Here is a 65,595-nt window from a genome sequence, read left to right on the forward strand (position 1 = left end):
AGAACTGACATGGTCTTTAATTTGAATAACAACATTGAAATACAATATAAGTGTATTTAACTATAAATTAAGAAAATAAATTTTTCATATATGAATTGTTTATAACACTTTATTGAAATAACACCCACATCAATCCTCATCAGTTCTGAGGCCCACATAATAATTAAAGGCCTCCAGCCAGTCCAATTTCGTTCATTCCTAGAACCAGTGAGTTTCACTCTTGCAGGCCATGAGTAGCAGTTCTTCAACGGACAATGAGATCTCAAAAGAGAAAGGTGTGTTCTATTTCTTTGTGACTAGTGTCCTAAGTCATGGAGACAGAATCATGGGCTTGGAAGTAGCATCATCTTCCAGGTTGCTGTGTAACTCACATTCCCAGGGAACAGACTGTTGGCAAACCCTTTGGTCTCCATCCTTGGGATTTCTTCTTCTCCTCTACATTTTGTTTCTCTTTCTCATTTTTTCTAAATCATTTTTTCTTTTTCCAACCAATGATGTTTGTCCTTTTGTCCTAGGACTGGATCTCATTTATCTTTCTGGGAATAGCGCCATCTCTAAAGACTCCAGGTCAACCCACTTCATATTTAATCATTCCAGTCTAGATACTAAATATTGCAGCGTCAGTCAACATTCCCAGGGCCAGATCTTACCTCACACCTCAGGGTCATAACTCTCTTGACTACATTGGGTTTTGTCCTAATTTCCTCATTCTTGGCCGTGTGTATTTGTCCTATCCTGGGAACAAGGAGAGGCGTGAAGAGCTTTCTCTTGCATTTCAATATTAACCCTACTCCCGTATTCTTCCAAGAAAGCCAGGAAAAACAATGCCAATGTTTTCCATTCAGTTTATATTTCATGTATAATTAACTTTTGTATTGAACATGAATAAACTGAAAATTTCTTGAAATAGAAACAATTTGATAGAATTTTGTGGGTACAGTGTATACAATCCATGTCCAATAAATTACTGATATCTAAACTTGTTATAGATTTTTTGTTCCATCATGTACTAATTCAGTAATTCGATTGGAATAAGACTAACATTTGTTTGTTAGTTATAATTCATTCTTGGTAAGCCTTTTTCTGTGTTTTGCTTATGCTTCCATTATCTTCTAGATGAGCACTTTTGTATATCTAATTTAGAAGCATTACATTAAGAACAGTAAGAGAGAATAATAAGCAAGTGTGAATATTTTTTCATAACCACTTATGAAGAAACAGAAGGACTCCTATTACATTCACTGTAACAAATTATAAAGTCATAAACACATACTCTTCAAAGTAGCAATAGGCAAATCAGGGAGAGAGAGAGAGGAGAGAGAGAGAGCAGAAAGTTGCTCCCAGAAGACAATGAATTTATTGCTACCACTGAAAAAGTTTTTGGAAGGGATGAAGCTTTTTGCTAACATATACAATAGCAACTGCAAAAGGAATAGGACCTGGAATCTTCAGCTGAATCAGTCTATTTATAATCTCATGTAAGACTGGTAGAGACAAAACATAGGTCATTGCTTTCTCATCATTCATTAATTCACTCACTCATTCAAAACACAAATAGATGCACGCTATGCTACACACTGGGGATACAAATGGTTACAACAATCCCTCAAGTTTCTCAAAGCCAGTGGGAGAAATAGGCATATAAACAACTAATATCATGCACTGTCATATTGGACACTTGAAGACTGCCTAATGGACTGTGGGACTACAATATAAGATACTGTCAGTTTGTCCTAAGAAGGTCACTCACGGGGAAGTGAAGACTGAATTGCATCACAAAGGAATAGTCAAATTTTCCAGGCCCACAGGGAAAATGCTATTCCAGATGGGAGGACCATTGTGAGCAAAGTTAAGGATCAAGGAAAAAATCTAAGTTTGAAGAGATGAAAGTAGAGCCACGTTGTTCAGTACAAAGGGTGGAGAATTTGGTGAGAGAAATGAGAATCAGGAGGGAGAGTGGACAGGGTCAGATCACAAATGGTCATGGTCAACCTAAAACTAAGAGGCTGAGAATTTATCAGGAGACAAGTAGGTGTCAAAGATGTTATAAGGTGCAACATGATGAGGTTTGCATTTCAGAACCGCAGCGCTGATAGTGGTGCAGAGGCTGGATTACAAGCGGGAATGGAGCAGCTGTGGTGGAGGCCGGAGTAGGAGAGAAAGGAGTGTGAGGAGTGGTGGGGTGAGTGGGGTGGGGATGGATTTCCTAAAAAGATGATCAAGGAAGAGAGATTGGGTTGGGGCATTCAGAGGCAAAAACAGAAGGAAAAAGAAATCTAAAAGGAAGGAGAAGGGACAGGCCTGTGTACCAATTTGAATAATACTGCAGTTGTTTATTGAGAGCTCATGATGTCCCAAACATGATATTTTAATCCTCACTACAATGAATTTTGGACTTTTTTTAAATTTTATCAATTGATATTCAGAGGAGTTAAATCGCTTACCGAAGGCCATGCCAATTTTAAGTTAAGGGATGAGGTTAAAACTAAATGCTACTAGATACAGGGCTGGTGTCCTCTCAACTATATTCTTTGGCCCTCTTAACTGGATCAGCAACAGGGGAGAAGGCAGAGACTAGAATAGCTCCTCACAGTTCTCTGGATCTGCTTGGATGCTGACCAGTTTGGAGGAAGAAGATGAATTAAATGGAGGTAGCTGAGGGATATCCAGGTGCAAAAGATAAATAAGCAGTTGGATACACGGGTCTGAAGAAGGTTCCTGGTGACACTGGTTGGTAGATAGACCGAGAGCTGAAATTCACCTGCAGTAATTGTTACTCTGTGTCTTCCTGTTGCATTTATGGGCCAGCTCAATATATCTTTTCCTCTATCTTTTAAAGTTAGAATTTAAAATACCTACCTAATAATTACTTCCTGAAGAGTAAAAATCTTTTGTTATAGTTTTTCATTGGTCATGTTATTTATTAATGCTATCCTCAACAAATATGTATTCATTAACCATTGGGTACATTGTGCAAATTACACCGCACTATTTGATAGAAAGAATGAGGTCTCTTCTTGCTAAATAGTTCTAGTCATCTCCCTTTTATAGTTTCCTTTACTTTGTCTTAAAAGCAATTTATTTTTCTATTCATTATTCATCTTATTACATGTTCTTTTTGCTTCACTTTAATCCTTTTTTGCAGAAGAAAGATTATAAATAAAAATATCTATATATAACTATAAAGCTTACACTCTCATAGCCGGCATAGAATTTGTGCAAAAGCAAAAAGATGAAAACTTTAGCTCTTCTGTAGGTATGATTTTTGAGTTGTGATGGCAAGAAAATTAAGTGGGATTTTGATATAAGAGTAACAAAAAGGAGCCTGTAGGGAGAAAACGGATAATACATTGAGAATGAATAGAAATTATTTATCAGGCTGGCTCTGCCACAGCAATTCTTGTCCCTTCCCTAAAATTAATTATTTTCTGGTTTAACTGAGAAAATATGAGACAATCTCAAATTTCCTCAGAGCTAGAATACGATATTCCATTTTATTAGCCCTAGAACAACATGAATGGAAGCTTTAGTGGTAGCGTTATAGTCTATGCTGAGGTTTGTTAGCAGTGCATTATTACCTAAGAGATCGCTGCTTAGTTCAGCCAGTTAACTGGAGGTCACTAAAATGTTCTGCTCTTGAAAGAGAAAGAGGGGGAGAAAGGGCAGGGGTGGGTAGAGAGAGAGAGAGAGAGAGTGAGTGCTCCTTCTTCACAGAGCAATTTGTGTAAATGCATGGTCCAGTGGCCCTGAGATCCATTAATTAAATTTCTAGACTTCATAGCATTCGCTGATGAATCATGATGAAAAAAGTTGGAAGGGAATAGGAAACACATACACTGCAGCATCTTGTTTCGCCAGAGTTGGGCCCTTGAGAATTATTAAGTGATACTTTGACATAATTCAGAATTAACAAAATCTGTCTGCTCTCTAAAAGTGTGTATTTTCATAATTTAAGTAAGTCATGCAAATTAGCTTAGATCAAAATGTGAGCTCCATTGTTGCCTGCAAGTCAGCATGATTTCATGATTGGTGATATAATAGTATCATCACCCCAGGGAAGGATATTTCTGTGAAATTAAGTGATATAGTTCTATCTGAGTAGGAATATTGTACCTGAAAAATCCTGCTAATAAATATAGGTCTCATTTTGATATTTTGGAATTTTATAGGGAATTAAATATAGTAAAATCATGCATCCTACTGAAGTCAGATATCTGAGAAAAACAGGTCAGTCAAATCCTCATTCCTGTGAAATTTACCAAGGGGCTTTTAAAATGGCCAAACGTTAAAGTATCTAGCATGATGCTTGAAATATAATCTGTGGAAATACACTAAACTAAAATGACGTCCAGTCTCATGGCTTCAAATTCCAGCCCCATGCTAATGATCAAATTTTCTATGCATTCAAAGCTCCTGAACTCAGATTTAGATATGTAACATCTCTACCGGTTTCTTCACCTTACTGTTTCCCACACCAAACTTCTATTCTTTCTTTTCCTGATCCATTTCCCTCCACCTTTTCTATTATATTCAATGTAATTAAATAGGGATGTTTGGCTCTGGCTATGAAATTTGACTCACATCCCATGTCAAATTCATCACCAAATCCTGTCAACTCTACTTCAAAAATATTTTCAAAATATGACCACCTCTTACCAGTACCACTCTAGTTCAAATCATCCTGTCTCTTTCCTAGGTGATTGCAATAACATCTCACTACCTAGATCTATCCTTTGTCCTATAGTCAATTCTTATCTCAGCAGACAGCAGACTATTAAAGCTGTGAACCATATCAGCCTCCATTTCAAGTACCTTCAGTGGCTTCCATTTCACCTCCAGTAAAATAGAAATCTCCACAATGACATCTAAGACTCTCCATGGTTGGTCCCCTTCTTGCCTTACAACTAAAAACTCTTCTACCATTACCACTGTATTTACTCTGCTGTAGCAGGGAGACCTGTTTGCTGTCCCTTAAACAAAGCAGATGTCTTTCTCCTCTGGTCTTTGCATTTGCTGGTCCTATTACTGGGAGTGTTCTTTTTCCCATCCTCTTGATGACTTCCCTCATCTCCTTCAAGTCCTTGATGGAATGTTCTTACACAGTGAGGATTTCCCTGGCAACCATATTTAAAACAGAATCTTCAGTCCCATGTCCAGCACTCTTTATGCACCTTCCCTGTTTTAGAATAGTTTGAGAAAATGAGTAAGTGTTTTGGGGACACAGCACTTACTGTCATCTGACATAATTAGGCATAAAACTGTATTTCTTAATTATTTTCTTATGTATTTGTTTGCCTCCCATCATAACTAAGCATTTAGTAGAGACTGTCTATTTTATTCACAATGGTATTCCTAATTCCTTAAAAGTGTTTGCTATAAAACAAACATACATTGAGCATTTGTTGAATAAAAGAATTATATGTAAAATTATAGTCAGACATTATTCCAGGGGAAAACTCTTAGTCTCTAAACAAATTTATTTGGATACCTGGTAAATTATACCATAACTAATTTGGGAAATAAATTTGCTCCTCTTATGTCAATTGAGGGAAGCTTTGGCAAGAACATTCTGCTTCATCTCCAAGTCTTTTTCTTCAAAGCCTATTGTTATTTTTTTCAAATCTGACAACCTATGAGACCTACCCAGCTGAAGATTAGCTGGGATGCCCAGTTCCTGTTCTCACTGTGGGGCACCAGATTTTCTGGGCAAGCAGTGTGAGTAGATAAAGCAATGGGATGGGGTGAGGTTACAGGCATCAGCCCATTCTAGGCTTTGCTCTTCAACACATACTGTCCTCCTGAGCCAGGATGCAGACCATGGCTACTTTTGCCCCTGCATGTCTGTTCTGATTTCTTTCTTTATATGGGATGTCTCACTATTCTCCTGCTTTTAATATGGAGTTGCCGTCTCTAAGCTAAAAGGCCAAGTACAGATTCACCTGCCAATGAAGCTCTTTAAATTCTCTCTTCTTTCTCAGGACTCATTGGCTGTAAGTCCATGGAACAAAAACAGAATTTGCTACTTTTCAATGACATTGTTTTAGTTGAGTTGTGTTTAACTAACTTGTTGAATGAACTGACACTGTACATTCTCCCTGTAAAATAACAGTGTGTTTTCTATTATGCCTATGTAAGTCTGTTGCCTCAACTTGGCGTTATGTTAACTTATCTACCAGACAGTTTAGTTAGGTTGTATTCAAGTTGGTCTTTTGTGACATAAATAAAATCAGTGATGTGATTATAATATAGTGGTACTATTTATGTAAAAATATTTGGGTCTTGAAAAGATTAGAAAAAGCTAAGTTGATTCATAGGAGGGCTAAGCAATGTAAAAATTTTAAGAAAAAGTTATAAAATTAGAATAATCAGAATAGTAAAATTTTAACAAGCTAAAAGGTTTTTGCACCTCAATTACTTTTTTTTGTTCTACTTTAAACAGGTAAAAATTTAGAATTATGATTGACTTGTTATGATCATAATTTATACAAAGAAGACAATGTATAGAAACTCCAGTTAATAGAGTAATAATCAAAGGGTCCTGGACTTATATCAAAATATTGGCCAAATAATTTACATTTCTGGTTTTTTTTTAACCGCATGATCCTCCTCCTTAACTCACTTTTTAGATTAACTATCAAAAAACTGGTCTCAATTATATTTGAATAGAAGGTTTCTACTCTATTGTTCTCTAACTTGACCATGTTTGGTACCCTTAATTAAAATATATAATTCTTTAGTAAATAGTTTTCATAGATATTTTCTTTCTAACTGGTTATATGAAAGCTACCCAATAATGGGCAGGTTGAATAGTCGTGGGGTAGGCTCAGTGTTGGTCTGTGGAATGCTACTGTAGGTCTCCACAAACCTAAGACACAGAAACGCACCTTTAGAATTATCTACTTCACAGTAGAACTGTGACAGAACCTGAGGCTCGCCTGACTCCATACTTCTTGGTGTTATTCACAACACCACAGCCTAATTTTGCTTATTTCTTTATTTGAAGAAATCTTGAAAAAGAATTGCGTTCTTTGATTTTTCTACTTAATTAAAAATTTCATCGGAATCAGCAATATCTTTCTGTGATGGCAATTATATCTCCTAAAAAATCACAGTGGAGATATATTTGGAATAAATATATCCAAATATTGAAGTAGTACATTCTCAAATATCTGAGTAGTATATTCCATAAATTATGTCTGCAGGCTTAGAAATAACCTTCATATAATATTAATAAAAATCAAACTAGCTATTCAAAATATACTCATGGCATTGGACATTTGGAGGTAATTTTCACCAACCATCAATGTCTGTATTCATATATTTATGTGATGGTATTGTTATTTCTGTAGTCTTGGTCAACAAAATTTACTCATGTTTGATATAATTTCCACATACCCATAGCATGCCTTTGGAAGTAATGCAGTGCTTGAAATTTAAGGAAAAAAATATCTGGTTAGGATTCCAAAATGTAAATCATTGAATAAAACAGTGCCATTTACTTTTAAGATGAAGACAGTATTTTGATGGGAGGACATAGGTGATTTTGTGAACAACAAAATAATCTTGAAGCCACATACATATGGTAAATATTCACACTTAGGACTATGTGGGAATGGCGGCAGTCATTTCCAATAAATAACGTGTGAAAATCAATAGGACAGTTCCAAAAACACCTCCTGCTTGTTCATGGCATAAAGCCAAAGCTCTGCTATATGAACATTACATATGTTTTTGACAAAACATCTAGTCTTGCACCAGACACAATATTCTAGTTACCTGAAGAGGAAACTTTATTAAAGCATGTGCTAAGTAAACTATAAGATTCATATTAGAAACTTCAGTCCTATAGCTGTTTCTATTTATTTGGGGTTGGAAAAAAAATGGCATTATTGTACATGTACTTGCTTTATAGTTAAAAAAAATGGAGGGGGGCAAAATAAATCACACTCTCAAAGCATCAAGGAAATTTATAGTGGAATTATGAATCATATCATTGTGGGGTCATTTTCCTTTGTATCATGATATCATATGAGACCAATGTCAAATGGAATAGGTAAAAAATGGACAAAAAGTTTTTTTTGTGGGGGGAAGGCTGCAGACTGAGTTATTTTATTTCACTATTTCCAGTTTGAAGCTACTATCATGGGCGTTTACAGTTATACAAATAACACTTACAAAAAATAAAAGACCAAGACACCCAGAGTGAGATGCATGTCGGGGACGAGGGAGGCTGGCAGCAGGGGGGTCCCGGCGGCTCACCCCAGGGCTCCCCAAGGCGGTGACGCCTGGCTTCATCCACCCAGGAGGCCCAGGGAGCACCAATCACAGTAGAGGCTCTGGCCTAGGCGTCCCGCAGCCCAGGCCCAGGGCTGGGGCTGGACGGGAAGGACGGAAAGAGAGGGCTGAGATGCACCCGCTGGGGAGGGTGCTGAGACGCCCCACGCAGATCACTCACTACTACAGCCAGGCTTGCCTGGGACGCCTCCAGCAACAATATTTCATTTAAAAAAATACTGATTTGGTCATTTTCTGTTTCCAGTCAGGCTAGGGTGAAAGGAAAGAGACAGGAGGAAGATGGCCCCCACACCCCTACCCCCCCCCACCACCACCCTGGCAGAACATGCAGCGGGCAGACCCTGTGGCTGTCACGCCCTGCCGCTCCACCGAAGGGAGCCAGGCTGAGCCTCTGCCACGTGGGAGAGGGGCTGTTTCCAGCCACCACCCAAAAAAACACCGAGGGTCAGTCCTAGCCCACCCGACGGCTTCCCTTCCCAAGCAGGGGTTTCCGGACAGTGTACCAGGGAGGGCCACTGACAGGCTTGGGACACGTGCCCAGCTCCTGGGGGGCTGGGAGGAGGTGGCCAGGAGGGGCAAGAGATTCCAGTTACACTACACGCCCAGGGCTCCCAGCCCCCAACCGTCCCTTAGCCGCTTCCAGAGAAGTAAGGCTCAGAGCCGTCTGAGGTCAGAAGAAAGAGGTGCCAGACTCGCCCCATGGCAGACAAGAGGGCAGGGGCATCTGAAATCCCTCCCAGGGCCAGGCCGCAGCCGCTGACCCGAGAGGAGTAGGGAACCCGGGCGGAGGGGAGAGTGGGGAGTACATAGGGGCGACAGGCGGGGGCACCGTTTTCTCTGGGGTTTCCAGTTTGAAAGGCAAGGGGCTTGCCTCCCGCCCCGGGGAGCCCACCTGGAGGAGAAGGGGTTAGCAGGGAGGGTTGCAAGGAGCCGCCACGTGGGCAGGGGCGGGGAGGGGCGGGGAGGGGCGGAGAAGGGCGGGGAGGGGCGGGGAGGGGCGGGGAGGGGCGGGGAGGGGCGGGGAAGGGCGGGGAAGGGCGGGCCCTAGTACTGCCAGAGCGAGGCGCGGTCCACGGTCTCCGCGGAGGCCTTCAGGACCCCTGCGTGGTCGCCCTTCAGGTAGCGCCCGCCCACCTTGACGGCCACCTTGTTGTCGCAGAACTCGAAGAAGAAGTCCACAGGAGGGTCGCCGCTGCTGGTGACCGCGGAGTCGTCCAGTATTTGCCTGTGGAGTCTTTGATGTTGTAGGCGCCATCGTTGAACTCCAGCTGGAAGGCGTCATAGCTGGAGCGGTTGGCGTCCAGGGTGCCCCTGACCTTGCGGCAGCCGATGAAGCCGTGCTCCCCGCGGAACACGATGATGGGGCGGTTGATGAGCTTCATGAAGAAGAGCTCTGAGTCCCCTGCTGTCTCCACCGAGGCGGCCAGCTGCCCATTCTTCTTAGATGTCACAAACTTGCCATTGGACGCCCGCAGTGTGATGCGCCGGTCACGCCGCTCAATGTCGAAGTAGCAGCTGGCATTCTGGGTGGAGGCGGTGGACTGCACGCCCCCAGTGGCCGTCAGCGTCCAGTACTTGCCCGTGTGGGTACGGAAGGCACACTTTTTGGTGTCGCGGTAGATCTCCAGCTGGAAGGTCTCCTGGTCGGTCTCCTCGTCCTGATTGGCAGACAGGTCCCTACCCTGGCGCGTGGACACATTCCTCTCGTTGGCCGCCTGCAGCACGACCTGGGCGCAGCTCTGCTCCAGGGCAAAGAGCTCGTCCTTGCCCACCTTGGTGGCCTTGCCGGCCTTGAGCGTGCTGCTGGGCCCCGACGGCCCCAGGTAAGGACCCTCGCAGCCGCGGAAGGCCACCTTGCCGAAGCGGAACTCCAGCGTGTAGCCAGTGACCGGCTCGGGGCTCGCCACCATGCTCCCGTCATGGCGCAGGAAGCGGTGGTCGGCGGTCTGCACACTGTAGCGCTGGTCCTGGAAGGAGAGGATGATGAGCGAGTCGATGCCCCAGGGCACGTCGCGGTCCACGGCGATCTCGTCGGCCGGCCGCGCGCTCAGGTGCGCCTAGCCCCTACGGGTGACGCTGTAGATGTTGACCTGAGGGTGCATGGCGATGTGCACGCTCCACTTCTCGGCGGGGGACACCGTCTGCGCGAAGCACGACAGGCGGTCCTCGGTGCCTCCGAAGCAGCGCCGGTGCTCCTCGGACTGCAGCGACCAGCGGCCGTCGTCGTGCACCACGATGAGGAAGCGGCAGTCGGGACCGGGCACCTCGCGCTCGCAGGTCACGTTGCCGTCCTTGTCCGCCGCCAGGTAGCGGCCCAGGTGGCTGCGCAGGCACACGGCCGCGCTGCCCGCCTCGTCAGGGTGCTGCTCCGGCGTCCAGATCTGCTTCTTCTTCAGGCTGCTGGCCGACGCGTTAACCTTGAACCCGAATGCCTCGGCCGTCAGGTACTTGTTGCGGCAGTTGATGAGGCCGAACTGGATCTGCACTGCCTCGGCTGTGCCGTTGGCGGTCATGGTGGCGGTGGACGGGAGGCCGCGGTGCGGCCCCGGGAGGTGGGTGGCGGGTCCCCGCGGCGGCGCCCCTTCTCCTTTGTTCCGCGGTGGCGGCGGCCCGCACGCGCCCTCCGCAGCGCTCCACCGAAAGGTTTTTAAAATCATTTCAGTTAACAGATTTAAACAGAGTTTAGCTATGAAGCAATGAGTAATGCAATACAACTAGTGAAAAAGATGAACAACTAGGGATTAAATGTTGAGGAAAATTGTTTTCTAATGAATTAATTTTGAATTGATAAGAGACAGAATAGGGACTTTTAAATATACAACTTTGGTGACAAAGTGTTTGTCTACACAAGTTTCTTATGTCTAGTGCCTTCCTTACCTCCCAAATATTATTTTATAACTCTGATAATTTCTAAAAGATACATATGAGATATTCATATCTAAAAAAGTCACCAATATTTTGAACTAGTATCAAAAATAAAGAAGTATTTGACATAGGTTTATATACTGGGTTTATACATAAATAAAATACAAATACAAATCACAACAGCAAAGATAATAATTAAAAACTGCGTACTCACCTTAGGGTTTTTAAATAAGCTAATTGTTTTTCTTCTACACAAATAGCTAAAAATGTACAGTGAATGCAAATGTACTCAATTTCTCTTTCTTTTTCTATATTTGGATTGGTTAGTGAAGTGTCACAAAAGTGATGATGCTGAAGTTTTGCTATTTTCTCTCTAAAGTGATGTTCTGAAAGAAATATATATATAATTTGCGGTTGTGAAGAAGCCCTTTTTTTAGTGCTAATTTATTTCCTTTGTGTACTTTGCAGTAGACATACATGTTAAAAATTCAACAGAAAGAAGAGGATAAAATAATCATGACATTAAGCCCCTTTAGAAATTAGCGATGTTCTCTATTAATAATGGCGTGATGATATGCCACTCCATGAGCTCTTGAACCAAGTTATTCATTATTTCTCTGCCACATGGAAGCAGGATATTTGGTCTTTGTCCTATCTCAATGCAGTGCCTATGGTTTTGTTACAGAAACCTTAATTTTGCCTGCTTTTAAGTAAAGCAGGTTTTATGCAAACTTCTCAGAGGGCAGCCAGATAACTTTCAAGCACATTTGAAACACCAGAGGTGACTCTGCCAAGTGCCTCAGAGAAAAATACAAACTATGACAAAGACACTTCTTCAACCCATCTTTCTAAAGTTGCTGACTCTACAGGTTTATTATAAGCATTAGACGAAACCAGTGAGAGGCATGTGTCAAAGCTTGAATGTGCAGCTCCAGGTTAGAATGTCAGCTTTTCCTTTGGGTTACTGAAGAAGGAGAAAAGCCATTATCCATGCATGAAACAAAAAGGTATATGGCCAATCAAATGGAAGGCATACTTTTGGTAATCCGATCCCAATATATGCCATTTGCTTTAGTGGGGCTTAAGTAGGTCACTTAAGTGGTTTAGTGGGGCTTAAATAGGTCACCTTCTAGAAGTGAGCAGAAAAATATTTTAAATTAATGGTTATTTTACTATCAACATTTTTTTAAAATTGAAAATGGAACACCGGTTTTATAAGCAGTTTCTTCATTTTATTATTTAATGAGGTGGCTAGCCTTGATTTGAAAGGTTTTTTTTAACATGACTAGCTTTCTGACACTCTAATGCCCATTTTCTAAGACTTCTGTGCTGTAAGCTATTTTAACAAAGGGTAAGAGGTATGTCTTTAAATTCTGATTTTAGAGGAATTCCTAAATTCTCATTACTTTCACATATTATTTTATCTACTGTGAAATGATAACTTTGTTAACATGAAGCTTTTGAAGCTGTCACTGTATTGCATCGGGTATTTCTGTTGGTTCATCAAAGTGAAATGAAATGAAAATGCAGGAAAAACAAATGAATAGAACACAAGAGTAATTCACTTTGGCTGGGTACGGTGGCTCATGCATGTACTACCAGCAGTTTGGGAGCTCAGGAGTTAGAGACCAGCCTGGCCAACCTGGTGAAACCCCGTCTCTACTAAAAATACAAAATGTAGCTAGGCGTCATGGTGCACGCCTTCTGGTACTGGAAGGCTGAGGCAGGAGAACCACTTGAACCTGGGAGGTGGAGGTTGCAGTGAGCCAAGATCATGCCACTGCACTCCAGCCTGGGCAACAGAGCGAGATCCCCTCTCAGAAAAAAAAAGAGTAATTCATTGAAACACCAGTTTGTAAAACATCAGGATGCTTTTCTCTTGTTAACTATAACATTGTTGTTGAAAACTCTGCTAAAATTTCGCATTCTTTTTTTAAAAAAGGTAAATGAATTTTCATAACGTATTGTGCATAAAAATTATTTAAAGTTGACATTAATATAAAACTTATTGAGCTACTTTAAAGTTTTTTTTTTTTTTGCTTCCTTTTTGAACTTTTATTTTAGGTTCAGGGGTACAAGTGCAGGTTTGTTACACAGGTAAACTTTTGTCATGGGGGTTTGTGGTACAGGTTCTTTCATCATCCAGGTATTAAGCCTAGCACCCATTAGTTATTTTCCCTGATGATCTCCCATCTCTCTGCCTCCTCTCTCTGAAAGTCCCCAGTGTGTGTTGTTCCCCTCTGTGTGTCCATGTGAGTTCTCATCATTTAGCTCCCACTTACAAGTGAGAACATGCGGTGTTTTTCTGTTCCTATGTTAGTTTGCTAAGGATAATAGCCTCCAGCTCCATCCATTTCCCTGCAAAAGACATGATCTCTGTTCTTTTTCATGGCTGCGTAGTATTCCATGGTGTATATGTACCACATTTTCTTGATCCAGTGTGTCACTGATTGCCATTTTGGTTGATTCCATGTCTTTGCTATTGTGAACAGTGCTGCAGTGTACATATGCATGCATGTGTCTTTATAATAGAATGATTTATATTCCTTTAAGTATATACCCAGTAATGGGATTGCAGGGTCAAATGCTATTTCTGTCTTTAGGCTTTTGAGGAATTGCCACACTGTCTTCCACAATGGATGAACTAATTTACACTCCCACCAACAGTGTATAAGCATCCCTTTTTCTTCACAACTTCACCAGCATCTGTTATTTTTTGACTTTTTAGTAATAGCCATTCTGGTTGGTGTAAGATGGTATCTCATTGTGGTCTTGATTTGTATTTCTCTAATTATCATGAACAGACAGTTTTGAAATTTTTACAATCTTATGAAGACAAATGAATACAGAATTTTCTGAGCTGGGGCTTTTCTGGGGCAAGATTATAGAGATTAACAAAATGAGATTGGGAGAAATTGAGCTACATTATTGTCAAATTTAGCTTGCTGGGAGTAAAAAACAAAAAACCAACAAAACAGAAGTCTTGCACTTAATAATAACTATTTCTGGCTTCCTTCCCTCTGCTAAACATGGATTGTCAGATTTCTCTCTGTGAGTTGTCCTCATCCACCACTAGAGTCAGTCAATGGCCCTACATTGTATTCCCTGGCAATGATTTTGCAATGAGTTTCGTTCAGGTTCTTAACACTTTAAGATAATGTCAACATTCTTCCTTAACTTCTCTCTGCTTCCAATGTCTTCCATTTCTAATCCGCCCTGCACACAGAACAGTTTATTTATCCTTCTTAAATACAGAAAACTACTCTCAATTGTCTACAGGATAAAGTACAACCCTTTTAAACTTTACCAAACTAACTTAGAAAAATAATTTCCCAGGAGAAGCGGCGTCGGCGGCTGGAGCAGAGGCAGCAACCAGACGAGCAGCAGAGGCCGTCCGGAGCGACGGTGAAGATGGCGGCGGTGGGCGGCGGAGGCGGCAGTCGCCGCTACCAGGGCGGCGGCAGTGAGGGCGGCCGGACCACTAAGCGGCTCAAGACTGGCAACGCCGGCGACCAGCACGGAGGCGGCGGCGGTGGCGGTGGCGGTGGCGGTGGAGGAGGCGGGGTGGCGGGAGGCAGCGGGAAGAACTACGATGACCCGCACAAAACCCCTGCCTCCCCAGTTGTCCACATCAGGGGCCTGATTGAGGGTGTGGTGGAAGCTGACCTTGTGGAGGCCTTGCAGGAGTTTGGACCCATCAGCTCTGTGGTGGTAATGCCTAAAAAGAGACAAGCACTGGTGGAGTTTGAAGATGTGTTGGGGGCTTGCAACGCAGTGAGCTACGCAGCTGACAACCAAATATGCATTGCCGACCACCCAGCTTTTGTCAACTACTCTACCATCCAGAAGATCTCCCGCCCCGGGGACTCGGATGACTCCCGGAGCGTGAACAGTGTGCTTCTCTTTACCATCCTGAACCCCATTTATTCTATCACCATGGATGTTCTTTACACTATCTGTAATCCTTGTGGCCCTGTCCAGAGAATTGTCATTTTCAGGAAGAATGGAGTTCAGGCGATGGTGGAATTCGACTCTGTTCAAAGTGCCCAGCGGGCCAAGGCCTCTCTCAATGGGGCTGATATCTATTCTGGCTGTTGTGCTCTGAAGATGGAATATGCAAAGCCTACACGCTTGAATGTGTTCAAGAGTGATCAGGATACTTGGGACTACACAAACCCCAATCTCAGTGGACAAGGTGACCCTGGCAGCAACCCAACAAACGCCAGAGGCAGCCCCCTCTCCTGGGAGATCACCCAGCAGAATATGGAGGGCCCCACGGTGGATACCACAGCCATTACCATGATGAGGGCTACGGCCCCCCACCCCTCACTACAAAGGGAGAAGGATGGGTCCACCAGTGGGGGTTCACCGTCGGGGCCCAAGTCGCTACGGCCCCCAGTATGGGCAGCCCCCACCCCCTCCCCCACCACCCGAGGATGGCCCTCAAGCCCACAGCCCTGTGCTGGTGGTCTATGGCTTGGATCAATCTAAGATGAACTGTGACCGAGTCTTCAATGTCTTCTGCTTGTATGGCAATGTGGAGAAGGTGAAATTCATGAAAAGCAAGCCGGGGGCCGCCATGATGGAGATGGCTGATGGCTACGCTGTGGACCGGGCCATTACCCACCTCAACAACAACTTCATGTTTGGGCAGAAGCTGAATGTCTGTGTCTCCAAGCAGCCAGCCATCATGCCCGGTCAGTCATACGGGTTGGAAGATGGGTCTTGCAGTTACAAAGACTTCAGTGAATCCCAGAACAATCGGTTCTCCACCCCAGAGCAGGCAGCCAAGAACCGCATCCAGCACCCCAGCAACGTGCTGCATTTCTTCAACACCCTGCTGGAGGTGACTGAGGAGAACTTCTTTGAAATCTGCGATGAGCTTGGAGTGAAACGGCCATCTTCTGTGAAAGTATTCTCGCAAAAGTGAGCGCAGCTCCTCTGGACTGCTGGAGTGGGAATCCAAGAGCGATGCCCTGGAGACTCTGGGCTTCCTGAACCATTACCAGATGAAAAACCCAATGGTCCATACCCTTACACTCTGAAGTTGTGTTTCTCCACCGCTCAGCACGCCTCCTAATTAGGTGCCTAGGAAGAGTGCCATCTAAGCAGGAAGACATTTCTCTGTCCTTTATGCCATTTTTTGTTTTTTGTTTTTGTTATTTGCAAAAGATCTTGTATTCCTTTTTTTTTTTTTTTTTTTTTTTTAATGCTAGGTTCGTAGAGGCTTAACCTTAATGGAAACGCTGGAAGTCTGCAGGGGGAGGGAGAGGGGAACTGATATCTCCCAAAATTAACCTTCACTTTTAAAAAATTGTTGTACATGTGATTTTTTTTTTCCTGTCCATATATTTGTGCTGCCCATGTACTCTTGGCACATTTCAATAAAATTGTTTGGAAAATAAACACAGCGCTTGCTGGCAAAAAAAAAGAAAAGAAAAATAATTTCCCATATTTGTTGTCTCAAAGATACTAGAATATAGTGATTTATAGCTACTTATTTTTCCCAAACAAATTAGCCCACTATGAATAACCTCCACAGTCTCTTTTTGTTGTTGTTGTTATCTATCTGAATTCTGCCCATTTAAGGTAAACTGATGTCTATAATTACTCCTGCTCAAGAACTTCTAGAGCCTTCTAACATCTGGTAACCAATTCCGTCTTTAAAGTACTTATTACCATGATTTCAGTTTTCTTGACTGTATCCTAACAGAAAAAATAGTACAAAGGGGTCACAAATGCAGAAAAGCTAGAAGGATAGAATGATTAATATTCACAAATTTTAGAGTAATAGACGGTTTTATTATAATTGGAAGTGTGGAGGATTTCTGTGAATTAGTATACTTTTTTTATATACCTTAAGTTCTAGGGTACATGTGCACAACGTGCAGGTTTGTTACATATGTATACATGTGCCATGTGCTGTGCTTCACCCATTAACTCGTCATTTACATTAGGTATATCTCCTAATGCTACCCCTCCCCCCTCCCCCCACCCCACAACAGGCCCCGGTGTTTGATGTTCCCCTTCCTGTGTCCAAGTGTCCTCATTGTTCAATTCCCACCTAAGAGTGAGAACATGCAGTGTTTGGTTTTTTATCCTTGTGATAGTTTGCTGAGAATGATGGTTTCCAGCTTCATCCATGTCCCTACAAAGGACATGAACCCATCATTTTTTATGGCTGCATAGTATTCCATGGTGTATATGTGCCACATTTTCTTAATCCAGTCTATCATTGATGGACATTTGGGTTGGTTCCAAGTCTTTGCTATTGTGAATAGTGCCACAATAAACATATGTGTGCATGTGTCTTTATAGCAGCATGATTTATAATCCTTTGGGTATACCCAGTAATGGGATGGCTGGGTCAAATGGTATTTCTAGTTCTAGATCCTTGAGGAATAGCCACACTGTCTTCCACAATGGTTGAACTAGTTTACAGTCCCACCAACAGTGTAAAAGTGTTCCTATTTCTCCACATCCTCTCTAGCACCTGTTGTTTCCTGATTTTTTAATGATCGCCATTCTAACTGGTGTGAGATGGTGTCTCATTTGTGGTTCTGATTTGCATTTCTCTGATGGCCAGTGATGATGAGCATTTTTTCATGCATCTGTTGACTGCATAAATGTCTTCTTTTGAGAAGTGTCTGTTCATATCCTCCATCCACTTTTTGATGGGGTTGTTTGTTTTTTTCTTCTAAGTTTGTTTGAGTTCTTTGTAAATTCTGGACATTAGCCCTTTGTCAGATGAGCAGATTGCAAAAATTTCCTTCCATTCTGTAGGTTGCCTGTTCACTCTGTACGTTGCCTGTTTACTCTGATGGTAGTTTCTTTTGCTGTGCAAAAGCTCTTTAGTTTAATTAGATCCCATTTGTCAATTTTGGCTTGTGTTGCCATTGCTTTTGGTGTTTTAGACATGAAGTCCTTGCCCATGCCTATGTCCTGAATGGTATTGCCTAGGTTTTCTTCTAGGGTTTTTATGGTTTTAGGTCTAACATTTAAGTCTTTAATCCATCTTGAATTAATTTTTGTATAAGGTCCAAGGAAGGGATCCAGTTTCAGCTTTCTCCATATGGCTAGCCAGTTTTCCCAGGATCATTTATTAAATAGGGAATCCTTTCCCCATTGCTTGTTTTTGTCAGGCTTGTCAAAGATCAGATGGTTGTAGATGTGTGGTATTATTTCTGAGGGCTCTGTTCAGTTCCATTGGTCTATATCTCTGTTTTGGTACCAGTACCATGCTGTTTTGGTTACTGTAGCCTTGTAGTATAGTTTGAAGTCAGGTACCATGATGCCTCCAGCTTTGTCCTTTTTGCTTAGGATTGCCTTGGCAATGCAGGCTCTTTTTTGGTTCCATATGAACTTTAAAGCAGTTTTTTCCAATTCTGTGAAGGAAGTCTTCGGTAGCTTGATGGTGATGGCACTGGATCTATAAATTATCTTGAACAGTATGGCCATTTTCATGATATTGATTCTTCCTATCCATGAGCATGGAATGTCCTTCCATTTGTTTGTATCCTCTTTTATTTCATTGAGCAGTGGTTTGTAGTTCTCCTTGAAGAGGTCCTTCACATCCCTTGTAAGTTGTATTCCTAGGTATTTTATTCTCTTTGAAGCAATTGTGAATGGGAGTCCACTCATGATTTGGCCCTCTGTTTGTCTGTTATTGGTGTATAAGAATGCTTGTGATTTCTACACATTGATTTTGTATCCTGAGACTTTGCTGAAGTTGCTTATCAGCTTAAGGAGATTTTGGACTGAGACGATGGGGTTTTCTAAATATACAATCATGTCATCTGTAAACAGGGACAATTTGACTTTCTCTTTTTCTAATTGAATACCCTTTATTTCTTTCTCCTGCCTGATTGCCCTGGCCAGAACTTCCAACACTATGTTGAATAGGAGTGGTGAGAGAGGGCATCCCTGTCTTGTGCCAGTTTTCAAAGGGAATGCTTCCAGTTTTTGCTCATTCAGTGTAATATTGGCTGTGAGTTTGTCATAAATAGCTCTTATTATTTTGAGATACATCCCATCAATACCTAATTTATAGAGAGTTTTTAGCATGAAGGGCTGTTGAATTTTGTCAAAGGCCTTTTCTGCATCTATTGAAATAATCATGTGGTTTTTGTCTTTGGTTCTGTTTATATGTTGGATTACGTTTATTGATTTGCATATGTTGAACCAGCCTTGCATCCCAGGGATGAAGCCCACTTGATCATGGTGGATAAGCTTTTTGATGTGCTGCTGGATTTGGTTTGCCAGTATTTTATTGAGGATTTTTGCATCAATGTTCATCAAGGATATTGGTCTAAAATTCTCTTTTTTTGTTGTGTCTCTGCCAGGCTTTGGTGTCAGGGTGATGCTGGCCTCATAAAATGAGTTAGGGAGGATTCCCTCTTTTTCTATTGACTGGAATAGTTTCAGAAGGAATAGTAACAGCTCCTCCTTGTACCTCTGGTAGAATTTGGCTGTGAATCCGTCTGTTCCTGGACTTTTTTTGGTTGGTAGGCTATTAACTATTGCCTCAGTTTCAGAGCCTGTTATTGGTCTATTCAGGGATTCAACTTCTTCTTGGTTTAGTTTTGGGAGGGTGTATGTGTCCAGGAATTTATCCATTTCTACTAGATTTTATAGTTTATTTGCATAGAGGTGTTCATAGTATTCTCTGACAGTAGTTTGTATTTCTGTGGGATTGGTGGTGATATCCCCTTTATCATTTTTTATTGCATCTATTTGATTCTTCTCTCTTTTCTTCTTTATTAGAATATTTTTAAAGCATTATTTCAGTGAATCCATGGCTGAGAACCTACTCTAATCTAGGTGCTGCCATCGGCCATAACAAGAAAAGGAGAATAAACCATGTATTACAAGGCCTTCCCTTCAAGGCTGGTGTTGTTTCTTTCTGAATGTCTTTACAGAGAACTCAGTTCTGATTTTGCAGAGTTTTATGTTACATACATAGGACAGAAAACAGGAACTAGGGAAGCTCTGAGATTTCTAGCATGTCTGTTGAATAAATAATACTGTTTTTTCAACTTTCTTACTGCTTTCATCTTAGGATCTACAGCACTCTGAAATACTAGTCAAACCTCAGAATACCCCTGTACTATGCTTATGGGTGATCTTTTTTTCAGATTTACTAAGGGGAAAATTTGATGGATCATAGACCGCCAAGCAGGTTCCCTGGAAGATGCAGATCAGACCAAGGAGCAGCCTTTTTGCCGCAACAGGTAGTCATGTTACTGCTTCAGGACTGCAAGATGGAATACATGAAAATGTGTTCATGTATGTGGCCTTAAAAATGTCACACAGAATTTGAAAAGCGAAAGCTTATCCTTAGAAAAAGAAAAAGGCTAAAAGCTGGTAGACACGAGATAGGACTGGACATAGAGAACAGGCTGATGTCTTCTGAAATGCTGGGCAGACTTTAAAAAAAATTCTATGGTCTGTTTTTGCTAACTAGACCCTATATAGTCTTCTTAGTAACATCCCCACATGGAAATAACCATCAGTCTCAGATGGAAAGAATGAGAAATCATCTAAATAGAGATGCAGAAAAGATTTAGCAGGACGAAAAGAACTGAACAGCACAGAGAGATGGGTGATACATAGTTCTGGAATTATACATTCAAAACATAAGCTGGTGAGACATTTAGAGAAAGCACTTTTGCACGCATTTGTCTTCAGCCCTCTGCCAAGAAAGTCCTCTAGCCCATGAAGAAAAGCAATGTTTCAGGACAACCAAGGGTTCTTTGAATCATCTCCTGTGTTCCTGTGGGACTTCCCTAGGCTTTGGATCCCTCACATTGCTCACTGCTCTGTGTCTCAAGCCTCATCTCCTCGACATCCATATGGATTAGCTTTCTGGCTCCCAATTTAGCTCCATTTCCTTGATTCTGACAACTTTACACATAGGTGTGCTGCCGTTTACATTCCACATGGCTCCTCACACATGTGTACAACATCCATTTAATTCATTTCTTTATAATGCTGAAATTCAGTGAGTTCCAACCATATGCTAAGGGCTGTGCTGGGTGCTGGAAATCAGTAGTGAGCAACACACTGATTTTTAGAAGTGTATATGTTGAGGAGAGGGACTAAAATATTAAAAATTATTTAAACAAAAATTATTGCTATAAATGTCATGTAGAAAAACATAGAATATGTGATGGCAAATAACAAAGCTCCTTGTCTAGGGCTTCAGGTACATTGTCCCAGAGGTGTCACCTCTAGACTAAAGCCTATGGCTATTGAATATGAGGAGACATGGGATGGAATAGAGTGGCGAGGACTCCTGGGTACGTGCCTTGTGTGAAATTCCGAGTTAGGAAGGATCTGTTCTCTTTGAGGAGTGAGTGTAGGCTAATGCCACTGGAGCAGATTAACATGAGGTAGGAAGACTTCATCTTGCTTTCCAAGAGGACAAATGCCTGGATAGCAGAAAGGAAAATGAAGGAAAGGAAATGGATTCAACTGCTGGTTAGGACCTGGGGACAATTAGGTTGAGGGTGTGAGGAAAGTGAGGTGGCCATCATGACTCCATGTTTCTAGATGAAGAAAGGCCATCTGGGCAGCATCTGCCTGATGTTGGCCAAGCCTATGATATACAGCAAACAGGTGACCAGTTTCATTTGTCAAGAATAATATAAATGTAGCAACACTGTCCCCCTTATCACATATTTGTGAAAGTAAGAGAGTGTTTGTGTGTGTGTGTGTGTGTGTGTGTAAGGCGTGGAAGTCAAGAAAAGGCTGCTATCACGCTCTCTGGGTAGTTTTTGAAAGGGGAGGAAAGACCCAGGAAATAAAATGTAAATGAGATGCATAATCATGGTTAAATTTAAAAACGGAGTAGGAAGTAACCATGAATTAGATCCTTAAGGCAGAATGTCCTGGAAGAACATGGAGAGGATAAACAGCTTAGCTGAGTTCTTGATTGCATACAGAAGTGAAACCCTTGCATATATACAAAATTATATTAGCATAAGAAGTCTTTGGTATGATTAAAGTCAAGACATTAAACTTCCTGAGCATATATGGAGTCATTATTTGAAATTTTTGTGTATTCAGATTATAGTTTTATTATTTTTCTGGATACAGTTTTATTAAAATGAAGACAAACTTAAAATGTGGGAATACTGCCTGGAAAGTAGAATCAAATATGTGATAAATTTCTAGAAATTAACAAATGTTTTCATTTACACTATAAGCAATTATTGATGTATAACCATGAATCTTTTCATTTGTTTTCTGATCTGATAAACACTTCAAATAATATTTATTTTAAAACTTTTTAATTGATTCAAAATTAATCTGAATAATTATAACAATTTTTGGATAAAGTTTATGTAATCATTATTATTATCCAAAATGTAAAATATCCAACTACATAAGGTTAAACCTTTACAGAAGACCACAAACTTATTCAAGCATATTTTTGCTTTGTCAAAAATATTTATCCCTTAATGTCAAACAAAAGATTACAGAGCTAAGTAGTACTTTTCTATGAAAAGAAAAATAACAATGACAACAATGAAAATAAAAATCAGGACTTAAGCTAAGAAACAATGGAAAACCTTAAGGAATATAATAGTGACAGGCAATTTTAGCATTAATTATGTAATCTCTTATTTAAAGTTAAACATAGCTATCAAAAAACTGAAACATTTTCTCACTGAATGTGATCTGCCAGCTGACTAGTGAGAAGGTTTGGCTTCTAAATAGCTTAAACTTAGCCTGGAAATGCAGATTGTTGGTATTTTCTCTGCCCTCCAAAATTGTGATAATGAAATCTTTTAGTCTTCCCATTTCTGTTATACATAAATATGATAAAACAAGAACATGAAAATATGTTTGCATTGCTTTAGGATGATGCATTTGAACTCAGAGTCTTCATATAATCATCATATTGTCAGAACTTCTACAATGACAGTAGTCAATGCTGAGAGCAAAAGGAATCCCAAAATTCTTCCATAATGAACTGTATTATTAGCAAAGATTTATCTAAGAATTTCAAAGTATTTTATAGTCTAAAAATCACATACATTCACACATATGTATTATTTGAAGAAATGCCTAAGAAAATGAAACCAAAGTTTAAAGAAAACACATTTTTAAATTTTAAAGCAAAGATCATTTATAGCTCTAACTAAAATGTTAAATGCCTCTTAAGTGTGTCTACCATTCATAGGCAAAGCAGACATTATTCCTGACAGCTTTTATTTCTTGACAATTTTTGCTCACTTGAAATCCCTAGAAAATATGCCCACCAGGTTAACAACAATTTTAGAATAACTTATGAATTGGCTTTTAGGTAAAGTTTCTGAACATTCGTTGTTGAGCTACATCCTGCTCCACACATAAATTATGATATGAATTGTTCTACATGTAATATATATTATTGTTACATGTGATCAAGTGTCACACATGTCCCCAAATACCTGTTCACCTCCTCCACGTGGCTGAATGGCAGAAGTTTTAGAGCAAATATCCCAAAGCAGCAATGTCAGCTGTCTTCTCCAATCTTCCCTATACTTCTTGCAGCTCTCTCATAGATGACAATATGCCCTTCACCAAGATCCATCCTTTCTTAATTATATGGAAAACCTCAATTTCATAACCCATGAAGAGAAAGGGGAAAAACCTCTCATTCTTTTACTCTCTGCAGTGCCAAATACACTGTTAGATTTTTCACTTTCTGCCTCTCTGACCCTGTTTTCCTGTGTCTTTTTCTTTCTCTTCTCTCTTTTTTAGTGATCAGGTGAATTACCTCTGGTCCATACTGTGGCCTCTTTTCCATAGTTTTATTTTCCGAGTGCTCTCTGCACTATCAATTCCTCTCCCCTCTAGATTACACCAATTCTCTGTTTTTTAGTAGCTTCACTTTGGAAACACCAACACTGGCGTTTTTATGAACAGAGTACATTTCCATACACCCACAGACACACATGCACACACACACACACACACATACACACCTCTGTTAAAGACCTTGAAACCCAGAAAGTTCTAAAAAAGTAGATCAGAGATGTACTTTCTTTCAACAAATTCAAATTTTGGCCCAAAATATCTTTTTGTGAATACTTTGTAAATGTATATCCTCATCTATTGAAAATTATGCATAATGTTTCCAATTGTGTTGAAATGCTTCAGTATAGGGTAGCATTTTTTCCTATTTTCAGTTAAGAACTGAATAGAACTCAATGCCAAGAAGGAGTGACAAGTGAGATCCCTTCCTGAAGCAACTATGAGGGGAATATAAGGTCCACAATGTAGCTCCTTTTTGAAATATGATTAACCATTGAATTACACTAATCTCTTTGTAAAACCCTGCGTTATGGTAGCGTGTGTAGTACTGGAAATTTAAGAAATATATGTAATTCTTCTATACACTTAGAGTTTTTGTCCAAATGTCAAATGATAAATTATAAATGCTGAACACTGATGTTCTCCCTCCAAATTGCGCTAAAAGTGCTCTGCAGCATAGGAAATGGAAATTTTAATTCATTAGTCCACTTATAACTTCAAGTTAATCTTCTTATAAAATTGTCTGTCTTGGATGGGGAATATCACACACCAGGGCCTGTCGTGGGTTTGGGGGAGGGGAAAGGGATAGCATTAGGAGATATACCTAATGTAAATGACGAGTTGATGAGTGCAGCACACCAACATGGCATGTGTATACATATGCAACAAACCTGCACGTTGTGCACATGTACCCTAAAACTTAAAGTATAATAAAAGTAAAAAATATATACATATTATTTACAATATCATAAAAATAAAATACCTATAAATAGAAAAGAAATTGTCTGTCTTACAAAGTATATTTACACATCAATTTACTAAACTGAAATTCGAACATTTGTAAGAATTGCCATATGTATAAAAATATTGATTATGTATAATTAGCATTTTTATTATTGATAGCATTTTATTAATTAGAAGAAAAAACAAGGTTTATTATATGATGAAAAGCCAGCAGAAACATGCAATTGCGAGATTACATCCTTAAATATTCACAGATGTCTTGTTTCCATTTTATTTACCCCAGTTTCTTAACTTAGTAATCTTGAATTCAGCAAATGTTTATATATGGTGGCTATGTATCATTTACAATACATAGTAAAAATCACTGATAACTTGAATGAAGCATTACAGGAAGTATCCTAAACAACACTAGGAAAAAATATATATTGTTAATATATTGAAAATTACAAAAGAAAATCCATCCCTGTTATGCTAAAATAATGAAATTTATTCTTTGTAATTTCCTAGAAGTAGATGAATAAGGTAATTTACAAGTTTTTGGTTAGTATATTGTTTAACTTATTTTTTATTTTTTATTTATCTTATTTTTTTAAGTTTTTTGAGATGGAGGCTCTCTCTGTCACCAGGCTGGAGTGCAGCCTATTTATGATCTCAGCTCACTGCAACCTCTGCCTCCCGGGTTCAAGCGATTCTCCTGCCTCAGCCTCCCGAGTAGCTAGGACTACAGGCGTACATCACCACGCCCAGCTAATTTGTGTATTTTTAGTAGAGACAGGGTTTCACCATCTTGGCCAGGATGGTCTTGATCTCTTGATGTTGTGATCTGCCCACCTCGGCCTCCCAGAGTGAACTTATTTTTGCAATGGGAAGCAATCTAACATATAGAAAAGGGAAGCACATAATATTCTTTTCACTCACATTCTAGTGATGCCTTCTCATTTTCAGCAGAGCAATGCTTGGAATTTTATATGATTGGGCATTTGCACTTTATAGCAACAAACTGATCAGTTGGTGGGGTGCCCAGATAATATGTGCTAATATTTCATTTATACTGTACTTAGCAGGAAAATTATTGGAGACATGTCAGCTTATGTGTGAAATACATTCAATGTCAGAATACAAAAATCACAAGTACACACAAGGCATTTAGCATAAGATTCCTGACCTGGCTTTGAAGTGTTACAACAGAGATTATTTGCCTCCAATTCAAAATGTCTCTTCCCTTAAATTAGGGACATAAGTGGGACCATATTTTTCAGTGCTTGAGAAAGCATCCTTTTAGAGCAATGGTACTGAATTAAGAAATTCTGGTTCAGAATACAGTGGAATTTAGTGTCCCATGGACAACCCTTCAACATTTCTTATCTATTTATGAACTCAAAATCAATCCTGTATATTCAGAGCAGACACAAATAATGGCTGAGATCTTTTACAGCTCAGTCGGCTTGATTTTTCTAGGCATAGATATACTATTGCTTAGGATCATAGAAAGAGCACTGGGGCAAGGGTCTGGAGAGCTGAATCCTAGCCCTTGTTTGACTCTTACAGGATGTGGGAATAGCTTCTATTTTCCTATCTGTAAGTACTTTTCCTTTCTTAGAGTTGTGACTCTAAGGATTTTATTTTTATTTTATTTCAACAGAATTATATAAAGTTTTAATTTCTCATCTCCTCCTTCCACAAACATGTAAAAACTAAACACTGTCCCTCAAATATCTTGTTAATGCCTCTTTCTTTTCATTAATTTTATGGCCAAATTACTGTTGTTCTTGGGGAAAAAAGTAAATGACAAGAGCAAATCTCCATCATTTTCAAGCCCCAGTGGTAAATAATGTTAGCAGTTTTGGATGGATTCTTTCAGAAATTTTCAGTATATATATATTCACATTATGTGGTGATGAAATTATTCTCTACAAACTCAATTTCTACTCTTCTTTTTGTAATGCAATATTTATTGACCACATTTATATTAACATATTCTTTATAACATCTGCATAATATTCCATGGAATGGTCATTTTATGGTGTAGCTAATGAGTTTATATTAGTGGACTTTTTTGCTGTTAGAAATAATACTGTAATAAGCATCTTCATATATATTCATCTATATTGATTCTTAGTGTAAATTATTAGTGGTGCCATGGCTGGATGAAAGGAAGTGAGTGTTTTAATTTGCCACATATTTGCAATGGCTTTTCAAAAATTTGGACCTATTATACTCTCACAGGTAGTGCATTAGCATATTTCTTTCCTTTATCTTTGCTAAAATTGAATGTTTTACAACTAAGATTTTTGTTAATCTGATATTCTTACTGTTTCAATTGACATTTTTTAAACAGTTATGATTGAGCTTGGACTTTTTTTCACATGTATTTTAATTATCAACATACTTTTTCTGATTAACTCAATAATTTTTAGTAAGTTGTCTATATGCTATGATTTCATTTTTACCACCTACTCCACTTTGCAAATAAAAGAATAATGTATTGTCAATATGGATAATTTGGAAAATGTACAAAAGTTAGCAAAACAATCAAACAGGAAGCTGAAGAAGGAAGGAAAATGCTGCTATCTTGATAAAGTAAGTCAAAAGAAAGTTCTCTCAGATTTGGTGACAGGCAGGGTGATCTAAAGCCTAGAATCTTACCACAGACCCAATCAATAACCAACTACCGCCAATTTCTTCCTCTAATATATCACGTTCTCTCTCTTCTCAGCCCTTTGTGCTCACCATGGTATTTGATTTCTGATTATTCTTTCTCCAAACTAGCCCTAACTTGCAACTTCCACATGCAGTCCTCCACAATACTGCCAGAGCAACAGCTACAACTGTATAATTGAAGGCATTGCCCTTCTGGGTTCTCTATATTGTTTGCCATCTTTGACAGATAAACTAGATGAGCTCTTTTTACAACACTCAGAGAATGTTTTGAATTCACATTTCTACCATCTTACTCACCTATTCGAATCAGTTCCCTCCCCCTGCCTTGTATCACATATTGTCTCTGATAAGAATAAGTTGAGTTATTTGTAGTTCCTGAAGAATTTCATGTTCTTATAACATTAAATTTTTCCCACACTATTTGTTATAACCAGTTTACCTATTATTTCTGCCAAAAAAAACTTATCTGAATTTCAGATCAGATATTACTTTAGGTGAAGACTTGCAGTCCGACTTCCCTTACCTGAGATAGGTATTTATTGTTTCCTCATCTCACAGGACTTTGCAAATCTCACTATTATGGTAGATAGCATATTAAAATTTAAATTGCTGGCTTGCATGTCTATTTTTCTACTTAGCATGAATTCATTCGCAGTAGTGATCATGTCTTTGGTTCTTAACAAAAGTGGTTTTCTTTGGATTTTCCAGAAGCAGAAACTAAGAGAAGAATTCACGTAAAAATAATTTATTAAGGAAGGGCTCCAGGGTAGATAAATAAGGCAACTAGTGAAGTAGGGCAAGGAAGACAAGGAAGTCAGGCAAGAGTGTGATCACCATGCAAAGCCCAAGAATAGCCTTGAGCCTGATTCTGCAGGGAAACTGGAGTGTAAACTAAGCTTCAGAGCTATTATAATCCAGACTATGGATGTGAGGCTTTAGTCAGTATCTTTCAGTCACTGGTTAGTGGAAATCTCAAGGGGATATAAACTCCCAGGCACTTCACACCCTTTTTAAGCATGGGCCAGTAGCTCCAGTGGCTGAATGGCAGTTCTCCAAAGGAAAAAAAATCATGTAGGCACTCAATAAATTTTGAATGGCTGGCTGGCAAGGACAAATGGATAAATGACAAATTACACAACTTGGGGTTGCTTCAAAGACAACAGGGGGACATTGAAGACTTTTGATGAAGACAGTGGTACCCTCAAAATGATAAATTGAGTAGATTAGTTTAGAAGCATTGAGTAGAATAGATTAATGGAAGGAAAGTCGAAATGCAGGAACAGTATTTAAAAGAAAATTGCCATGGTGATAAAGGCCAGTTCTAGCATGGAAGCAGCAGTATGCAAGGTAGGACATGCCTTGGATTCATACTGCAAATGAAAATTTCATCATTCTTGATGACTGTCCACATTTGTGAGATAAATGAAAAGAGCAAAGAGTGGGGGTTTTGTGCTTAAGTGACAATAGGATTGCTTACAGAAAAGGAAAACCTGAACACATGGGGAGTTGAGATATTAGGATAGGGTGGGGGCAGAGATAATGTTAAAAATTGAGCTCTAGATGTGATGAGAGTCAGTAGGGACGAGCACACATATACAAAGCAGACATATTGGAAAAGTGTTACTTGATCTTGGAAGACATGATGGATTGGAAATATGGATGTGAGATTTAACAGTTAAGACAGGAGAGCTGGGAGGTAGAGGTGGGCAGATCATGAGGTCAGGAGATTGAGACCATCCTGGCTAACATGGTGAAACCCCGTCTCTACTAAAAATACAAAAAAATTAGTCGGGCGTGGTGGTGGGCACCTGTAGTCCCAGCTACTCGGAAGGATGAGGCAGGAGAATGGCATGAACCTGGGAGGCGGAACTTGCGGTGAGCCAAGATCGGGCCACTGCACTCCAGCCTGAGTGACAGAGTGAGACCCTGTCTCAAAAAAAAAAAAAAAAAAAAAAAAACAGAGCTGAACATGGAATGGGGAGAGGGAAACTTTAAAACAGAGGTTATGGAACAAAGATATTGAAGAAGAACAGGACTATGACAAATGTCATATGGTGATACAGAAAAAGAGGAGATAGGAAGAAAAGGTAGAGGAGAAACAGGACTTAAATTCACACTGCGTTCTTATCTTACTCTAATGGCAATTTAAGCTGGTATAACTTTTCTGAAAATCAATTTGATAATAAATACCAAAAATGTTTTAATATTTGGATATTTTATTCCAGCAATCTTACTTTCATCTCAATAATCCTAAGAAATCAACTAGAAATAATCATGTTAGCAACAGTGTCAAAATCGTAGTCTAAATGTTGAGTAATATGAGAATATTATTATAGAACCAAAGGGTAAAATCTCACATAATCATTACAGTCTATGATTTTAGACACTATTTAATGCCATAAAATTATTGTATAAATATTGTTTGAAAAAATAGGCTATAAAATATATAAACCAACATTACAAAATTTATTTTGTTTATATTATGTGCATATGTGTAGATATGGATGGTATGTATGCAATCTCATTTAGTGTATATAATTTATACACTAAATATGAATGTTGACCATTGAGTCTTAATTGATTATGATTGTCTATTTTTTCAAATTTTTCTGATTGAGCATAGTAGTTTTTATGTTTTTTGTGTTTTTTGAGAGAGGGTCTTGTTCTGTTGCCCAGGTCAGAGTGCGGTGGCATGATGTGTCTCACTGCAGCCTTCACGTCTCGGGCTCAAGTGATCCTCCCATCTCAGCCTCCCTAATAGCTGGGAGCATAAGTGCACGCCAATACTCCCCGCTAATGATTTGTTATTATTACTACAGATGTGGTTTTACTTTGTTGCCCAGGCTGGTCTCAAACTCCTGAGTCAAGCAACCTTCCTGCCTTGGCCTCCCAAAGTGCTGTGACTGCAGGCATGAGCCACCCTGCCTGCCCTGAGTGAGTTACATTTTTTTTTCTTTTAAGTGTAAGTGGATGGTGAAAATAGAATCACAGAAGACCTTCTATCTAATATAGAAGTTGCTACCGATGTTAACTTTGAAATAATTATAAATAAATAAAAATAAAAATTCAATTCTTTAGTCAAGAGCTGAATAGCTATGTGTGGTTGGTTAATACTGTGTTGTGCAATACTGATTTATAGAATATTTCCATCATAATAGAAAATTGTGTTAGATTGTGTAGACTAAGAGATCTGTCAGGCAGATTTTTCAGAAAAGAAAGTAATAGAAATTCTAGAACTAAATGTAATATGTGAAATAGCCTAAATTAAGAATTCAATTGATAAGATGCAGAGAGATCATTAAATGCAAGAAAGGGAAGAAGAAAACATCAATAATGAAAAGAGAGACAAAAACAGAAAATATGTGAAAGGAGATAGAATAGTACATAATTTTATATTAGTATTATGCATGAACTTGTGTTTGCATATGTTCATGTTCTTATATATATATACTTCTTGCTGTTTATTCTAGAGAAATGACGTGCATATGTGTGCCTAGATGTTTCATCATATATGATTTCTGATCACTAGAAACACAGAAACATCAAAACTGTTCATCATCAAAGCATTAGGTTCATGAATTATTGTTTATTCAAACAAAGAATCCTGTCGAGCATCCAAAATGAATGAAATATGTGACTCAAGAACATAAACAAATTGGAAAACAAAATGTACTGTAGGTAAAATCATACACGAAGACTATATGCTTTATGGTTCCATTTATATAAACTTAAAAGGAAATTCTTAAGAGTGGTAACTAAATATAATAAGGAATTATTGCCATAAATATTTGAACAGTGTAGTTACTATTCCTTCAGTGGAAGAAAGGGGGCTGTGACTGGAAGAGCAGACAGAAGGCTTCTAGAGGGCTAACAGTGATGGTTTCATATACAAGCAGTGGTTCCTTGGCTTTCTTTCCACACGGGTTTCTTTCACTTTCTCTGATTCCTTCCACTCTGCCTTACCACAGGGGTTTTGCACGTGCTTGTTCCCATTCTGGTAGGCTTCCTTCCTTTCCTTTTCACTCTCATATCCCAGATCAGCTTTCACTTCCTCAGAGAACATCAGCCCTACCAGATGTGGAAAAGCTACCTTCGTATATACTCTCTGAGGAGGACATTCATTCCTTCCATCAGAGTATGCTTCAGTTTGTAATTTTGTAATGTCTGACATTATTGAAGAAATTGCACCAAAAATGCAATTGGTATGACTTTCACCATTGAACCTCCAATGTCTTATACATTGGCTAATAATGGCTTATTAAATTAATGGATGAATATGGTTAGACAAATTGAATTTAAAGAGTCTGTATAACATGCACCTCTAGTAAGCGGGAGGATATAGGGACCAGTTGTTCCTCGGAGTTTTCTGTCTAGAGATAGGGAGTCATGAATAAATAAGGGCTGGCATAGCTAATAGTGTATTTAACTGCTCTGGAAGAGGCAAAAAAAAAAAAAAAAAAAAAACTCAACCAAATGAAAAGGCAACCCAGGGAGTGAAAGAAAATATTTGCAAACCAGATGTCTGTTAAGGGGTTAATATCCGAATTATATATGAAACTACAACTCAATAGCAAAAGAAAAACCTGGTTAAAAATGGGCAAAGGACTGGAATGACATTTTTCTTTTTTTATTTTATTTATTTATTTTTATTATTATACTTTAAGTTCTAGGGTACATGTGCAGAAGAATGACATTTTTCTAAAGAAAACATAAAAAATGGCCAATAGGTACGTGAAAAAATGGTTAACATCACAAACCATCATGGAAATTCGAATCAAAATCATAATGAGATGTCATTTCACACATGTTAGGATGCTTCAAGTTCCGGGATACAGGTGCAGAACGTGCACGTTTGTTACACAGGTATGCAGCTCAGTGCGCGTGCGCCGGGTAGCGGTGCCCTGCGGGCTTTCCGTACTCCACTCGCGGTAGGTCCCCGCCGCTATTCAGCTGTCGGGCTAATTAGCAGTCCGGGTGTGCGGCTAGTCGCGGGCTCTGCAGGAGCTCAGCCTACCGGACGAAGCCGGCGGCGGCGGGGCGGGGACGGCGGCACGGCGAGGACGGCGGCGCACCGGGGCAGCCCCGCGCCCTGGCCAGGTAAGCTGGAGAACCTTGGCTGCCTGACTCGTTGGCGGCGGCAGCCTGGGGCCGCCCGCGGCGCCGCGGGGACCCGGACGCGTGGGGGACGTCGCGGAAGCTGCAGACCAAGAGCCCCCGAGCGCTGCCCTGCGGACTCGGCGGGGCTGCGGGGAGGCCGCCGCTGGGATCTAGGGGTGCAGCCCGGCGGCCCTACGCCTCTTCGACCGGCCCATCCTCCTCCCACGACGGGCGGGCGGGTGCGGCGGGGACCAGGCGATGGCTTTCGCATCCCGGGAGGGGCTCACCGCGGCGAGGGGCCACCCGGCGCGGGCAAGTGGCGCTGGCTGGCGGGGCCGCCCGCTCGGGTCTCGCCAGGCTGGCCCGGCCGCTGGTGCGTTCCGCTGCCCCGCTTGGCGCCGGCTTCAAGTCCCGGTGCAGGTTGGCGACTGCTGAGTTTGGGGTCGCCTCTGGGTTCGCTGCCCCGGGAGAACCCGAGCCCGGATCTTCGCCCCTTCCCTTTCCCTGTATAATAAGGCCCAGAGGGAAAAACTTCTCAATTAAAAACCCCACAGCTTGTTGCCCCTGGGCTGCAGGCGCCGGGTTGGGGGCACGGCGCGGACCTGCCCCTCGGCAGGGCCCCTTCTCCACGCCAGGCACTGCCTGGCAAGGCTGCTGGAGGGAGATCTGGCCGCAGATGGTGAAGGAGAACATCGAGGCCCCCGGTCCCCAAGCAGGGCTCCATGAGCCGGGCGGCGGGCCTTGGTAAGCCCAGGCGAGGGGCGAACTTCCTTTTCTCGGGGCCGACGCGGAGGGAGGGTGCGGGGAACGCCTGCTGAGGGGCCTGTCCCGCCATACCCCAGTGGAGAGCAGAGCCTTAGAGGGGCCTGCTAGTCTTAGTATTTACTGGCAGAAGGAAGGCTTATTTCTTCAGATCTCTTCAGATACGACCTGGCGGGCAGCAGACGTAAATCTGTGGTTGAGTGCAGTCAGCTCCTAAACGGGCATGCGGTGGATGAAGCGCCCCAAACTTGGCATCTTGCGTCTGGCACTTTGTTTTTGGGCTAAACTGCTTCTGGCGTCTCCAACCTCCTGTGCCTCTTTCTGTTTTTGTTTTTTTGGTTTTTTTTGTTTTTTCTATTTTCTTCCTCTTTGAGAAAGGACAGTGGTTTTAGAAATAATGACCTGAGAGCTTTGCAGGTTGAAGTGGGACAAGTTTCCCTAAGGTGCAGGTTGGCAGGTGCCAGGAGCCTACAGGTGGCTTTTTCTCAGGCCTCTGGGTCAGGGTCCCTCAGGTGAGGTGAGGCAGGGGTTTCTCCCCTCTCAGAGGTGTGGCCACTACGCAGGGGGACAGGAACTGGGTTTCCCAGTCCGGGGAGTCCAGGATGCCCTGCCCTCTGAGCTGATTCCTGGGTTACCGTGGGGGCTGCCTTCCCCCACAGGCTGGGCTGGAGAGGGTCTCCTGAGCTTAGGATCTGTGGGGCAGGAGGGCTGGGGTGACAAGGACACGTGGAACTTGCTGGGGCTCCGGGCACTGTCCAGGGCGTGAGTAGATAAAGCTGGAGCTTGTAGCTGTGTGCCGGCAGCCCTCGGTGGGCTCTAGCAGTACTGGCAGTGGGGCCCTTGGGCTCCCTGGCTGGGCTGGGACTGGGTGATGGCACTAGCAGTGGGGCACCAAGTCTTCCTGTGTTGAATAGGAGTGGTGAGAGAGGGCATGCCTGTCTTGTGCCAGTTTTCAAAGGGAATGCTTCCAGTTTTTGCTCATTCAGTATAATATTGGCTGTGGGTTTGTCATAAATAGCTCTTATTATTTTGAGATACGTCCCATCAATACCTAATTTATGGAGAGCTTTTAGCATGAAGGGCTGTTGAATTTTGTCAAAGGCCTTTTCTGCATCTATTGAGATAATCATGTGGTTTTTGTCTTTGGTTCTGTTTATATGTTGGATTACATTTATTGATTTGCATATGTTGAACCAGCCTTGCATCCCAGGGATGAAGCCCACTTGATCATGGTGGATAAGCTTTTTGATGTGCTGCTGGATTTGGTTTGCCAGTATTTTATTGAGGATTTTTGCATCAATGTTCATCAAGGATATTGGTCTAAAATTCTCTTTTTTTGTTGTGTCTCTGCCAGGCTTTGGTATCAGGATGATGCTGGCCTCCTAAAATGATTTAGGGAGGATACCTTCTTTTTCTATTGATTGGAATAGTTCCAGAAGGAATAGTACCAGCTCCTCCTTGTACCTCTGGCAGAATTCGGCTGTGAATCCTTCTGGTCCTGGACTTTTTTTGGTTGGTAGGCTGTTAACTATAGCCTCAATTTCAGAACCTGTTTTTGGTCTATTCAGGGATTCAACTTCTTCTTGGTTTAGTCTTGGGAGGGTGTATGTGTCCAGGAATTTATCCATTTCTTCTAGATTTTCTAGTTTATTTGCATAGAGGCGTTTATAATATTCTCTGATGGTAGTTTGTATTCCTGTGGGATAGGTGGTGACATCCCCTTTATCATTTTTTATTGCATCTATTTGATTCTTCTCTCTTTTCTTCTTTATTAGTATACTTTTAAAGCATTATTTCAGTGAATCCATGGCTGAGCACCTACTCTAATCTAGGTGCTGCCATCGGCCATAACAAGAAAAGGAGAATAAACCATGGATGACAAGGCCTTCCCTTCGAGGCTGGTCTTGTTTCTTTCTGAATGTCTTTACAGAGAACTCAGTTCTGATTTTGCAGAGTTTTATGTTACATGCATAGGACAGAAAATAGGGACTAGGGAAGCCCTGAGATTTCTAGCATGTCTGTTGAATAAATAATACTATTTTTTCAACTTTCTTACTGCTTTTATCTTAGGATCTACAGCACTCTGAAATACTAGTCAAACCTCAGAATACCCCTGTAGTATGCTTATGGGTGATCTTTTTCTGAGACTTACTAAGGGGAAAATTTGATGCATTGTAGACCGCCAAGCAGGTTTCCTGGAAGATGCAGATCAGACCAAGGAGCAGCCTTTTTGCTGCAACAGGTAGTCATGTTACTGCTTCAGGACTGCAATATGGAATACATGAAAATGTGTTCATGTATGTGGCCTTAAAAATGTCACACAGAATTTGAAAAGAGAGAGCTTATCCTTAGAAAAAGAAAAAGGCTAAAAGCTGCTAGACACGAGATAGGACTGGACACTTGGAGAACAGGTTGATATCTTCTTAAATGCTGGGCAGACTTTAAAAAAAATTCTATGGTCTGTTTTTGCTAACTAGACCCTATATAGTCTTCTTAGTAACATCCCCACATGGAAATAACCATCAGTCTCAGATGGAAAGAATGAGAAATCATCTAAATAGAGATGCAGAAAAGATTTAGCAGGACGAAAAGAACTGAACAGCACAGAGAGATGGGTGATACATAGTTCTGGAATTATACATTCAAAACATAAGCTGGTGAGACATTTAGAGAAAGCACTTTTGCACGCATTTGTCTTCAGCCCTCTGCCAAGAAAGTCCTCTAGCCCATGAAGAAAAGCAATGTTTCAGGACAACCAAGGGTTCTTTGAATCATCTCCTGTGTTCCTGTGGGACTTCCCTAGGCTTTGGATCCCTCACATTGCTCACTGCTCTGTGTCTCAAGCCTCATCTCCTCGACATCCATATGGATTAGCTTTCTGGCTCCCAATTTAGCTCCATTTCCTTGATTCTGACAACTTTACACATAGGTGTGCTGCCGTTTACATTCCACATGGCTCCTCACACATGTGTACAACATCCATTTAATTCATTTCTTTATAATGCTGAAATTCAGTGAGTTCCAACCATATGCTAAGGGCTGTGCTGGGTGCTGGAAATCAGTAGTGAGCAACACACTGATTTTTAGAAGTGTATATGTTGAGGAGAGGGACTAAAATATCAAAAATTATTTAAACAAAAATTATTGCTATAAATGTCATGTAGAAAAACATAGAATATGTGATGGCAAATAACAAAGCTCCTTGTCTAGGGCTTCAGGTACATTGTCCCAGAGGTGTCACCTCTAGACTAAAGCCTATGGCTATTGAATATGAGGAGACATGGGATGGAATAGAGTGGCGAGGACTCCTGGGTACGTGCCATGTGTGAAATTCCGAGTTAGGAAGGATCTGTTCTCTTTGAGGAGTGAGTGTAGGCTAATGCCACTGGAGCAGATTAAGCATGAGGTAGGAAGGCTCGTCTTGCTTTCCAAGAGGACAAATGCCTGGATAGCAGAAAGGAAAATGAAGGAAAGGAAATGGATTCAACTGCTGGTTAGGACCTGGGGACAATTAGGTTGAGGGTGTGAGGAAAGTGAGGTGGCCACCATGGCTCCATGTTTCTAGATGAAGAAAGGCCATCTGGGCAGCATCTGCCTGATGTTGGCCAAGCCTATGATATACAGCAAACAGGTGACCAGTTTCATTTGTCAAGAATAATATAAATGTAGCAACACTGTCCCCCTTATCACATATTTGTGAAAGTAAGAGAGTGTTTGTGTGTGTGTGTGTGTGTGTGTGTGTGTGTGTAAGGCGTGGAAGTCAAGAAAAGGCTGCTATCACGCTCTCTGGGTAGTTTTTGAAAGGGGAGGAAAGACCCAGGAAATAAAATGTAAATGAGATGCATAATCATGGTTAAATTTAAAAACGGAGTAGGAAGTAACCATGAATTAGATCCTTAAGGCAGAATGTCCTGGAAGAACATGGAGAGGATAAACAGCTTAGCTGAGTTCTTGATTGCATACAGAAGTGAAACCCTTGCATATATACAAAATTATATTAGTATAAGAAGTCTTTGGTATGATTAAAGTCAAGACATTAAACTTCCTGAGCATATATGGAGTCATTATTTGAAATTTCTGTGTATTCAGATTATAGTTTTATTATTTTTCTGGATACAGTTTTATTGAAATGAAGACAAACTTAAAATGTGGGAATACTGCCTGGAAAGTAGAATCAAATATGTGATAAATTTCTAGAAATTAACAAGTGTTTTCATTTACAGTATAAGCAATTATTGATGTATAACCATGAATCTTTTCATTTGTTTTCTGATCTGATAAACACTTCAAATAATATTTATTTTAAAACTTTTTAATTGATTCAAAATTAATCTGAATAGTTATAACAATTTTTGGATAAAGTTTATGTAATCATTATTATCCAAAATGTAAAAAATCCAACTACATAAGGTTAAACCTTTACAGAAGACCACAAACTTATTCAAGCATATTTTTGCTTTGTCAAAAATATTTATCCCTTAATGTCAAACAAAAGATTACAGAGCTAAGTAGTACTTTTCTATGAAAAGAAAAATAACAATGACAATAATGAAAATAAAAATCAGGACTTAAGCTAAGAAACAATGGAAAACCTTAAGGAATATAATAGTGACAGGCAATTTTAGCATTAATTATGTAATCTCTTATTTAAAGTTAAACATAGTTATGAAAAATCTGAAACATTTTCTCGCTGAATGTGATCTGCCAGCTGACTAGTGAGAAGGTTTGGCTTCTAAATAGCTTAAACTTAGCCTGGAAATGCAGATTGTCGGTATTTTCTCTGCCTTCCAAAATTGTGATAATGAAATCTTTTAGTCTTCCCATTTCTGTTATACATAAATATGATAAAACAAGAACATGAAAATATGTTTGCATTGCCTTAGGATGATGCATTTGAACTCAGAGTCTTCATATAATCATCATATTGTCAGAACTTCTACAATGACAGTAGTCAATGCTGAGAGCAAAAGGAATCCCAAAATTCTTCCATAATGAACTGTATTATTAGCAAAGATTTATCTAAGAGTTTCAAAGTATTTTATAGTCTAAAAATCACATACATTCACACATATGTATTATTTGAAGAAATGCCTAAGAAAATGAAACCAAAGTTTAAAGAAAACACATTTTTAAATTTTAAAGCAAAGATCATTTATAGCTCTAACTAAAATGTTAAATGCCTCTTAAGTGTGTCTACGATTCATAGGCCAAGCAGACATTATTCCTGACAGCTTTTATTTCTTGACAATTTTTGCTCACTTGAAATCCCTAGAAAATATGCCCACCAGGTTAACAACAATTTTAGAATAACTTATGAGTTGGCTTTTAGGTAAAGTTTCTGAACATTCGTTGTTGAGCTACATCCTGCTCCACACATAAATTATGATATGAATTGTTCTACATGTAATATATATTATTATTACATGTGATCAAGTGTCACACATGTCCCCAAATACCTGTTCACCTCCTCCGCGTGGCTGAATGGCAGAAGTTTTAGAGCAACTACCCCAAAGCAGCAATGTCAGCCGTCTTCTCCAATCTTCCCTATACTTCTTGCAGCTCTCTCATAGATGACAATATGCCCTTCACCAAGATCCATCCTTTCTTAATTATATGGAAAACCTCAATTTCATAACCCATGAAGAGAAAGGGGAAAAACCTCTCATTCTTTTACTCTCTGCAGTGCCAAATACACTGTTAGATTTTTCACTTTCTGCCTCTCTGACCCTGTTTTCCTGTGTCTTTTTCTTTCTCTTCTCTCTTTTTTAGTGATCAGGTGAATTACCTCTGGTCCATACTGTGGCCTCTTTTCCATAGTTTTATTTTCCGAGTGCTCTCTGCACTATCAATTCCTCTCCCCTCTAGATTACACCAATTCTCTGTTTTTTAGTAGCTTCACTTTGGAAACACCAACACTGGCGTTTTTATGAACAGAGTACATTTCCATACACCCACAGACACACACATGCACACACACACACACACACACACACACACCTCTGTTAAAGACCTTGAAACCCAGAAAGTTCTAAAAAAGTAGATCAGAGATGTACTTTCTTTCAACAAATTCAAATTTTGGCCCAAAATATCTTTTTGTGAATACTTTGTAAATGTACATCCTCATCTATTGAAAATTATGCATAATGTTTCCAATTGTGTTGAAATGCTTCAGTATAGGGTAGCATTTTTTCCTATTTTCAGTTAAGAACTGAATAGAACTCAATGCCAAGAAGGAGTGACAAGTGAGATCCCTTCCTGAAGCAACTATGAGGGGAATATAAGGTCCACAATGTAGCTCCTGTTTGAAATATGATTAACCATTGAATTACACTAATCTCTTTGTAAAACCCTGCGTTATGGTAGCATGTGTAGTACTGGAAATTTAAGAAATATATGTAATTCTTCTATACACTTAGAGTTTTTGTCCAAATGTCAAATGATAAATTATAAATGCTGAACACTGATGTTCTCTCTCCAAATTGCACTAAAAGTGCTCTGCAGCATAGGAAATGGAAATTTTAATTCATTAGTCCACTTATAACTTCAAGTTAATCTTCTTATAAAATTGTCTGTCTTGGATGGGGAATATCACACACCAGGGCCTGTCGTGGGCTTGGGGGAGGGGAAAGGGATAGCATTAGGAGATATACCTAATGTAAATGACGAGTTGATGAGTGCAGCACACCAACATGGCGTGTGTATACATATGCAACAAACCTGCATGTTGTGCACATGTACCCTAAAACTTAAAGTATAATAAAAGTAAAAAATATATACATATTATTTACAATATCATAAAAATAAAATACCTATAAATAGAAAAAAAATTGTCTGTCTTACAAAGTATATTTACACATCAATTTACTAAAGTGAAATTTGAACATTTGTAAGAATTGCTATATGTATACAAATATTGATTATGTATAATTAGCATTTTTATTATTGATAGCATTTTTTTAATTAGAAGAAAAAACAAGGTTTATTATATGATGAAAAGCCAGCAGAAACATGCAATTGCGAGGTTACATCTTTAAATATTCACGGATGTCTTGTTTCCATTTTATTTACCCCAGTTTCTTAACTTACTAATCTTGAATTCAGCAAATGTTTATATATGGTGGCTATGTATCATTTACAATACATAGTAAAATTCACCGATAACTTGAATGAAGCATTACAGGAAGTATCCTAAACAACACTAGGAAAAAAATATATTGTTAATATATTGAAAATTACAAAAGAAAATCCATCCCTGTTATGCTAAAATAATGAAATTTATTCTTTGTAATTTCCTAGAAGTAGATGGAAAAAGAAATTTACAAGTTTTTGGTTAGTATATTGTTTAACTTATTTTTTATTTTTTATTTATCTTATTTTTTTAAGTTTTTTGAGATGGAGGCTCTCTCTGTCGCCAGGCTGGAGTGCAGCCTATTTATGATCTCAGCTCACTGCAACCTCTGCCTCCCGGGTTCAAGCGATTCTCCTGCCTCAGCCTCCCGAGTAGCTAGGACTACAGGCGTACGTCACCACACCCAGCTAATTTTTGTATTTTTAGTAGAGACAGGGTTTCACCATGTTGGCCAGGATGGTCTCGATCTCTTGACGTTGTGATCCGCCCGCCTCGGCCTCCCAGAGTGTACTTATTTTTTCAGTGTGAAGCAATCTAACATATAGAAAAGGGAAGCACATAATATTCTTTTCACTCACATTCTAGTGATGCCTTCTCATTTTCAGCAGAGCAATGCTTGGAATTTTATATGATTGGGCATTTGCACTTTATAGCAACAAACTGATCAGTTGGTGGGGTGCCCAGATAATATGTGCTAATATTTCATTTATACTGTACTTAGCAGGAAAATTATTGGAGACATGTCAGCTTATGTGTGAAATACATTCAAGGTCAGAATACAAAAATCACAAGTACACACAAGGCATTTAGCATAAGCTTCCTGACCTGGCTTTGAAGTGTTACAACAGAGATTATTTGCCTCCAATTCAAAATGTCTCTTCCCTTAAATTAGGGACATAAATGGGACCATATTTTTCAGTGCTTGGGAAAGCATCCTTTTAGAGCAATGGTACTGAATTAAGAAATTCTGGTTCCGAATACAGTGGAATTTAGTGTCCCATGGACAACCCTTCAACATTTCTTATTTATTTATGAACTCAAAATCAATCCTGTATATTCAGAGCAGACACAAATAATGGCTGAGATCTTTTACAGCTCAGTCGGCTTGATTTTTCTAGGCATAGATATACTATTGCTTAGGATCATAGAAAGAGCACTGGGGCAAGGGTCTGGAGAGCTGAATCCTAGTCCTTGGTTTGACTCTTACAGGATGTCGGATTAGACTCTATTTTCCTATCTGTAAGTACTTTTCCTTTCTTAGAGTTGTGACTCTAAGGATTTTATTTTTATTTTATTTCAACAGAATTATATAAAGTTTTAATTTCTCATCTCCTCCTTCCACAAACATGTAAAAACTAAACACTGTCCCTCAATTATCTTGTTAATGCCTCTTTCTTTTCATTAATTTTATGGCCAAATTACTGTTGTTCTTGGGGAAAAAAATAAATGACAAGAGCAAATCTCCATCATTTTCAAGCCCCAGTGGTAAATAATGTTAGCAGTTTTGGATGGATCCTTTCAGAAATTTTCAGTATACATATATTCACATTATGTGGTGATGAAATTATTCTCTACAAACTCAATTTCTACTCTTCTTTTTGTAATGCAATATTTATTGACCACATTTATATTAACATATTCTTTATAACATCTGCATAATATTCCATGGAATGGTCATTTTATACTGTAGCTAATGAGTTTATATTAGTGGACTTTTTGCTGTTATAAATAATACTGTAATAAGCATCTTCATATATATTCATCTATATTGATTCTTAGTGTAAATTATTAGTGGTGCCATTGCTGGATGAAAGGAAGTGAGTGTTTTAATTTGCCACATATTTGCAATGGCTCTTCAAAAATTTGGACCTATTATACTCTCACAGGTAGTGCATTAGCATGTTTCTTTCCTTTATCTTTGCTAAAATTGAATGTTTTACAACTAAAATTTTTGTTAATCTGATATTCGTACTGTTTCAATTGACATTTTTTAAACAGTTATGATTGAGCTTGGACTTTTTTTCACATGTATTTTAATTATCAACATACTTTTTCTGATTAACTCAATAATTTTTAGTAAGTTGTCTATATGCTATGATTTCATTTTTACCACGTACTCCACTTTGCAAATAAAAGAATAATGTATTGTCAATATGGATAATTTGGAAAATGTACAAAAGTTAGCAAAACAATCGAACAGGAAGCTGAAGAAGGAAGGAAAATACTGCTATCTTGATAAAGTAAGTCAAAAGAAAATTCTCTCAGATTTGGTGACTGGCAGGGTGATCCAAAGCCTAGAATCTTACCACAGACCCAATCAATAACCAACTACCGCCAATTTCTTCCTCTAATATATCACATTCTCTCTCTTCTCAGTCCTTTGTGCTCACCATGGTATTTGATTTCTGATTATTCTTTCTCCAAACTAGCCCTAACTTGCAACTTCCACATGCAGTCCTCCACAATACTGCCAGAGCAACAGCTACAACTGTATAATTGAAGGCATTGCCCTTCTGGGTTCTCTATATTGTTTGCCATCTTTGACAGATAAACTAGATGAGCTCTTTTTACAACACTCAGAGAATGTTTTGAATTCACATTTCTACCATCTTACTCACCTATTCGAATCAGTTCCCTCCTCCTCTCTTGTATCACATATTGTCTCTGATAAGAATAAGTTGAGTTATTTGTAGTTCCTGAAGAATTTCATGTTCTTATAACATTAAATTTTTCCCACACTATTTGTTATAACCAGTTTACCTATTATTTCTGCCAAAAAAAACTTATCTGAATTTCAGATCAGATATTACTTTAGGTGAAGACTTGCAGTCCGACTTCCCTTACCTGAGATAGGTATTTATTGTTTCCTCATCTCACAGGACTTTGCAAATCCCACTATTATGGTAGATAGCATATTAAAATTTGAATTGCTGGCTTGCATGTCTATTTTTCTACTCAGCATGAGTTCATTCGCAGTAGTGATCATGTCTTTGGTTCTTAACAAAAGTGGTTTTCTTTGGATTTTCCAGAAGCAGGACCTAAGAGAAGAATTCACGTAAAAATAATTTATTAAGGAAGGTCTCCAGGGTAGATAAATAAGGCAACTAGTGAAGTAGGGCAAGGAAGACAAGGAAGTCAGGCAAGAGTGTGATCACCATGCAAAGCCCAAGAACAGCCTTGAGCCTGATTCCGCAGGGAAACTGGAGTGTAAACTAAGCTTCAGAGCTATTATAATCCAGACTATGGATGTGAGGCTTTTGTCAGCATCTTTCAGTCACTGGTTAGTGAAAATCTCAAGGAGATATAAACTCCCAGGCACTTCACACCCTTTTTAAGCAAGGGCCAGTATCTCCGGTAGCTGAATGGCAGTTCTCCAAAGGAAAAAAAATCATGTAGGCACTCAATAAATTTTGAATGGCTGGCTGGCAGGACAAATGGATAAATGACAAATTACACAACTTGGGGTTGCTTCAAAGACAACAGGGGGACATTGAAGACTTTTGATGAAGACAGTGGTACCCTCAAAATGATAAATTGAGTAGATTAGTTTAGAAGCATTGAGTAGAATAGATTAATGGAAGGAAAGTCAAAATGCAGGAACAGTATTTAAAAGAAAATTGCCATGGTGATAAAGGCCAGTTCTAGCATGGAAGCAGCAGTATGCAAGGTAGGACATGCCTTGGATTCATACTGCAAATGAAAATTTCATCATTCTTGATGACTGTCGGCATTTGTGAGATAAAGGAAAAGAGCAAAGAGTGGGTGTTTTGTGCTCAAGTGACAATAGGATTGCTTACAGAAAAGGAAAATCTGAACACATGGGGATCTGAGTTATTAGGATAGGCTGGGGGAAGAGATAATTTTAAAAATTGAGGTCTAGAGGTGATGAGAGTCAGTAGGGATGAGCACACATTTATAAAGAAGACATATTGGAAAAGTGTTACTTGATCTTGGAAGACCTGACGGATTGGAAATATGGATGTGAGATTTACCATTGGAGACAGGAGAGCTGGGAGGCCGAGGTGGGCGGATCACGAGGTCAGGAGATTGAGACCATCCTGGCTAACACGGTGAAACCCCGTCTCTACTAAAAATACAAAAAAATTAGCCGAGCATGGTGGCGGGCGCCTGTAGTCCCAGCTACTCAGGAGGCTGAGGCAGGAGAATGGCGTGAACCCGGGAGGCGGAACTTGCAGTGAGCCAAGATCGGGCCACTGCACTCCAGCCTGGGTGACAGAGCGAGACCCTGTCTCAAAAAAAAAAAAGACAGAGCTGAACATGGAATGGGGAGAGGGAACCTTTAAAACAGAGGTTATGGAAGAAAGATATTGAAGAAGAACAGGAGTATGACAAATGTCATATGGTGATACAGAAAAAGAGGAGATAGGAAAAGGTAGAGGAGAAACAGGACTTAAATTCACACTGCATTCTTATCTTACTCTAATGGCAATTTAAGCTGGTATAACTTTTCTGAAAATCAATTTGATAATAAATACCAAAAATGTTTTAATATTTGGATATTTTATTCCAGCAATCTTACTTTCATCTCAATAATCCTAAGAAATCAACTAGAAATAATCATGTTAGCAGCAGTGTCAAATACGTAGGCTAAATGTCGAGTAATACAAGAATATTATTACAGAACCAAAGGGTAAAATCTCACATAATCATTACAGTCTATGATTTTAGACACTATTTAATGCCATAAAATTATTGTATAAATATTGTTTGAAAAAATAGGCTATAAAATATATACACCAACATTACAAAATTTATTTTGTTTATATTATGTGCATATGTGTAGATATGGATGGTATGTATGCGATCTCACTTAGTGTATATAATTTATACACTAAATATGAATGTTGACCATTGAGTCTTAACTGATTATGATTGTCTATTTTTTCAAATTTTTACGATTGAGCATAGTATTTTTTATGTTTTTTGTGTTTTTTGAGAGAGAGTCTTGTTCTGTTGCCCAGGTCAGAGTGCGGTGGCATGATATGTCTCACTGCAGCCTTCACGTCTCGGGCTCAAGTGATCCTCCCATCTCAGCCTCCCTAATAGCTGGGAGCATAGGTGCACGCCAATACTCCCCGCTAATGATTTGTTATTATTACTACAGATGTGGTTTTACTTTGTTGCCCAGGCTGGTCTCAAACTCCTGAGTCAAGCAACCTTCCTGCCTTGGCCTCCCAAAGTGCTGTGACTGCAGGCATGAGCCACCCTGCCTGCCCTGAGTGAGTTATTTTTTTTTTTCTTTTAAGTGTAAGTGGATGGTGAAAATAGAATCATAGAAGACCTTCTATCTAATATAGAAGTTGCTACCGATGTTAACTTTGAAATAATTATAAATAAATAAAAATAAAAATTCAATTCTTTAGTCAAGAGCTGAATAGCTATGTGTGGTTGGTTAATACTGTGTTGTGCAATACTGATTTATAGAATATTTCCATCATAATAGAAAATTGTGTTAGATTGTGTAGACTAAGAGATCTGTCAGGCAGATTTTTCAGAAAAGAAAGTAATAGAAATTCTAGAACTAAATGTAATACGTGAAATAGCCTAAATTAAGAATTCAATGGATAAGATGCAGAGAGATCATTAAATGCAAGAAAGGGAAGAAGAAAACATCAATAATGAAAAGAGAGACAAAAACAGAAAATGTGTGAAAGGAGATAGAATAGTACATAATTTTCTATTAGTATTATGCATGAACTTGTGTTTGCATATGTTCATGTTCTTATATATATATACATGTATATACTTCTTGCTGTTTATTCTAGAGAAATGATGTGCATATGTGTGCCTAGATGTTTCATCATATATGATTTCTGATCACTAGAAACACAGAAACATCAAAACTGTTCATCGTCAAAGCATTAGGTTCATGAATTATTGTATATTCAAACAAAGAATCCTATCGAGCATCCATAATGAATGAAATATGTGACTCAAGAACATAAACAAATTGGAAAACAAAATGTACTGTAGGTAAAATCATACACGAAGACTATATGCTTTATGGTTCCATTTATATAAACTTAAAAGGAAATTCTTAAGAGTGGTAACTAAATATAATAAGGAATTATTGCCATAAATATTTGAACAGTGTAGTTACTATTCCTTCAGTGGAAGAAAGGGGGCTGTGACTGGAAGAGCAGACAGAAGGCTTCTAGAGGGCTAACAGTGATGGTTTCATATACAAGCAGTGGTTCCTTGGCTTTCTTTCCACACGGGTTTCTTTCACTTTCTCTGATTCCTTCCACTCTGCCTTACCACAGGGGTTTTGCACGTGCTTGATCCCATTCTGGTAGCCTTCCTTCATTTCCTTTTCACTCTCATATCCCAGATCAGCTTTCACTTCCTCAGAGAACATCAGCCCTACCAGTTGTGGAAAAGCTACCTTCGTATATACTCTCTGAGGAGGACATTCATTCCTTCCATCAGAGTATGCTTCAGTTTGTAATTTTGTAATGTCTGACATTATTGAAGAAATTGCACCAAAAATGCAATTGGTATGACTTTCACCATTGAACCTCCAATGTCTTATACATTGGCTAATAATGGCTTATTAAATTAATGGATGAATATGGTTAGACAAATTGAATTTGAAGTGTCTATACAATATGTACATCTAGTAAGAGGGAGGATATAGGGACCAGTTGTTCCTCAGAGTTTTCTGTCTAGAGATAGGGAGTCATGAATAAATAAGGGCTAGCATAGCTAATAGTGTATTTAATTGCTCTGGAAGAGGCAAAAAAAAAAAAAAAAAAAAAAAACTCAACCAAATGAAAAGGCAACCCAGGGAGTGAAAGAAAATATTTGCAAACCAGATGTCTGTTAAGGGGTTAATATCCAAATTATATATGAAACTACAACTCAATAGCAAAAGAAAAACCTGGTTAAAAATGGGCAAAGGACTGGAATGACATTTTTCTCTATTTTATTTTATTTTTTTATTATTACACTTTAAGTTCTAGGGCACATGTGCACAAGACTGATATTCTTCTAAAGAAAACATAAAAATGGCTAATAGGTATGTGAAAAAATGCTTAACATCACAAACCATCATGGAAATTCAAATCAAAATCATAAGGATTTGTCATTTCACACGTTAGGATGCCTATTATTTAAAAAGAGACAAGAAATAACAAGCATTGGCAAGGGTGTGGAGACAGAGGAATCTTTGTACGCTACTGATGAGAATTTAATTGAGTATGGTCATTATGGAAAACCATTGGAGGTTCCTTAAAAATAAATAAGTAAATAAAAAGTGAACTACCTTATGATCCAGCAATCTCACTTGTTGGTATATATGCAAAGGAAAATATATCAGTATCTTGAAGAGATATCTTCACTCCCATGTTCACTGCAGTATTATTCATAATAGCCAAGATATGGAAAAAGACTAAAGCATCTGCCAACAGATGAATGGATGAAGAAAATGTGGTATATACACAGTACAATATTAGCTATGAAACGGAGGAAATCTTGCCACTTGTGACAACATGGATGAACCTGGAGAATATTATGCTAGGTGAAATAAAGTAGACACAGAAAGACAAATCCTGTATGGTCTCACTTATATGTGGAATCTAAAGAAGTCGAATTCACAGAGACAGAGAGTAGAATGATATTTGCCAGGGGCTAGGAAGTTGGGAAAATGAGGAGAAATTGACCAAAGGATATGAACTTCCAGTTATAAGATTAATAGGTTCGAGTGATGTAATGTACGCATGGTGACTATAGTTAATGACACTGTGTTGTATAATTGAAATTTGCCAAGAGTAGATCTCAAGTGTTCTCCCCACACACAGAAAACCAGTAACTGTGTGTGGTGATGGGCATTTTAATTAGCTTGATTGTGGTAATCACTTCACAACACATAAACATATTAACTCATTATGTTGTATACCTTAAACATATACAACTTTTATTTGTCAATTATATCTCAATAAAGCAGGGAAGAAAACAGGAGCAAATCATACATCTCCTATAATTCAACCTTGATGCCTTGCTCCAGCTGTAATGCACTTGACCGCTTCCCAAGATCTCCACTCCCAGCTCTCTGGGTTACAGGTCTTTTCTAAAGTATCTCTTTTTTTCCCCTCATCTCTGTTTTCTTACGCTTTATGTCATTTTCCTGTAATGCCTATCTCTTCCTTCTTCAGATCACTGTTTGTCTGACAATGTGTTCCACAGTTTAAAATCCTGAAACAACAGCAACAACAACAGTAAAACCAAAATACCAGCTCTTAAAACTAGAAGATTTTTAAATATTGTATTACACAACAAAACTTGACATGACTTGAACTCATTTGGTGGCAAAACCTGATCTGGAAACATGGGAGGCAAAACGTGGTACCGCCCAGTGCTGGAACCGGTGTGACTTTAAAACGGCATGCAAGTCACATTATCATTCTCAAATCCAAATAAATAGAGCTCTAAATTTTGCAACAACATAGATGTCCCCAAATGCTCTCTATAAGATTGAATACACACTTTGTATTGTGTCTTGCTCTTCATAGTCATTGTTAAATATTGCCATGTAGAGTGCCAAGCCAATGAGTGATTTTATGGTTTTATAAGGCTGTCAATTTCAAACAATAGATAAAATACCTATGTCATGTATGATGCTGGAAGCTAGCCAATATAATTACGAATATTGGGATATTTTTACCCCAAAAAGTTTCCAGTCTCGTGACTAATACCCACACAGATGATAAGAAAGACAGTGACAATCTGATGAGGATTGTATGTAGAATAAAAATGATAGAATGGAGGTAAATGTATAATAAACACCGAGTAAAGTTCTGTGATATTATAAATTAAAGTAGGTAGTTTTAGAGTTTTCAAAGTAAGAAAAGTAATACATTAAGGAACATATTTGCTTAGAGAAGTATGATTCATACCAGTGTGCAGAAAAATAGAAAAGCAATTCAGATGATCTCAACTTTATGAGTTTTCTAGGAAACACTCAGTATGTGATGTAGACTGTAGTAACAGTCTGAAAAGTTAAAAGAATGTAACCTTAGAAATAAAAAATTGCAGAGTGAAGAATCCATTTCCTGTTTTCTGCAGACTCATCTTGGAAAATTTGAAGTATTCATTGTGCAGAGCATGTGGTTACATGTAGGTTACCAATGTTGATGCTACTGAAAGGATGGCCTTTAAAATTGCCCCACAGCTTCACAGGACACAGAATACACCTGTCCATACTTCAATTTTTGAATTTAAGAAAAAAAATGCCTTCTAGAAAACTAGTAGTTCTGACTCACGCTCTTGCATGCCAGTTGTTTCTCTAATTTAGTCATAGTTACTGGTTTTTCCCTTTTGATTATATGCGATTTGTCTTATCCTTGCACCCTGGGATCTGGATTTGGAGTGAAACACACAGGGATCCAGTGTTAGAGCAAACACTTAGAATGAAAAGACTTTAGAACTGAGAGCCAGGTTGAGGCCTCAGGTCAGATCATTAAAGGGTTGCAGTTTTATTTCTGGAATAATGTTTGTACTTTTTATTTGTTTAGTATTTCCAAGAAATTAAATATGACTTTTTCTTTTAGTTTAAATAAATTTATCATACTTAATATACCTTAAAATAATAAATTGAGTTACTACTTCAAGTCATCATGTTTATTATTAGCCTGTCTTTGCCATCACCTACAAAGTTCAGTTAAATATTCACCATCTAATGAGAGCAAGGAATATTCATGTAGATTTTTAAATTTTACTTAAAATTATGTCTTTTACAATTACCTCAAATTATTTCTTTTGTTTTTTAATTATGTTTTGAAAATATCTAGCTGTGTAATACCAAAAACTTTTTTTTTTTTTTGAGACAGGGTCTCTGTCACCCAGGCTGCATTGCAGTGGTGACAGCATAGCTCACTGCAGCCTTGAACACTTGAGCTCGAGCATCATCTGTCCTCAGCCTTTGTAATTTGGGATTACAAACGCATGCCACCAGGCATGGATACTTTTTGTTGTTGTTGTTGTTTTGTTTTTGTAGAAACAGGGGTCTCACTATATTGCCTAGGCTGGTCTCAAACTCCTGGCCTCAAGTGATCCTCCCACTTTGGCCTGTTTTTGCTATTTTTGAAAGTTGACTGAACTTAGTTTAGTTAAATAGTGAGCCAAATCCATCAAATGTGTTCATAAATAGAAAGAAGTAGGCTAAAATTCATTTGATAGAATAAAAAAGTGTTTGTGAGTGGGTGCGTATAAAAATAACTTGAATGTAAATAACAGAAAATCTGTTTCCTTGAATGTCACCCATTGTACCTGCCTCTCCATTGTGTATCTGGACCCTGCCCTTCATCTTGGGCCTCCTGCCTGGAGAAAACTGCACCATGATGCCACTAGCTTCCACTAACTGGAATCTGCCTTTCCCTTCCCACTCTCTTTCTTTCCCATCTCTACCCCAATTAAATCCCTAAACTTTGCTGATTAACCATTTAAACATCCTTTTATTCCGTCCATTTTTTCACTTTCATTTTTTCATTGCTAACTCTCTATGTGAAGCCACCTCAACTTTTTCTCAAAATGTCAGCTATAATGGCCTAGCTCATCTCCCAGTCATTCCAGGCTTGCATCTGCCCAAACTGCCCTCCACTCTACCCTGTGCTGTTTTCTAAACAACAAATTTTATCCTGTTGCTTCCCAACTTCAAACTCCTCAATGACTTGCAAATGCCTTCAGCATATAGCTGAACATGATATGCCTCATTTTATTTCTGTATCCTCCTGTTTCCCTTTTCATTGTATATTTCATTGTATATTACAGTCATACTTCAAATTCCTTGAAGTCAGGGAAATTGTCTTATTCAGTGTTGTATTCCCAGAACCTAACACAGTGTTTGCTATGTAGCAGATTTTCAAGATAATTTTTATTTTAAATTTCAGTTTGATGAGTTTAAATCAGATAAATATATGACTTTTTGGCATCCTGAGTCTACTTCTATTCTTTCATTTTAGAGTTTAAGTAAGCTTAGGCTACTATGAGAGTTACTTGAAAACTGTTATCCAGATCCTCTGGAGGTTGAAATACTGGTAATAGAAGCATCTGGTCCGTTGTCAGTTCTAATTTTGCTCAACCCAAACTGGCAGATAGAAATACTTGCTAATAAAGGCCAACTCTTGATACTCCAAAAGTGGCAATTGGCTGGGTACGGTGGCTCACACCTGTAATCCTAACACTTTAGGAGGCCGAAGCGGGGTGGATTGCCGGAGGTCAGGAATTCACGACCAGCCTGGGCAACATGGTAAAACCCCATCTCTACTAAAAATACAAAAATTAGCCAGGCATGGTGGAGCATGCATGTAATCCCAGCTACTCGGCAGGCTGAGGCAGGAGAATCACTTGAACCCATGAGGCAGAGGTTGCGGTGAGCCAAGATTGTGCCATTGCACTCCAGCCTAGGCGACAAGAGCGAGACTGCATCTCAAAAAAAAAAAAAAAAAAAAAAAAGTGGCAATCAACTCTTCATTTCCAGAATTAATATTCCAAAAAATGTTTGTCAGTGGATGAGAACAGATCTGGTACTGTATTTTATTCTGTATATATTTCTTTGGACTGCTGTAACAAATCACCACAAACCTGGTGACTTCAAACAACAGATATATTCATTCTCTTGTGGTTCTGGAGTCTGAACATTTGAAATGAAGGTGTGAAGAGGATTGGCTTCTTCTGAGGGCTCTGAGGGAAAATCGAGCTCATGCTTCTTCCCTAGTTTTTGGTGGTTGCCATCAATCTTTGGTACTCTTGCCAGTGGCAACCTAACTCCAACCTCTGTCTCCATCTATACACGCATCTCTTCTATGTGCCTGTGTCCGTCTCTAAATTTCCCTCTTTGTATAAGAACGTCAGTCATACTGGATTTTGGATCTTTAGCAATCCAGTGTAAATTCATCTTAACTTTATTATATTTGAAAATATCTTATTTTCAAATAAAGTCACATTCACAGAGCCCAGGTAGAAATCAATTTTGGGGGGATACATTTACTTCTACTTTTCTTTGATGAATATAAGGTAAAAAGAGTTGAGTAGAAAAAATAAAAGTAGAAAACTATCTTTAATATGGGATGAGAATATTATTTTCAATGAATCATGTTTGTTAAAACTATTATAATAAAAAATGACAAAATCAAAAATTGTAATAAATGTTTAACAGCTAATTAAATACAGGATCCTGAATCACTGACTGACAGAAATATTCTCTCAAGTTAGAAATATAGAAGTGATCAAGTGTAATTTAATATATATTTTTCTGATATATGGTCATCCAATATCAGCACTAGGCAATCTCCTACATATACCTTTCCTTAAAAGTGATGGTAAATACTAATAAAATATACTTTATCAAATGGAATTATTTTGGGTTCATGGAAGTCAAACAGTTTTTGAATAAAGACTTTATCTGGCAACTCAGGAAAACCATTTTTATTGCTTCATTGAGAAGAGGAAATGAAAATATTGAGTTACAAGAGAAGATGACTTTTTTAAAAAACCAGTCTTTACATCATGATTATTAGAAGCTGTGACACTCCCCTATGATGAAGCACTTAAACATTTTAAGGGTATTCATTCACAATATTGAGATATCAATTCATACTTTTTGGAAGGCAAAAGTTCAATGAAGTGCAATCGTGGAATAATTTACAATGAATAGCAAAAGTATTGTGAATGGACTGAAACATTCAACAAATACCTATTTAGTACTGACTATGTATGAGGCACTGTTCTATTTGTAGGGGATAGTGCAGGAAACAGAGGGACAAAAATCAGGCTCTCTTGCAACTTACACTGCCCTAGTCATGCTGAATATTCTCCACCTGCTCCTCTGGTTCCACTTCTCATACTTCAGTGAGGTTTGAGCTCTGGCCACTGACTCCTAAGTACTGCTTCACTTTCTATACTCTGGCTTGGTATTGCTTTGACCAACAAAAGACAGAGCAGATCAGAGGTTGGAGGAGAGATCAATCTGATTGTGATTTCTCAGGATCCTTCCCTGCTGAGGCATAGCTTGGCAGTGCCTGATTTCTGTTACTTAAGGCCACATCTAATAGGTTCAATTGTCTGTTCCTTACCCTTGCTCCTTTAGACAATGGAAATAGCTTTAGTCCATCTAGCTTCTTCTAACTTGTGAAATTCTTGAAAACTGCTTACATATTTATAAATAGCCATTTTGTTAAATTCTCTTTAATTATCCCCTTTGACTATGCCTTCTGTTTCCTAAAGAACCTTACATGATGCATAGGGTTAGAAAGGAAATACAAATACATTAGATATTTGAAAAAAAAAAAGACATTTTAGTAGATGCTGTCAGCAACCCATCCATATCTCCTTGGTTTCACCATTCTTGGGTATGCTCCCTATTGACAACTCTTCAACTGAGCACTCTCTTTGGCTGCTGCAGTTTTCCAGGCTTAAAGATAAAGTAGATTGGGCATGTTAGAAACTAATGCATTCTTTCCACATCCTTCCCCAAGGCAGCCATCAACCAATAACTGCCAGATAATGTGGACCAAATTCTCAGCTTCTTGGAACCTTGGTTGGAACTCCTCTGGGTCATATTCACCCTATCCTTCTGAGTTTCCTACTGAGCCTAGGCACCTGGTGCCCACAGCAGTACACTGCTTGATAACAAAACTTTATTGGCTTCGTTTCTTCCATGCCATACTTTTCCACTCCAGTGTTGTTGATTCCTAGGATTACCTCCACAAATACACATTCTCTCTCACACACACATATACACATGTCATACAAACACTACACAAACACATTCTTGTGCAATAGTAAGCTCTGGAAGGTTCTGAGGAGAGGAGACATGCACAATTTTAGGCTTCAGTGGGCCCACTCTGGATATTGTGTTGACAGAGATTTGAAGGGTTGTGAGGGCAGACACACTGAGACTCTATAGGGAGGTTAGTTCATCTGTAACACTAGTAGACCACCGCAAGAATCTAGAGGAAAGATGATGAGGGATTACATCTTTGCCATGATGCTATGATGAGATTGCTTTTTAGATCATCTGATCAATATTTTTAAAAATATGTTATGTATCAGTTTCTATACTAGAAGTTAGCAAGAAGGATACTGTCCTCATTTTAGACATAAGGAAATTGAGATTAGGAAAGTAAAATAAAATATGCAAATTCTCAGACACAGAGCCCAAATCTGCCCAGAGCTTTACCCTCTCCACCACACTGTCAGGAAGGTTGCCATACACTGGACTGAGTAGAGAGGTAAAGGCAGAAGACAGCCTGTGGTGAACTGACAGAGAAAACTACATAGGGAACTAGAAATAATGACCATAGACAACACCTTCAGGAAATTTGGCAGAAAAAAAATACAGGGTAACTGAAAGGCATAAGGTAGCTTTTTGTTTTATTTTGTTTTGTTATTTTCCTCTTTAACCTGGGAGAAACTTATTCTTGTTTACGTGCCTAGCAAAAAGAAGCATTGGAGAAGACACTTGATGTTACATTAATGGAAGGGAATAATGGATTAAGGCAGGCTTGGTAGCAAAAAGAAGTTAAAATATATCTAAGAAAAGCGTTTTAAATCATAAATAACTTACACGTATCTACAAATACATGTTTGTTATAAAATATTCAAATAAGAGAAATGTATAGAAAAAAAGGCCTATGCCCACATTCACCCCATTTTCTACCACCACGTCAATGTTACTGCTATCTTTAAAGTAACCATACTTTAGTGTGTACTCTTCAACTATTTGGGTGTACGCGTATGTGTTCACATTTTTGCATAAAGTGGGTCACAGCAATCGATGTTTTTGCAATTTGCTTTTTTTAGCATAATGTATCTTTGGCTTTCTTCCATATCAGTACACATGAATCTAATTATATTCTTCTTACTAGTTTAATTATAACATCAGCTGCATAATTATACTACTTTAATTATCAATCACATTTTAAATTTATTTTTAATAAGCTTCCAGTTTTAAAATAGTTTTAGATTTACCAAAAAATTACTAAGATAGTACAGAGACTTCTATACAGCCCACATCAAATTTCTCCTATTATTAACATTTCTCATTAATATGGTACATTTTTTACAATTAATGAATCAATATTGATATATTATTAACTAAAGCCCACACTTTATTCAGATTTCCTTAGTTTTTCTCTAGTATCCTCTTTCTGTTCCAGGATCCCAACCACAATAATATATTCCATTTGTTTGTCATGTCTCTATAGGCTCCTCTTGGCTGTGACAGTTTTGCCAGTCTTCATGTTATTGATGACCGTGATAGTTCTGAGAAGTCCTTGTTAGGTATTTTGTAGAATGACCCTCAACTGGGATTTGATTGATGTTTCTCTCATGATTAGACTGACGTCATGTGTTCTGGAGAAGACCACAGTGGAGAAGTGCCATTTCATCACACCATTTCAATGACATATTATCAACAAGGCATATCGCTGTTGATTTTCACTTTGATTACTTGGCTGGGGTAGTGTTTGTCAAATTTCTCCACTGCAAAGTTACTCGATTTTTTTTTTTTTTCAGTTTTCATGTGGTGTATTCATCAGGGTTCTCTTAGAGGGACACAACTAATAGGATAGCTATACATATATATAAAGGGGAGTTTATTAAGTATTAGCTTACGAGACCACAAGGTCCCTCAACAGGCTGTCTGCAAGCTGAGGAGCAAGGAGAGCCAGTCTGAGTCCCCAACCTGAAGAACTTGGAGTCCAGTGTTTGAGGCCAGGAAGCATCCAGCCCGGGAGAAAGATGTAGGCTGGGATGCTAGGCCCATCTCTCCTTTCATGTTTCCCTGACTGCTTTATATTCGCTGGCAGTTGATTAGACTGTGCCCACCAGATTAAGGCAGGTCCGCCTTCCCTGGCCCACTGACTCAAATGCTGATCTCCTTTGGTAACACCCCACAGACACACATAGAAATCAACACCCTGCATCCTTCAATTCAATCAAGTTGACACTCAATATTAACTCTCACATATGGCAGTCTTTGGAAAGAGGTCCTTATGCACAGCCCATACTTAAAAAACAAGGAGTTATGCCCTATCTCACTGAGGGCAGAGTATCCACATAAGCTATTTGGACTTCTTCTGACCAGAATATTTATCCGTTTTTCCCATTTATTTATTTACACATCATTTATTGTTTGTATGAATTCATAGTTATTTATACTTTGAGTTATAATCCAATACTACTGTATTTTTTTCTGTTGCTCAAATTGCTATAGCTTTTGTTGAGAACTCCTTCAGTTGGTTTCTTTGTCCCTGACATATCCTCATCACTGAGCATTTTGGGGTATTTTTGTTTGTTTTGTTTTGTTTTGCTTTGCTTTGCTTTAGCACTTCCTTACTTCAGCACTCCCATCCTCCCCACCCTCGGAGAGCTTGTAATGTAGTTAGATCCTTTTGTCACATTCTGCATTCTATCCAGGGATGCCCTTGACCTCTAAATAATTTTTATTTTATTTTATTTTTGTGTGTGTGTATGTGTGTGATGGAGTTTTGCTCTTTTTGCCCAGGCTGGAGTACAATGGCGTGATCTCGGCTCACTGCAACCTCCACTTCCCAGGTTCAAGCGATTCTTCTGCCTCAGCCTCCAGAGTAGCTGGGATTACAGGCACACGCCACCACGCCCAGCTAATTTTTGGTATCTTTAGGAGAGATGGGGTTTCACCATGTTGGCCAGGCTGTTCTCGAACTCCTGACCTCGTGATCCAAACGACTTGGCCTCTCAAAGTGCTGGGATTACAGGCATGAGCACCCGGCCCAACCTGGTTTATTTCACTTAACAATATGTACTTTAATACTTAGCCATGTGCTTACATGGTTTGATAGTTCCTTACTTTTTATTGTTGAATAATATTCCATTGCATCAAAGTATAATAGTGTGTTTATTTGCCTAATTAAGAACATTTTGGTTGATTCCAAATTTGGCTATTATGAATATAGCCACTATAAACATTTACCTGCAGGTTTTTGTGTGATCATGTGTTTAAAAAACATTCAGTAAATACCCAGAAGCATGACTGCTGGGTCAAATGATAATACTATGTTTACCTTTGTTAGAAACTGCCACGCTGTGTTTTCCAAAGTGACTGTATCATTTTACATTACTATCAGCAAGGAATGAGATTTCCTGTTGTTCCACATCATCAGCAATTGGTATTTTCAGTTTTTTGGATATTAGCCATTCTGATAAGTGCATATCTGGTTGTTGTTTTAATTTGCAATTCCTTAATGACAGATTATTAGAGTGTATTTTCATGTGCTTATTTGTTATCTGTATATCATCCTGGGTAAGATGTCTGTTCAGATCTTTTGCCCATTTTTAAATTAGGATGTTTGTTATTTTAGTGTTGACTTTTAAGAAGTGTTTGTATATGCTGAATACCAGTCCTTTATCAGATTTTTGCTATGCAAACATTTTTTCCCAGTTTGTGGCTTGTGTTTCCATTTTCTTAACTTGTCTTTCACAGAACAGGCACTTTTAGTTTGAATAGAGTCCAACATCAAACTTTTCTTCCACAAATTGTGCTTTTGGTATTAAAGCTAAAAGCATAACCAAACCCATGTTCACGTGGATTTTTCTCATGGATTTTATTCTAGAATTTTTATAGCTTTATATTGTACAGTTAGATCTGTGATCTGTTCTGAGTTGATTATTGCAACATGTATAAGGTTTGCTGCTAGGTTCTTTTTTTTCCTACAGATGTGTATCTGCTTCAGCATCATTTGTTGAAAATATAATTCTTTCTCCATTGAGTTGTCTTTTCACCTTTTTCAAAGATAGCTGACTATATTTGTGTGTGCTCCTTCTAGACTGTCTCTTCTCTTCCACTGATCTGTGTATTTTATTTTAACCAATACCATGCTGTCTTGATTATGGTAGCTTTATACTAAATACTAAAACCAGGTAGCATGAGTCTTCAAAATTTGTTTCTCTTCAGTATTGTCTTGCCTACTTTAGGTCTTTTTCTTTTCAACATAGACTTTAGAATCAATTTGCTAAGAGCTATTAAATACAATTTTTTTATTGCTTTTATTTTGAATCTATATATTTAGTTGACATCAAACAATATTGAGTCTTCCAGTCCATGAATATGGAATATTTCTCCATTTATTTAGATCTTCTTTTAGTCTTTTATCATGTTTTGTAGATTTCTACATATAGACTCTCTATATATTTATACATAAGTAATTCATTTTTTGGTGCTAACGAGAAAGTTTTTTGGTGCTATTGTGATTGCGTCATTCTTTTTTAAAATTCTGAAATGTTTGTTTATGGAATATAGGAAAGAAATTTATTTTATATATTAACTTTGTATCCTATTGACCTTATTGATCTTAGTGGTATTTTTATTTTTTAACATTTCTTTGGAATTTTCTCCATGGCAAGCCATGTCATCTACAAAGGAAGACATTTTATTTCATTCCTTTGCAATCTATAAACATTTTCCTTCTTTTTCACATATTACATCAGCTATTTCTTCCAATAAAATGTGGGATAGGAGTTATAAGAGAGGGCATCCTAGACTTGCTTCTAAACCTAGCAAAAACACTTCCAGTTCCACACCATTAAGTATAATGCAGGATTTTTTGTAGATGTTTACCAAATCAGTTACTTTTTAAGATGATACAACGCCTGAGAAGCTATGAATTCGGATGATGGATATTGTTTGTAGATATTAATTCCAGTTAATTATTCTGAAATCATTCCTGTTATCCATTACCTCAATTTAGAAGTTATGGTTTTAGTAAAAATAGACCTTGATTTACTTATATGTGGAAATATTAGCAAAAACAAACAAAACAACCAGGGAACTGCAGGTTGAAAAAAATAAAAGTAAAACTGGCAACAAACTAGTGGTATCAACTTTGAAAAACAAGCATCAGGAAAAGTGAAGGAGGCTGAGATGAGATAACCCTTAGGTAGTTGATGAATGTTGATGGGAAGAGATTGGAATTACTCTAATTGGCTATAACCACAGTTGAGCTAGAGGGAGTCAATATCAGTAAATCATAAAATTAGAAATGGTCTAAGTATCGAAAGAAATATTACATGCATACAAAAATATCTCTAAACATATATATTACTCTCAGTAAAGCAACATATCAACAAAACAATCAGGGAAGTAATCTGGAAAAGTTTCTGGAAATTAAAGGAAGGTAAATAAAAATTCACTGAAAGACAGTTCTCAAGAGAAGATATTTACACAGCCAACAAACACATGAAAAAAAGCTCAACATCACTTATCGTTAGAGAAATGCAAATCAAAACCACAGTGAGACACTATCTCACACCAGTCAGAGTTGCAATTATTAAAAAGTCAAGAAACAATAGATGCTGGCAAGGTTGTGGAGAAATAGGAATACTTTTACACTGTTGGTGGGGAATATAAATCAGTTCAACCATTGTGGAAGACAGTATGGCAATTCCTCAAGGATCTAGGAACCAGAAATACCATTTGACCCAGCAATCCCATTACTGGGTATATACCCAAAGGAATATAAGTCATTCTGCTGTAAAGACACATGCACATGTATGTTTATTGCAGTACTATTTACAATAGCAAAGTCATGGAACCAACAACCCAAATGCCCATCAATGATAGACCGGATAAAGAAAATGTGGTACATATACACCATGGAATACTATGAAGCCATAAAAAGGAATGAGATCATGTCCTTTGCAGGGACATGGATGAAGCTGGAAGCCATCATCCTCAGCAAACTAACACAGAAACAGAAAACCAGACACTGCATGTTCTCACTCATAAGTGGGAGTTGAACAATAAGAACACATGGACACAGGGAGGGGAACAACACACATCAGGGCAAGGGGAGGAAACTTAGAGGATGGGTTAATAGATGCAGCACACCACCATGGTACACGTATACTTATGTAACAAACCTCCACATTCTGCACATGTATCCCAGAACATAAAGTACAATTTTTAAAAAACTTAAAAAAGAAAACCCTAAAAGAAAAATGTCACTGTACATCACCAATTATTATTCATACAAGAGGTATGCTGTCTTTTTTTTTAAGTCTATTAATGGGCAAAATCTCCTTAGAGACTTTCATAAATGTATGCAAATTTTAATTTATCAGGTTTATTTTTCCCAGAAGGTCTTAAACTATTCAAGCATAAGCTCTACTATTATGTGGTTTTTCAAGAATATCTGGCCTATATATGCACTGTGTTTCCAGCATAGACCCTAATACTGATGTATAATTGATGCTTTAGTACTAGTATTCATAACACAATTATTAAAATATTAAATTTGAACCAAAATTGGTAACATGTCTAAAACATTTGGAAGCATGTTTGTATTAAGTGAGATTTTCATTTGCAGGCCATTTGCTCTGAAAATCTCTGGAAACAGAGACATTTCTGAGGGCAGAATCCTATAATGGATAAAGGGAATTTCCTTATATAATTATATTTATAAGACATCAAATGGAAAATGAGTCCTTTTGCTGTTTCATTTGTTATCCTGAAAGCCTACGGCATTGACTTCAAAATGCTATAGGCTTTGAAAAATTCCAAACCCTAAATGATCAGCATTGCTACCTGACATAATAATCAATAATGACACTGAAGAATTAGATATATTGTATACTCAGTGAAAAATGAAAAATAACAGACATAAGTAAAGTCAATGATACTATGCTACATTGAAAGTAAGATCTTACAGGTGAACTTATGATGAGAAACAGCAACAAAAAACCCTCAAATCGACATTGCATTTTTATACTTAAAGCTATGCATGTTTTCCTAAATACGACTAATCCATCAACTGTGAATATTTTTGAGGCATAAAATGAGTACAATGGACATGCCTTGCCTAGCATTTTTAAATTATTCAAAGTATTACCAATAATTAAAGACAATAATCATAAAGTCATAGTTTCAAAGTTTAAGGAAATTAGGTTTTAAAAGTAATAAACTATTTACTGATAGGGAGAATAATGAATTCAATTATTTCTCTCTCAATTTACTGACAAGGAGAGAGACATCAATGAAGCCAACTTTGTTTTACAAAATTATAGGCAGGTGGTTGCTTGGCCAGGAGGATAATGTAAATTTCTTGATTCTTATCAAGGATTGTTTACTTTGTTCTCTACTACAAAGTTTATTTGAAAGACATTTTGGTATCCTTTGTAATTCTACTTGGAACTGAGTCCATTTAGCAGAAAAGTGAATTATACTTATCACGGCTTTAAAATAAACAGTGAGTGTCTTACCACTGGCAGTTTAGACAGTATGATTTGAAACTCAATGCCAATTTTAAAACACAATTTAATGGACAATCAAAAATTACCAAGGACTTCAGTGGAGATATATAAATAGAGTTGTGTGTGAAATAAACATAAGGCAATGTGAATAACAAAAGCATCACTTACCATGATGGACAGATTTATTATTGGCAAGAATCAAATTATTGAAGAGAACTTATACGGGAAACCTATAGCTATCTGAATTTCCTATAAAACTCCACAGCAACCAAACAAAAACTGTTGGAAGCAATTAAGTTGAACTTGGATTAAATTTTTACATGTATCCTAATGTCAGCAACAAGACTTTGGAATTAAATGTTTGTGGTTTTCAGTGTTCTTATTAATTTAGAAATATTCCATTGTCCGCTTTGGATTAGTGAGGAAATAGAGTTGCATTTTCTGGATATTGTTGTAATATATCAACAACATTCAGCAAAAGCTCCAGCTTTAAAGACCACTATTACACACGAAGGCAGAAGGAAGCCTGTTGCATACTGAATGTGCTAGCTGGTGATTATACACACTTAAATCCTCTTGACTGATGAATAACCACCCTCTCCATGAGAAGGCACTCCTACCGGAAGCTGGCATGTAACAGTGTTAGAGGAAAGTTACACCTAATGAGCAATTCAGAGCCACTCACTCAGTTAACTCTGATGTCAAAAAAATGACATGCCCCAGTTTGATCCTCCCTTCATCCAACAAAACTTAGTACTAAATAGCATGATTCTAACAGGGATTAATGTTTTAATCTATATAGAGAATAATTAGCAAAACAACAACTTGAGTTTTGTTCTGTTAAGTATATTAAAGACCGAATGTAGCTTTCTTAATGTCTGAAATAAATCTGGAAACAACAAATCTAGACATCCACTTAGTTTGTAACTTAGGTAAAATGAGTTTAATTTGGAATTAAATAGTTGAACAAATCAAAATAGAGCAAAAATATTAAAATAACTGTAATTAATTTGGAAATATTTGATAGCAGAGGGGAATGGTGGTTACTCAGATTTGCACTAGGAGGAGGCTTTACTTTGGTGGATAAAATAGCATAAAATACGTCTAATATTGAATATCAGCAATTAAATTTCATATATTTTTATGAAATGATTAGTATGGTGCTATCAATATAAACTGAAGTATGTATCTTAAAATAACCCCAGAAGAATAGATACATTGCAATGACTGAACATGGTGTTATTTGACAAAACAAATAATGTATAGAAGTTGGCTTATTTCATTTGTAGCAACTCAGCATAATTCTATCTAGTAAGAGGTGTATAGAGGATAAATAAATGCAGAAACATTACAAAGCAAAGTAACTTCCAAGAACAAAGCCAGTTTTTATATTATTATTGAAAATAATAATGAAGTGAAGATATATATATATATAATCATATATGTATATATTTTAGATTATTAGTGATTATTTAGAAAAGGTCTCACAAACATTTTAGGATATAAAAGCACTGTATATCCTAAGAGAGGCTATCATGTTATACTCAATCAACATGTACTCTAATAAGATGAACACATTTGGCTGCAGTACCATGGAAATAAGAATAATAATCTCCCCTTGGAACAAGACATGGTTTTTCATGTTTTCCTTTCATCATATCAGAGTCTGAAAAATGCTTGGACCCCTAACAGACACATTCAATAAATATTTGTTGAATGAATGAAAAAAATATATACTCTGTCATATATTCTACTTAAATTTCAATACAGTAAGAAGAGTTTAGGAGAGTTAGCTTCCATTATTCTCAACTAAAGATATCATGTGGCCTGTATGGCAGAAATGTCTCTTCAGAACCTTTAGCCTTTGATTCTATAATGAACTCAAAAACAACTTTGATGTTAATGTCTGAAATCAGGAACTCTATTATTATCATTGTATTTCAGATTAGAGTTCAAAATCTGCTTGAGGTTTGATTATCTGCTTGGTGTCCAGAATCAGAGCAGAACCAAGATTCCTTGTCATGTCTCCAACTGGAGAGGAGGAATTTTCTAGTCCCTGTCAACTGAGGGTGCTGCATTTATTCCTGGGCCTATGTAGACAGCTTAGATTCAGCTTTTTGCTTGAAAGCACATACAGATCTTATTGCCCGGCCCTGCAACAGGAGCACTGACATCCAAGCACCTGGAGGATCTCAATACATGCAGAAATGCACTTGATAAAATTCAACATTTGTTAGTTACAGTTATAAAGATCTTAGCAAATCAGAAAGATAAGGAACACTTTCAAGTTGACAAAACCTACAGTGAATATAATACTAAATTTTGAAAGACTGATGAGTACCCCCTAAGGTTGAGAACTAGGTAAGGATGTCTTTTCTCACCATTTCTATTCAACATTAGGCTGAGGTCTTAGTGAAAATAATAAGGGAAGAAAAAGAGATAGAGGCATGCAAACTGGGAAAAACAAAACTGTCTTTATTAACAGATGTTATAATTAGCTATTTAGAAAATCTCAAAAAGGCTACAAAAATGCTAAACTGATTTAAACGTGAAAGTTCTATGGTCAGAGAATGCCATGTCAGCATATATATGTAATATATGTTTATGTTATATATATGTTTATATATGTATAATCACACCCTTGTAGATGAGCTAAAAATAACTGAAAATTGAAATTAAAAAACATAATATCATTTGCAATATATCAAAAACATGAAATTATTCAGAATAGATCTAGTAAAATAGAGTAACATGTAAAACTCTAGAACTTCTAGAAGAAAATATTTGAGAAAATCTTTATGAACATGGTTAGGAAAAGATTTCTTAGATAAGGCAAGAAAATGGGATAAATAATAAAAATTAAAAATAGAAAAATTGGACTTTATAAAAATTAAGAACTCCTGCTGTTAAAAATCACCATTAAGAAAATTAAAAGATAATCCACAGAATGGGAGAAAATATTTGCAAATCACATATCAGATAAGGAATTTGTATCCAGAATATACAAAGAATTCTTACAACTCAAGAAGCCAAACAATTTGGTTAAAAAAATTAGGTAAAATATTTGAAAAGACACTTCACCAAAAAACAATGATAGTGATGACAAACAAAAAGATGATCAACATTATTAATCATTAGGGGAATGCAAATTAAAATCTTAAGGAAATATCACTATTTATTGGAGCATTTAAAATAAAAATAAAGATAAGATAACAAAACCATGTTCTGGTAAGGATGAACAACCCAACGCTCATATGTTTTTGATGAGAATGTAAATTACTATAGCCACTTTGGAAAGCAGATTAGCACTTTATGTTATAAATTCATACATGCACTTATTGTATGACTGAGGAATTCCATTTCCAGGTTTTTACCAAGGAAAATAAAAATGTAAGTCTATACAGTATCTGTACATGAATGTTTATAGCAATTTTCTATGGAACAACCCCAAACTGAAAACAACTGTAGTGTCCATTAATTGGTAAATAAATAAACTCATTGGGGCATATCCATGCAATGAAATACTATTTAACCAAAACAAAAAGTAATGAAGTACTAATACATATAAAGACAAGACTTACTTTAAAATGCATTATGCTAATAAAAATGTTAGATCTTTACTTACTTCTTCATGTATGATTTCCTTTATATGAAATTCTAGAAAACACAAAACTACCAGGACAAAAATTCATTTAAAGATTCCCAGTCAGGAGTTCAAAACCAGCCTGGCCAACGTGGTGAAACCCTGTCCCTACTAAAAATACAAAAATTAG

The 65,595-nt window shown here is 38.2% G+C and overlaps 2 pseudogenes; one reads left to right on the plus strand and one right to left on the minus strand.

Annotated features, from left to right (window-relative positions):
- Positions 1 to 9,339: 9,339 nt before the first annotated feature.
- LOC129050350 (fascin-like) lies at positions 9,340 to 10,884 on the minus strand (annotated as a pseudogene).
- Positions 10,807 to 16,571, plus strand: LOC129050011 (heterogeneous nuclear ribonucleoprotein L-like; annotated as a pseudogene).
- Positions 16,572 to 65,595: the final 49,024 nt, after the last annotated feature.

This window comes from Pongo abelii, chromosome 16 (genome assembly GCF_028885655.2).
Source record: "Pongo abelii isolate AG06213 chromosome 16, NHGRI_mPonAbe1-v2.0_pri, whole genome shotgun sequence".
Lineage (NCBI taxonomy): Eukaryota > Metazoa > Chordata > Mammalia > Primates > Hominidae > Pongo > Pongo abelii.